Source organism: Zonotrichia leucophrys, chromosome Z, assembly GCF_028769735.1.
Source record: "Zonotrichia leucophrys gambelii isolate GWCS_2022_RI chromosome Z, RI_Zleu_2.0, whole genome shotgun sequence".
Lineage (NCBI taxonomy): Eukaryota > Metazoa > Chordata > Aves > Passeriformes > Passerellidae > Zonotrichia > Zonotrichia leucophrys.
Window position 1 is genome coordinate 35,405,765 of NC_088200.1, and position 72,089 is coordinate 35,477,853.

General features: G+C 40.7%; 1 protein-coding gene, 1 long non-coding RNA gene and 1 other non-coding gene across 4 annotated transcripts; 2 read left to right on the forward strand and 1 right to left on the reverse strand.

Moving 5' to 3' along the window:
* Positions 1–24,611: 24,611 nt before the first annotated feature.
* Positions 24,612–27,960, forward strand: LOC135459626 (uncharacterized). Its single transcript, XR_010443067.1, has 3 exons — positions 24,612–24,840; positions 25,830–25,974; positions 26,677–27,960. It is a non-coding gene; the product is annotated as an uncharacterized LOC135459626 (long non-coding RNA).
* LOC135460195 (small nucleolar RNA SNORA47) lies at positions 25,500–25,628 on the forward strand. The gene has a single exon (XR_010443184.1). It is a non-coding gene; the product is annotated as a small nucleolar RNA SNORA47 (small nucleolar RNA).
* AGGF1 (angiogenic factor with G-patch and FHA domains 1) lies at positions 26,836–49,036 on the reverse strand. Of its 2 annotated transcripts, none has more exons than XM_064735852.1 (14): positions 48,850–49,036; positions 47,761–47,857; positions 47,223–47,344; positions 46,273–46,419; positions 43,864–44,052; positions 36,630–36,981; positions 34,990–35,101; positions 33,769–33,820; positions 31,694–31,795; positions 31,177–31,342; positions 30,851–30,933; positions 29,718–29,845; positions 28,755–28,854; positions 26,836–27,932 (listed from the first exon to the last, which is right to left on the reverse strand). In XM_064735852.1, the coding sequence occupies exons 1-14, from the start codon at positions 49,033–49,035 to the stop codon at positions 27,732–27,734; spliced, it is 2,037 nt and encodes a 678-aa protein (XP_064591922.1). In that variant the 5' UTR covers position 49,036; the 3' UTR covers positions 26,836–27,731. The 2 variants fall into 2 exon arrangements, with proteins under 2 accessions (XP_064591922.1, XP_064591920.1); XM_064735850.1 differs by having other exon boundaries at positions 47,139–47,344.
* Between the last annotated feature and the right edge of the window lie 23,053 nt (positions 49,037–72,089).

The window sequence follows — 72,089 nt, forward strand, 5'->3', positions numbered from 1 at the left end:
AGGCAGTCCATACGTGGTTTGGGCTGCGGTAGGAGATCGCAGGTGGGATGATCATGAGTAGGACGAGAAGCAGGCTTGGTCTCATGGCATCTCGAGGCTTCACACGAACAGTGGGATCTAAACTGGTACAAGGAACTTGAGACAGACATATATTACAAGCTATTCCAGATAGGAGGCTTAAATGGAATTTCCTCCAGAGAACGTGCGCGGCGTTTTCTTCTCCAGGCAGCGTGAGCAACCTGGGGCGCTTCTGCAGATTTCTCTGAGACTTTGGGAACATAGGGCTTTACCCATTTGGAAGGAACCCACCTTAAACCAGAGGGGGTGGACACACAGGCGTATCCACGTCCCAAGTAACCAATTTGTAAGGTCCCACCATTTTCCAAGTCTCAGGGTCCTTTACTAAAACCGGAGGTTTTTCTTTTGTCAACCTGTGACTGCTCCCCCCAAAGTGGCGTAGGATGGGTGGGTTCAGGCTGTCAAAAGAACAATTCAGAAAATTGATTGTGAATAGTGCCCTGGATAACCGGATGTGGGGAGGTTCTACCTTCAGAACCTGTTGCTGCTGGTTCAGGACCCTTTTAATATCACGGTGAGTTCTTTCTACAATGGCTTGACCTGTAGGGGAGTAGGGGATGCCAGTTTTGTGCTCTACTCCCCATTGCTGCAGGAAGCTCCCGAACTCCTTGGATTTATAAGCAGGCCCATTATCAGTTTTCAGCTCCTTGGGGATGCCCATGAAAGAAAAAGCCTGTAAGAGGTGCTTAATAGCATCAATAGATGATTCTCCTGTGTGGGCAGAAGCATAGACCGCTCCAGAAAAGGTATCTACACTAACATGAACATATTTCTGCCGTCCAAAAGCCTGTATGTGTGTTACATCTGTTTGCCACAGTTCACAACTGTTCAGTCCCCTTGGGTTTGCTCCCGTACTCACTGTAGGGAGTGCATGTTGTTGGCAATTTGGGCACGTGGCCACAATCGCTTTGGCCTGTTCTCGAGTGATGTTAAACTGGCGAACCAGGCCAGGTGCATTTTGGTGGAAAAGCTGGTGGCTGATTTTTGCCTGTTCAAAAACATTTGGGAGAGTGGCCATCACTGCAGGTGCAGCAAGAGCATCTGCCCTTCTGTTGCCTTCAGCGATAAACCCTGGCAAGTCAGTGTGTGACCTGACATGCATCACATAAAAGGGTTGCTCTCGGTGAGTGACTAACTTTACCAGTTTGGAAAGCAATTCAAAAAGTGCTATGTTAGATACATCTTGCAGTATTGCTTGATCTGCTCTGGATACTACTCCTGCCACGTATGCAGAGTCTGTAATCAGATTAAATGGTTCTGAGAACCTTTCAAAAGCCCTAACAACCGCAGCCAATTCAGCAACCTGAGGTGAACCTTCCACCTCAGCAATGTCCGTCTCCCACTGCTGGGTTTGAGGATCTTTCCAAGTCATAACAGACTTGTGTGACCTCCCGGACGCATCTGTAAAGACAGTTAGAGCCCTTTTTAAAGGTCTCCTACTTAGAGCAGTTCTTAATTTTAAAGTAAATTGAACATCTTGTTCAAACAATTTGCAAGCGGGCCGTGATACCGAAAATTGTCCTGAGTAGGAATCCAGAGCAAACTGCAACACTTCATTTTCTTGAAACAATTGTTCCAGTATTTTCATAGTATTTTGACCTGATTTTAACTCAACTGGAATGTGAATGCACTTAAAATCACATCCTGCTAACTCCCTGATCCGGGTCCTTGCTTTCCGGATCAGTTCTGCTATCAGCTCCTGAGGCTTTGTCAGTCTCTTGGACCTTTTGTGACTGAGGAAAACCCATTCTATGATCAAGAGAGAGTCCCTCTGGTCCTGGTCCTTTTTTGGTGTGTCCTTTGCCTTAGGTGTTTGTTTTTCCTCCCACTGGAAAATAATTCCATGGAGGTGTGGCAACTTACCTAGGATGATGAATTTGAATGGCAGATCAGGCCGGCATCGGTGGGCCTGTCTTGTGGACATTGCAATCTGAACCTTTTCTAGAGCTTTCCGTGCCTCTGGGGTAATAGACCTAGGAGCACCTGGGTCCTCTCCCCCTTTTAATAAATTGAAAAGAGGGGCAAGGTCTTCATTAGTCAGACCAAGCCATGGTCTTACCCAATTCAAAGACCCACACAACTTGTGGACATCCGCAAGGGTTTTGATCCTTGGATTGATTTCTAGTTTTTGAGGAACAATGGTCCTATTTCCAATTTCTAAGCCCAAATACTTCCAAGGTGGCATCTTTTGAATTTTCTTTTCCTGGAGCTCAAACCCTGCAACAATCAATGCATCGATCGTTAGGTCAAGCACATGTGTGAGTAAATCATCATTGGGGGCACACACAAGGATGTCATCCATATAATGATAGATGATGGCCTTCTCTGCGGCTGCACGCACTGGGGAAAGCAGGGAGGAGACATACCACTGGCAGATAGCTGGAGATACCTTTAATCCCTGAGGAAGAACGGTCCAATGGTACCTTTTCATAGGAGCTTCTGAATTGATAGAAGGGACAGAGAATGCCAAACGCGGTGCATCATCAGGGTGTAATGGGATTTGGAAAAAACAATCTTTAATATCAATAACAGCTAATTTCCAATCTTGGGGAAGCATTGTTGGGGATGGCATACCAGGTTGGGGAGAACCCATATCTTCAATTACATTATTAATTTGTCGGAGGTCACAGAGGAGTCGCCACCTCTTTTTGTCAGCTTTTTGGATGACAAACACTGGAGAGTTCCATGGGGACATGGTCTCCACAATGTGTCCCTTTCTTAGTTGCTCTTGTACTAGTTCTTCAAGCACTTTTATTTTTTGTTTACTGAGTGGCCACTGTTTCACATCAACTGGTTCGTCTGTTTTCCACTTAAGTTTTTGGGTGGGGCACTGTTGTTCAATGACTGCTGCACAAAAATGCTGTGGAGAGTCTGGAATATTAATTGTGACACCCCACTGGGCCATTAAATCTCTCCCTAACAAAGGTTCTGAATAATCTAACACAAATGGACGGATATTTGCCAATTGTCCGTTTGGACCCTCAAATTGAATAATGCCTTTGGATTGTTTTGCCAATTGCAGACCTCCTACACCTCGAAGGTGACCAGCAACATTTTGTAAAGGCCAGTGTGCTGGCCAGTCTTGTACTGGAATCACTGTACAGTCTGCACCTGTGTCTACAAGCATCTCAATGCGTTTAGACTCCCCACCCCCACTGACATTGCACCACAATTTGGGTTTATCTGTCCCAATAACTTGGACCCGGGCGACTGTGGGCCCTTGTTTATCGACATTTTCAGGTAAAGATGGCACAGGGATAGCTTGAGCAACAATTTGTCCCTTGGGAAGAAACAGGGGTGGGTGGAAACAGTGCAGGCTGAGAACAAATTGCTTGGGATCTGATGTTGTCATTCCCGGAGCAATTTCGATCTCTTGTGGTGTGTTTTTGTCCCCAGTGATGATGTACTTACAACGAATTTGGTTCCAAGTACCCTTCTGTTCAGGATTTACAGCGACAAAATGCCAGTCAGTGTCCTTCAGGTGGAGTGACTCTGTCAGCTGCAACCTGTAAGGCTCATTGACAGAAGATGCGGTTAATACAGAATCACTTAAATCACAACAAAGGTTATTTTGTTTCACTTTCAACAGTGGACTAGCAGACTTAGTCTTTGAAGCACCTGCTTCACTTACACAAATGTTAATATTATCGCGCTCTTGATTTGTTTTGCTACACTTATTCTCTTGGCCTGCTCTTTTTATGTCTGCACGCCGGGCAGGCTGGCGCTTTATTCTTCGTTTTTTTGTTGTTGACCCCCAGGGAGGGCTTGTAGTTCTCCTCCCCTGGCATTTCTAAATTCATCAAATTCCTTTTTCAGGGGGCACTGGTTACTCCAGTGTCCTAGCTTATTACAAAGCAGGCATGGTTTAGTGGGCTCAACCATTGCTGGTCTCCGCTGCTGCCCAGGGTACTGCTGTGCTGAGGGAGAAGGTGCAGGGCTGGCAACAGCAACACGCTGGAGTGGTCTTGGCAGCAGCCTTGGTCTGGTGTCTTCAGCCACAGTCATCAGAGGCACTTTCCTGTTACAGACTAGAAGCATATCTTTTAATGTAGGGGAAAGTTCCATAGGAAGGCTCAGGATTGCCGCTCGACACTGTTCATTTGCATTTGTAAAGGCTATTTCTTCTAAAATTGCTTCCCTAGCATTTTCCTTTTTAACCTGTATTTCAATGGCTCTAGTTAGCCTTTCTACAAATTTCAAAAAAGGCTCTGATGGTAGTTGTTTGATTTTACTATAGGGCTCAAAGGGCCCCTCAGGTTGGAGGGAAAAGAATGCTTTTTCAGCTGCTTCTTTTACTTTCTCAAGTGTTTCTGCAGGTATTGCAGCAGCTTGGACTGAGGGAGAAGACTATTGACCCTCACAACAGAGGTGCTCAAGGGTAATAGGGTTACCATTGTTGTCTTTTGCTGTGTTTGGATCAGCCTGTAAGCTTGGGAGAGCATCTTTTAGCAGTTGTTTCAATGCTGATTCCCATAATTTGAATTCCGTGGATGTCATGAGACATGAAAAAAGTTGTTTTAAATCATGTGGAACCACAACAGTCCTACTTAATTCAGAATTTAAAAGGCCACGGAAATATGGACTGTGTGGACCATATTCTTTATGAGATTTACAGATCTCTTTAATCAATTGTCGTCCAAAAGAACTCCAATTAGCAGTTGGGGCTGCTCCAGCTTGAGCTGCAGGCTGAAACGTAACAGGAGCTAGTGACAACATGGCACTGTGCATTGGGTCTGCTGTCCCCGGCTCTGTATCCCTTGAATCAGAAGCATTGGGATCACAGCTACAGGTTTGGGGACAGGCAGTGGGTGTGTCCCCACCGTGGGAACCCGGGGAGGGGGCGGGGAAAGGGAGCCGGCAAGGGGCGGGGATACCGTGGGAACAGGGGGCGGGGTCAAGGGGCTGGCAGGGGGCGGGGATACCGTGGGAACAGGGGGCGGGGTCACCTGGTGACATCACGTCAGCAGACGCCCCCTGGGAGGAGTAGAGGGGCGGAGCTGAGGGTACTGCAGGAAAGGCGGGGGGAGGGGGGAAGGTGTCACGAGGAACAGGAGGAGACGGGAATGGAATTTTGGAATGCTTAAGAGGATTTTGGGAAGAAGAAGACCAGGTTTGGGAAGATGCCACGTGGCACCCACCATCTTGTGCACCCCCTGGGGACTGGGGGCCATTTTGGACATCACTGCTCTCCGGAAAGCTAACACGTGCTCTGGGTTTTAGAGGAGGGGATACAGGGGATTGGGAAAGACACGCAGCCTGGCCAGGGCTTTGTGAACAAAACAACTCAGGTATTCTTGCACACTCTGGGAGCCGACTTCCCAATGAGTTTGCACTCTTTAAAATACTAAGTTTTGGGGAAAGAGGTTTAGGGGTTTTAGAGGGAGAGGGAGGAACAGGGAGAGCAGAGGCACATGGCCTTACATTTGGCTTTTTCTCCATTTCCTTTTGTTTGAGCAATGCTGTTTGAATTTGTAAACTCCAGAACACAAATTTAGCTGAGGGTGGTTTCCCAGATTGTCCTAAGGTTATCAATTCATTCCCAACTTTATCCCAGAATTGAATATTGTGGATTTCTTCAGGGGAAATGTTTGGGAACTGCAGAAAAAGCCATCTTATAAACTGTTTCAATTTTCCTTTAGAGAATTTCACATTACTCTTGACTAAAATGCTGACAATATTATAATACACTCCCCTTTGTACAATGCTAAGTTTGGAACCCATGTTAGATGTAAAAAGCAAAGTACTTAATCCCGCCTGACCAAAAACAAAGCTAAAATCAGCTACAAATTTCTAAAAAAAAAACCCACAGATAGAAAGCGATAACGAGCAGACAAAAGCTTCACAATGCAGCTGTATATACTGCTTTTAAAATTCCCGGGCAGCAGCAGCAGGGCACGCCCTGCCGAGCCGAGGCAGAAACAAAGCCTCCCCCGCCATGGAATGCAGCCCCCCCGCGGAGCAGAGACAGCAGCCACTCCACGTGGCAGCCGAAACCGGGGCCCCCCCCGCCGCACCGCGTGTGCAGAGCACTCCCGACCCCGCAGGTCCCCCGGCCACGTGGAAAGAGAGCCCCCCCCCTCCCCCGCAAAGAGAAAGAGAATCTCCTAACACGTGTCTGAGCACGCTACTGAGCCGGGGCCGCTCCGGCGCGAATTTTAAAAGACAGTGAAACACACGCAGAAAATAAAGCTAGAACGCTATGAATTCTTGTCTGTGGGGCTGCGCAGCCAAAAATGCAAAGGCAAAAAGGAACAGAACTCGCGGCAGAGTCTGTTTTTGAGCTTCTGCTCTACCGAAAGCAGAGATACTCACGTGAAATGGAAGCTGTAGGCTGGGTACAGGCAGGCAGGTCTCCACCGGAAAAGGACCTCTCTCTGGGTGTAAGAGAGGCTCCCCTTTTCTTCTTCTGGAAAATCTGCTCACCACAATGAAGCTGGGCTTTCCAGAAGGCGCCGAACAGTCCACGAAACTTTTTCTGGGAGTATTCCCAAAGTCTCTAGCTGGGAGTCTTGAAGCCAGGCTCCTTTCAGCTGGATGCACGGCTGGCAGAAACTTCTCTGAGGAACTGCGAGTCCGTTCTCGGGCTACAAAGTCACTTTGCTCACCCACAGGGACGCCAATATATTGGAATATGTATCCCAATATAACCAGTTAGATGGTGCCTAGGCCAGTTCTGACCCTCGCTGCTGGGCCAAAGGCAGCACTGTGGTGTTTTACCCCAGAGATACCTTGGCTGGCGGCAGAGTGCAGCGGGACACAAGACAGGACTCCGTTCTCCTCAGGAGAGAGCTTCTGGCGATGGTGAAGAGAAGGAAGGAGTGGATTCTGCTGGAAGGTTATATCCAGATGTTTATTCCATGGGTGCAGAGGTCTGCACTGGGACAATTCTTCCAACAGAATAAGGCCGCATGGTCTCATTAACATTTTAAGCTCAGGACAGGGGAAGGGGAGGGGACAGGTGAGCCACCAACCAGGTGAAGGGGCAGGGTCTCAAGGGACTAGGGACACCTATCACACGACGCCTTGCTGGTATGTTAGCCTGATTGACAGGGCACACTCAGCGAGGGGCGAGGGGGAAGGGAGAAGGTAAAACCGGATATTGCAACACACCACAACAAGAAATAGCACAGCAAAATTTGTAAACTACAACCTAGGAAACCAGAAACATCACACAAGGCAAATACTCATGAGGGATATTACTTATATCTAGATTTAGTGCAAATCAGAAGAGAACACTACACAACACTGAAGAAGAACTACAAATAGTGAAATGCCCAATTCAAGGAGCCAGGCCAGCAAAATAAAGTATTCTAAGATATTTTTGTCCAGAATAGGGAACATACATTTCACTACGTATTTCAGATGAGCTTTTCTTACTTTCAAGTATATTTAGGAAACCTAAGGACAGGTCCTTTGGTCAGCATGAGGACATTGTTTTGTTCTATCATTAAGCATCACTGGTGGATCATATGATCCACTCCTGGTTCTGTAGTAAGTCATACTACTAATAGAATCAGATGAAGGAGTCATTCTCTAATTGGGAAACAGTTTAAAGGAACTCAATAATTCCTCATTGCACTGTATTCTTAAAAAAAAAAAAAAAAAGGAATTGCAGAAAAAACTGATATTAAAAGTCGTGTAAAATAAAAAATCTTCTCTAGCTCAGGCAAAGTTCTCTGTACTTTTTACTGTCCCCCACATATGAACAGTAAGTAACAGCTTTGGGAATTTGCTTTTGAGTATTCACTGACATAAATTTTGCTATAAAATAGTATTAGGAGTATTCATCTTAGCCATTGTAGGGAAATTCTTCTTCTCATTTTGGCAGGCTGTGTGCTTACTGAGAATATCTTCCATCCTGGAAAGACATGCACATGGCTTTCAAGAGCTACAAATACTTGGCAAAATGCTGTTACTTGGCTAGGGCACAAAAGAAGGAAGCGGCATGAATCACTCTGTGCCTGTAATCTCTCAGGGTAACGCTTCAAACACACAAACATGAATTCACTATTTTAGAGCACTCCACAGCAGGACCATGTTGTAAGCAATCCTTTCTCAAAGATGATTATTACATCACAGACTATGTACTTGTGTGACACCCATGCATGGATGGACAGGCACAGGGCTCATGTCAGCGTAACTATGATGAATACAAAGTTCACGTGAGTCACTGACTTTTTAAAAACTCATCAGTTCTGGGGCAAAAAACAATATATGTGCAAAACGTATGTTAATTCTGTGGTTACAAATGAATGCTTCTGCACCTGCTAGAATACAAATATTTTAACAGGTGCATTTGAAAACTCTTCAATGTTATTGCTTAAAACACTACCCAGCTCATTGTACAGAAATAAGCTAATTTTTTTCATCTCTTTGCAATAATGCAATGAACATGCACAAACACAATTGGTTCTAAACAACTAATGAGACAGACACAGCAGAATGAATAATTTCTGTTGCATGTTATAATGTCTAACGCAGAACCATTGCACCAAAAAATAGTGTTTACAGATGTGCAAGTCATGGCTTTCTACAAATAAATACAGTTTATAAAGTCTGACTCTCTTTTTTTGGCATTCTATTCTACATTTAGATGAATTAGTGTAGCACACAGAGGAATGAGCTACTCTAGGAATGTCTAAAGCGATTTAATCTTAGAAATACAGAGAAGGCTCCTTAGGTCCAGCAGTTGGCAGGGAAAAAAGCAACCAAACCATTCTATTTCATGTAACATTAAAATTGCATAGTAGTCTCAGGGTATCTACATATTAGTTGTAGTTATGTCAGGCTTGGAGAAAAACAATTTCCAGAGCAGGAATTGAAAACACTTCAAAAGCAACACTTCCAAAAAACAAAAAAAATCAAACCCAACAAAACCCCATAAAGAGCATAATAAAGCATACCAGTTTGTGAAGGATCTTGTGGTGGCAGAACCACACGTTTCTCTCTGAGCTGCACAGTCCTGTCTTTAGTACAACAGCTGCAATCTGTTTATTTCCACAAGCAATGAAGATGACTTGTGTTGCCCTCCAAGAAGCATCCAAGCAGCGTCTTCACTACCTTCTTCCCAGCTGTGGCAGTAGGTGTGTTAAAAACATATCTGTACAAAAGGCAAAGAAGTCCTTTGCACGTGGCAAATGAGAGCATAAAAAGCTGAGGTGTGTTCAAGGCATAATGCTCTAAGGGCAGCAACAAAGAGGTGCAGCTATCCCTTTGCGCCCCATTCCTGAAGGCAGCCTCCAATTTCATAAACCTGGGGGGTAGAGTCACTGAACTGCTGCATACCAGTAGTTTTACTCACAAAGTGGCAACATGCTATCTGCCAAGCCGAGAACTCCCAGTCTGCAGTTCATCCAGCCTGTAGACTCCACATGGGTATGGATGGATTGCTGGATGAATGGCAACCAGGTCCTACCTATCTTACCACCTTCTTTGCCATAGTGCTGGATTGCTCTGCATGGCTTTTCAGCTTACAACAGCTGAATGAGCTCCTCTTTAAGAGGCAGGCTAATTCTCACAGGACCCCTAGCCTGGAAAATCACATCACACAGACTGTGAGATCTCCAGAAGCAAAGTGCTCCTCACAGAACTCATAGATAAAGGTACTACTCAGTTGAGTGATAACTTCAAGGACAAAAGGTATGAACACTGCCATTCTTCCCCAGCTTATTTCCAGTAGCAGAATAAACACATGAGATCGCAGATCAGAGGGCAGTCCAACCTAGTGTTGGACTGTGTTCTGGAAAACACTCCTAGAAAAACCTAGGGAAGCAAGACCATTTGCAACATTATACAACTCCTTGCAACTTGTTGCTGACCCAAACCATTTTCATCCGCAAGTCAGGAAGGTAAAATATTCTTTATTTGCAGCTGCAAATCTCTGTGTGCAATGTTTACAGGCTTGTATCAATAAACCAAGTCAAATCCATTTTAAAATCTGACTTAAAAGTGAAATAATGGGTTTCTCAGTGCATTGTATGAGAGGGATTGTTTTTCCATAGTGGGTTATTTCAGATACTAACAAATGCCTTAACTTCAGCAAAAGAAAGAAACAAACCCCAGTAGAAAAATTGTGCTGCCTTAGACTTATGACAGTACCCACTTATGTTTATTAAAATATGCTTTTGCCGAGTACCCTGCCTCAGTTTCCCTTCAAACTTCCAAATTCATCCCATTGCTTCTCCCTTCCCTGTGTCCTTCTCCACCTCTGTAAACTTTTTCTCTCTTGCAGTTTTTGCCCTTTTGTCCCACCTGTCTACAGGGTCACACCTTCACTTTCTATTCAAAAAAACCTTTTCCACAGCAGTAATAGTTTGTAAAACTATTGGCTTCTAACACCATCTTTCTCTGACCTCCAAGATTTTCTTTTGGATTATGCTGTTTGCTATTGCTGCCTAATTTTCCTGCAATTAAGGGGTGACCCCTTAAATCAGCTTTCTGCTTTCTGTTTTCCCGCTAATCCATCAATCAGTTCTTTTAAAGGCTGATAATATCCCCCTCTATCAGAGTCCTCCATATTGCTGGAAGAGTCAATAGTGACAGTGACCATTCACTCACAGGACAATCATAATTTCCAGTTGATTGAGCACAACCAGAAATAGGATTCTAAATACAAAAATGATCAATCAAAAAAGAAATTATCAAAATAAAACCAAGAGAGAAAAATTATCCCAAACCAGTTCTACCTTCTCCTATCTGTGACCATCACCACATATTTATCCTGTCTTATGACCAAGAGTCAAAATTAAAATGATCAAAATTAAATTAATCTAGTTGCATACATTACATGCTTCTGCCCATTGCAAGATCATCATCTACAGCTACAGCTACTGCTGCTCTTTTACTCACATGACTCTGAAATAACAGAGATCAAAAATACTGAAGGCAGATGGATGACTTTCTCATCCTCCTTTGTACAAGGAGTAGTTTAGCATCAGTACTTAATACGACCACAATTGTACATTTGCTTCAGCAGGTCAGAAAAACCTCTCTGAAGAAATTGTGATACCCAGTTCTACACAGGACAACGAAAAAAGAATCAGAAGTACAATCTGTTCTCAAAAGGAATGAATTCATTGAAACTCTAAGAAAACTCCTTATCTTTGTCCCTGAAAAATTACATTCTAACCCAAGTAACTAAAAACTCTGGCTTACTCTGGAACAATTTTATCCACAATATGCCTGCAGAGCTGTATACAGTAAAGGCACTCAGTTCTGTATCCACAGGCTGGTCAGGCATTTTTCTGGAGTGCTTTCTTTAGAGATCTTATCTCCTTTTCCTCACCTATCTTTGGAAGTTGCCAATAGCCTACAGTCATACATACTTTTCCTCTTGCTCTTTGGATGCTCTCTTTCCTTCCAGTCCATTCATTCCAGGAATCTCCTTGGGCTTGGTTTTGGTTTGGGTTTTTTTTGATCTATAATCTCTCAAACCAATTTTTAATTAAATAATTGTTCTTTAGAGTTTCTCAACTTATCCTGTAGACTGAAGCAGAAACGGGGAATAAAAATAATGTTTTTTGGGTTTTCTTGGCACTGTCTAGGTATGTGGTGTTCCACAGATTACTCAATTACTGCCAAAGCCTAGTTAATCTGTGAGGCTGATTGCTAGCTGCTCAGATGTTCTGATTATGTAAAATTTCCTATCTTTGACCCTGGAAACTATAGAAGTGTCTACACACAAAATATTTTAAGTCACCACAAATGCTCCCACCTGGTGGAAGTTTTTAACAGAGGATAACATTATACAATGCAGTGAAATTTACTTACAGAAGGGTGGCAACACTCGTCACGCATGAGGCTTATGCAAGTTCTGTGCATTTGCATAGGCTTTTTAGTACGGGTGACACAGTGAATAGTTTTAGGTATGGAATGCCTCCTTGCATGGAAAGCGGAAGTTGGTATGTTTGGAGAAGACATATATGCTTATTTCTCAGAAGGGGACAGAGAAGGGAGTGAGCCATGTACTACAGGTTTGCTTATCCTGGTCCTGAATTCCTGGATTCCATCACATCTACTTTAATCACCTGGAAGCTCTTGTTTAATGCTGATTTCACATTTGCAGAGTAGTAAGGCATGTCTGGCCATAGGAGGAATGCAGTAAGAGTATTTGTGCTGTGCTGATCATTAAAAATGAAAATAACTCTAAGATGATGAAGAAGTAGTAAGGCATGTCTGGCCATAGGAGGAATGCAGTAAGAGTATTTGTGCTGTGCTGATCATTAAAAATGAAAATAACTCTAAGATGATGAAGAACTAAGCTGTTCAGCAAGTACCCCTCACCTTGCAGAAGCTCTAAATAGACACAGAGAAAACAAAAAAGCAAATGAACAAACCAGCCAAAACAGGTAGGAACATGAGAATTAAAGTCAAGGCTAGCTGCATACAAGCCCCAAATCCCTGAAAGGACGACGTGCGAATTCCCACTAATGCTGCTGTCTGAGCACCCTCTGGTGGCCCAGAATGAGCAGCTCCAGAGACGAAAACGCCATCCCGCAAGGTGAGGATGCAGGAGAAAGTAGTGTCTCCCCGACTTTGTCTGGACAATTGATGACTGTACGCAATTTAATTATTTTTCTTCATGTCTTTTGTTCCCAGCATTTCCTTAATTTTCACGTCATCTGACTGGTTCAAAACTTGTGTTCATTTAAAACTATTTTACCAATTTGTTTTAAACTAATTTTCTTTGGAATGTGAGATTAGAATCAACTGGAAAAAAAAAAAAAGACAGCATAATAATATTGGGAGGGAAATATGGAGGGAGCAGAAGTCAAATTTGAAATGCTTTCCAACATACGGATGACATCAAAGTATATTTTAATTTAATTGCAGAACATACTGAATTTACTTGGTTTCAATGCAAGGCTATTCACTGTTTTGCACTTATATTTAACCTGGAAAAATAGTGGAGAGTGATCTAATCTGTCGTGTTCATACATCAGAGCTTTATAGCTCCTTATTTTTCCAGAAAAAAATAAACTTAATTTTACATATGAGAGTATTTTTACCTATGTACAGAATATGTGTCATGTTTGCTCTTTTCTGCAATTATTTGGCAGAATATTTGGCATACAGTCTGTTATCAGTTGGATTCAATGTTCAAGAAGTGTAAAAACAGTGTACTGTTTGTCCTGGTTTCAGCCAGGGTAGAGTTAATTTCTTCTCAGTAGCTGTGACAGTGCTGTGTTTTGGATTCCAAATGAGAATGCTGTTGATAACACACTGATGTTTTGGCTTTTTGCGAAGTCCTGTTTATCCTAAGCCAAAGACTCCTTTTTTCCCCTTGTCTCGTGCTCTGCCAGTGAGGAGATAAAAAAAGAAAACCAAAAAACTGGGAGGCAGCATAGCTGGGGCAGGTAACCCAAACTGCCCAAAGGGGTACTCCACATGACAGAAGGTCATGCCCAGTATATAAACTGGGGGAGTGACTCAGAAGGGGGGCCAGTCTGAGTTTGGGAAGGATGGTCTGGCATTGCTTATTGGTTGTTGAGCAACTGCAGAGTGCAGCACTTTTTTTTGTTCCTTCTTATTACTATTGTTTATTATTATTTACTATTATTAGTGGGTTTTTTTCTTTATTTTCAATTATTACATTGGTTTTATCTTAACATACAAGTTTTATTTCAATTCTTCTCCCCATTCCACCACGGTAGGAGGGGAAGGGAGAGGGTTTTGAGGGAGGGGCTACATGGTGTTTCAAGCCCACCTAAACTTAAAAACACTATTAAAAGAAAAAAAAATCACCTGAGATAGCATGAGACCTCTCTTTCCTACGGAAATTTCATATATTTACCACATTTCTAGATCCTCCAGACATTATTCCTGAAAACTGCCCTAATAAAGGCACTTTTAGTTAGAAAGAGTTTAACTAGTGCTGTCAGACAAAAGTCCATCTCTTATACTCTCTTACCTCTACTACAGCTTATCTAACTAAGTTTCCCACAACAGAAAAAAAATCATGTGTATATTGCTTGGGTTCATATGGAAAATTACTATTTTCTCAGGCTTATGGATTGAGAAGAGAAAATGGAAAATATCTCATGTGCTGGATGAAAAGCATGGAACACAATAACCCTCCTAAGTGATTTAAAAATCCAGGGCAAAATATCACTCCAAAATGGTTAAGAGCCTGGAACTTGGATATCTAAATGCTGGAGTATTTCAGACTGTTCACAAAATATTTTGACTGTCCTTGCTTGGAATCCTGAATACAGGTCCACTAAAAATGCATATTCCCTCTTAACCAGTCATCTACTGAGAGAAAAATCAAAGTGAGAACCCCAGCAGATGTGTCTAGTTACCAATTATCTTTTAGTTTCTTATCTTCTCCTTAAATACATGAGGGGAATAATTTATACCTTGATTATAAGATATGTAGCAGAGGGGTCATTTAAAACCTTTGGTGGAGCATGTATTTCAGAAATACAAGCAGAGAAAAAAAATCTTTATTACCGTTAATTACAGTTAAAATGGATTTGGAAGAGAAACTACTCATATTTTAAAGGCTGACATGAAAAATGTAATGAGGGCCAGACCCTGATCTGCACTTACCCCAGTTTTCATTGGTGTAAGCCTGCTGCCTTCGAAAGACTTTCTCTCCCTTCATACTCCTCCCAGTGAGATGAGGATCAGGCCTGCAGCCTACCTGCCCACCCTTGCCATGATGATGATGAGAATGATAATGAAAAAATTAATGAACCTGGAATCAGAATTAAAAATTGCTTGTACCTAATACTAATTTTCCTCATGGCTATGAAGCCCTCTTTTTGATGAGAAGAAAAACAGAACAGTTACCAGCTGTTCACATAATGACGAACACTAATAAGGGAAGACATGCATGTTAATGAGCTGGGGGGAGGGGAATCAGAAGGGGCACTCATCAGTGCAGCTGTCAGTGCAAATCCTTCCTCTTGAGTATTTTGGAAATCTGATGGCATGTCGGCATGTTACATTGGCAAACAGACTTGAGAATTACATCAGCCCCAGGTAAGGAAAACAGCACTTCTAGAGTCTACTTTCAGCCCTGGCCAGGTGGTCAGCCTGTGTTTCACCATGCTGTTAACAGTATTAGGACAGGTACTCTTACCATGTGTAATCTTCTAAAATATTATTACTGCAGTCACAAATGAACAGTCAAACTGAGATGACCTCATGGGTCCAGCAGAGAACAACAAGTAAAGAGAGATGTGTGGATCAGAACTGGTGGGAGAATAAGGATGCCCTTTGTATTCTCTGGTCTGTAAATCACACAAACAAACTGAAGCTTAAAGGCTTGTCTGCATGCAGAGCTCTGGTGTCTTCTTTCAAAGAAGTGATTTCAGTGCAAAACCCAGCAAAAACCAGTCGTCCCTTAGTTTAAACCCAGTATTTTCATCAGTTTTGGGTCACAGAGCACAGGCTTATGCTGAAATAAGCCATTCAGCCCAAAGCAAAGTTTGCACTTAGGCCTACAGCACTCTAATTAGCCCACATCAATTATGTGAAGACAGCACCTGCTCCCAGGAGTTGTAGGTGTGACAGACATCAGGCCACAATAGGTGCTAATCAATTGCTTGGAATTCACTTCTCCAAATTTTCTGAAAGCAATCTGAAGAGGCATTAGATTCGTGGAGGACTTCAGCAACATGAGTCCTGGTAGCTTTATTAGAATGTGCATTTGTTCACACTGAATAATCTTGGGAAGCTAAATCATCAAAACTGAGCAATGTAGATCTGGAGAATGAGGCCAACCTTAAAGAAAACCATGCTCCAGAGCTTTTGACCTGCTGAGGATTGCTTAGCCCCATTCACATGTGCCAATCCACACATGCACGAATTATAGTCCTACATGGCTAGAGGTAAGATTCCCAATATGAAGGACAGTGTTTCATGCAAAAACACAATAGGTGATTTTACAACAGGTAAAACTGCATGGCTGGATCTATGCTGATTTACACCTAAATCTACACTTATACATTAAAAATGCCTTTAAGTTTTTAGATGTGTAAATGGGTCTTGACAAAAGCTCACTTATCAGGTTTTTACACCTCAGAAACAGATGTGGCACATAAATCAGTACTGCAGGTTGTTATATCATCCTCCATGTTGGGCTCAGATTGAACAGAAGCTGCCAGGGACACGTTCTTTCCTGATTAATATGAAGACAGTAATTTTCTTTTTTCTTTTTTTACTATTATAGCTGCAAGAAAAGCGTATGCTACACAGCAGTCAGCACTTCTCAGCAGGAAAAATTGAGACCAAGAACACAGAGATCTATGAAATCAGAGATGAAATGGAAAACCTGAACAAGAGACATAAATTAGAAAAATAATTTAGGAAAAAATCAATTTCCTAGTAAGTTCCACTTAGTCTCACAGAATACCCTGAAATAAAATGCAAAACAGGGAGTCCAACTCCATCAAGATGTAAAGGTTGCACAGTATGGAGGTCAGTGGCACCATGTGAATTCATTTAACTCTGAAAAAGTGTTCAAAAAAATAAGTTCAGAAAAGTAAAGGCTTCTGTTGCTTTTGCAAATGCCTGAATTTGAAAGATGTACTGATAATAGGATGAGGTGCATGGTAAAAAAGCATACTCACACACAAGTGTTCTACAACTTAGGTTTGCAGGCAAAGGGCACTTCAGGAGGTGAAATGATCTGCTGGTAACCTGACTGACTCCCTACTTAAGTGACCCAACAACATTACAAGGTTGCCCCTACATGCTCCCTGCAGCACACAACAGCAGTTAGAATAGGGCTGGAAGAAGCTTCTGGACATCTACCCTGGCTGCCCTCTTGGAAGCAAGACCTTATACAAAAGAACTCATTGAACAGGGACAGCTGTGCAACTTGCTACAATAAATGTGCATTCTGCCTAGAGACCCATGACACCCATGAAAGGGGAAAAATTTCCAAATCCAGTCATCTTGTGCTGCACACTAGACTCATTCATACTAGTTTCTTCCCTCATAAATTTGGTAGACAACTAGTTATCATCCCCTTCAACACCACGCCTGCAAACTCTTTGTCCATGCACTCTTTTTTTTTTTTAAGAATTGATAAACCAAATTATTTAGCTTGTCATCCCAACCATGCTTTCAGGTCCTCAAGTCATTCTTGCTGTAGTCCTCCAGACTACTTCCAACTTCTGGCACAGTAGGAGCTGAGAGGAGGGTATGCACGGAAAAAGAGATTTCTGAATGCCAAAGAAATGCTTAGATTACTTAGATGAAGGTGTAAATAATCACAAAACTCACTGCCATTCTCTTGGTGAAATCAGTCTTTCAAAAATTTCTAGCACTTCTCCTACAGGCAGACCAAGGCTTTCATTCTGCAGAAGCATGAGGGCAGAGGTACATAAGTCACTTTTCCAACCTGGGAAAACCCAGGTCTCATGTCCCATCAGCCAAACTGAATTTTCAATTGTGACCACAATTATAAAGAGTGTTGAAACCACTAGACTTGTGATAATAGACTCTCTGCATACCTTCAGGGCGCCTCTACCTCAGCAACCTTTAACAGGCCATGTCAGGCCGGGCAGAAATACTTTCTGCTCTTGGGAGATGTTGTGTGGGTGTGCTCCTCTGTGACATTACTCTGATCATAATCCCTACTTATGTGGCCATGCTGGAAATAAAGTGGTCTCCAGCTGTTGCAGCCCTGGTGATAATGTCAGCGCAAGGAACCATTGTTGTCACACTGGAGCAAGGCAATTGTATGCCAGTGCATAGCTACAACACAACCACTTTTGACATGAAACAATAAGGAAAAACATAGGGAAAATTTGGCACAGGAAATTTATCCAATGGGAATTGTAGTCCTCAAGGTTGAAATTTGGTCAAATTCTTCCATGTGTGCTGAATGCCTTACAGAAACTTTAACAGCCCAAAGAAGATCTTGGACTTTCACCTCTTCTGGAAGACTGCAGCACAGTAGGACACTGACCGTGTATTGATAAGAGCCTTCAAAGACTGGTTTTGTGCATCAAAGCACTAAAGCTTGTTCATTGACTTTACATATATGAGTAACCAACATGGCTTCACTAAGGGCAAATCATGCCTGACATATTTGGTGGCCTTCTACCCTGTGTGGATAAGTGGACCTGTGCAAAGCATTTGATGCTTCCGTGCACACCCTTGACTCTACAGTGGAGAGCCGGACCACCCAGTGGGTAAGGAATTGCCCGAACGCTCCTGCTTCAAGAGTTATGGCCAATGGCCAAGAGTCTGGGTGGAGACGAGTGCCGGATGGTGCTCCTTGGGGCTCTGCACTAGGGCCAGGATTACTCACATCCCTGTCAGGGACACAGCCAGTGGGACCAGGTGCACCTGCATCGGGCTGACTGATGACAGCCAGCTTTGCGATGTCACAACTGCCTGAGGGGCCACAGCACCTCCGGAGGGGCCTCCAGCATAAGACATGAACCTGCAGGAGCAGATGCAGAGAAGGGCCACAGAACTGACCAGACAGCTGTAGCACCTCTCTTATGTGAAAAGGATGAGAGAGTTGGGGTCGTTCAGTTTGCAGAAAAGAAGGTAATGGGGAGACCTCCCAGTACCTAAGGGGGACCAGGAAAGATGGAGAGGGGTTTCTTATCAGTGTAATTACAGGATAAGGGTGAATGAAAGAGGATAGCTTATATTAGATATTAGGCATAATTATTTATTGTGAGTCCATTGAAGCACTGGAAGAAGTTGCGCAGGGAAGCTGTAGATGCCACATTCCTGGAAGTATTCAAGGCCAGGTTGGGTGGGGCTTTGAGCAACCTGGTCTAGTGGAAGGTTTCCTTGTCTATGGCAGGGTGTGAAACTAGGAGATCTTTAAGGTCCTTTTCAACCCAAACTATTTTATGAACCTATGATTCTATCACCTGAAAACAGTAGGTAGCTGATGTGCTTATATTTTAAATCCTTAAAATCATTAATTCAATTGCTGCCACAACTTACTGCCGCTTCTTCAGCCTCATATTCATGCACTGGTTTTAAGTGTGCTGATGTAGAGTGCAGACCAGAAACATGGGAATCCCAGTGATGAAACGTGTGCATCCAAGGAATGGCATGAGATTTTTGCTGTAGGCCAGAAGATATGAATAGGAGACATGGCTGAAACGGAAACGGAGACTGAAGGCAAAAAATGGGATCCAGTTGCTTGCTTGCTAAATACATTCTGTTCTGTGCAGTAAAAGCTAGGGACTCTGAGAGTAAAGAGGGCACAAGAATATAATCATACATTAAATCATAAAGCAAAAAAACTTAATTGAGATGACAGTGGAGTTAAAGCAGTCAACAACTGGAAAGTATAGTTCTAGCATTTCTGCAGCACTTGAGGGCCTTACTGCAACGATAACAATGTTCTCTTCATGTTGATTTTCTTTGTGATGTATCAATGAGCTCAGCCATATTTTGGCTTTGGTTACTATCTCACATTCTGAGGATCTAGGGCTAGGAACGTATATCTGTTCTTATTAACTCTAACTTAAATTCCGATTAACTGAACTGAACTCAAAGAGGTGTCATCACCAATAAACCAAGAGATGCAACCATCAATGAAATAACATCACATTCTTACGTAATCAACAGAAACTTACAAGTGGCAAGTATGGTGAAAAAATACCATTCTGAAAGCCTAAAGTGAAGACTGTTATCTTTACTTTGCATAAAAGGATTTTTTACTCCAAATGAGCCTTATGGATTTCAAAATACACTTTGTAAAGCCATTGCTAACTGTCAATTGAGTCACTCCAACTGAAGCCAGTAGAAAAAAATCATGCCAGCACAACTGTCAAGAGTTAGGTATTTCAAGGCTCTAGACTATTTTTAACAGTATATATAATACAGAATATAAAACATGTAATCATTCAAAAGAAAGTTACACCATCTGAAAAGTGCAGTGTTTTCAAAAGAAGCAAGTATCCTGACACCTGTAACATTGCTGCAATTTGGCTGGTACTATGGTAACACCAACTATTAGTGCAGCTGTCACTGCACTAATATTTGGCAATTCAACAAAATGCTGAATACAAACAACCAGTAAATGCTTTATTTAGGTGAACAAACATAGAGGATCTAAATCAATGACAACAGAAAGATCTTCCTTGGCTAACTGCAGTAGTGTAACACACACAGTTTGGCAGGAGGATGGTGCTGCAAAATGAAAACACATTTTCTCAGTTTGGGATGATGTTCCTGCGAAGTCTGACATAACCATTTTAAATCACAAAATGAGATTAGCTCAGTTCATTAGAACATGATGCTAATAATTCCCAAGTTGTGAGTTTGATCCCCATATAGACCATTAATTTAAGAGCTGGACTTGATAATGCTTGGGTCCCTTCCAACTCAGAATTCTGTGATTCTGTGAAATTTCTCCTCCAGCTTGAAGAGCGGGGCCTATATGTATATGCGTGAAGACTTCTATACCAACACTATGTTCAGTTTGCATGGACAGATTTTGGTAGCAGGGGAGCTAACAGAGGCAGCTGCTGTAAGAAACTGCCAGAAGCTTCCACTGCAGCCCCAGGAGGAGTCCCTCATCAGAGCAGGTGAACACCTGAAAGGAGCCTGTGAAAACTTTTTGGAGCACAGTCCTGGCAGGGACCCGTGAACTCAGAGAGGGATGGTCAAGCTGAAGCAGGTTTCCTGGTAGGACTTGTGTCCCTGTGGAGGACCCACACAGGAGCAGACTGTGGCTGAAAGACTGCATCCTGTGAAAAGGGACCCGTATTGGAGCAGTTAATGGAGAACCACTGCCTGTAGTCTGGATGCACATTGAAGAAGTTTGTGGAGGACTGTCTCCTGTGGGAGGGACCCCACACTGGAGCAGAGGAAGGACCCCTCTCCTTGTGCAGGAACAACTTGTGATGAAATGGCTGTAACCCTAATTTCCTGTCTCCCTGCACAGGTAGGAAGTAGAGCTTGGAAAAGAGGAAAGGATGTGAGGAAGGAGTTTTTAAGATTTTATCTTACTCCTCATTATCCTGTTCTGATTTTTTTTAGTAATCAATTCAAGTACGATCCTAAAGTTCAGTCTCAATGGTATTTGGTGAGCGACTTCTCCTTATCTCAATCCATGAATGCTTTGTTGCATTTTCTCTCTCCTGTACACTGGCAGAAGGGAGTGAGAGTGTGGCTTTGGTGACTGCTTGGCATCAAGCCAGCATCCAACCACTACCTTGTTCCTGCAAAATCTGACACAAGCATTTTGATTTCTCCTGCAGCTTGAAGAGCTGGGGCAGGTGTACGTGTGTGTGGAGTTCTGTATCAGCATCCAAGCCCTTATCTATTTAGTAACCCAGGCCTATGAGCTTCAGCAGTCAGGTCATCAGGTGATGGCAGCCAGTGTGCACTCACTGAAGTCAGGGTGAAATCCCAGTTGAGGCTCCTATCTTTACATTCCAGAATCTGTAGGTTTCTCTTTTGAGCTGTCAAACCCAGGCACACTGTCTAGTGAATAGAAGCTTGTTTCTTTCAAAGCAAAACAAATAAAAACTATGGCGAACAAAATGACATGACTCATTAGTTAAAATCCTCCAAGAAAACGTACTCTTTACGTAAATCAGCAGTGGCAGCTATTAATAATCCTGCCAGCTGTTACAGGAAGCCTTTGAAGTATACTGAGATCCCCACTTAAAGGTCTCCTGATAACACATCTACTGCAGCATTTTAAACATGAGCCTTACACTCAGCTAAGCCTTTTTAATCTTTATTTGTAATGACTGAAGTGATTTATCTAGGCTTCAACAGTTCGTTAGTTTTAATGGTGGATACTGGGAATTGGCATATTACTGTAGCCAGGTGTCAGCAGTGTCTAGGGGAAAGAAAATACTTAATGCAAGTCACAGGACAGTGAGGAAAGAAGTGAGCATCATGTCAATATTGTAGAGAGTTCTTTAAACATTTTTGTAATGCTTCACCATCGCTCAAATAACGTCAAATAAACAGACATGGATTTTGCAGAAGACCTGAGGAAGAAGGAATGTAGCAGCTTGTTCACACTTCCAAAGTGTGAAAGGTTACAAGCATTAAAACCACATTCAGTTTTCACTCAACTCTGGCTCTGGCAAAATTCAATGTAGAAGGCCATGTGAGCAAGCAAGGTGCAGACTTCAATCATCACCCTAATGGCAGGATGTCGTACAGACATGAGGGAAAACAGGTAAAGCTGAAAGGCACAGCCATCTTTCATATTTCCCAATCAGTCAAAGCAGACAAAAAATATGTCAGTTTGTAATGAAGCCCCACATATTGCAAATTCATCAGAAGATATATCCATCTTTAAATACACTAAAGACAAACAGTGGATAAAGCTATTTAATGGAAGTTTTGTACTGTGAGCAATTTCCAAGTCAAGTCTTTATTATATAAAGGTAGAAGTCTCAAATGAAGCATTTATATGATAAAATTAAAAATGGAATAACTGCATTAAAAAAGTATTCTTTCCAAGAACAACCCAGTTATACCCTCCTTCTCATGAAGTGCTTTAAAACGCTCTGAACTGTTGGATAGGGGACTTGTCCATCCAGTTATGGTGTGTCCAACCTGAAGAAAGAAGCCCACTTTTAGTGGCCCCCTGGTAACCATGTTCACATCACATTGACTCTGTAGTAGATAACAACTGCTCATGGTCAAGTAACACATCCAGACAGAAGCTCTGCTCTCTTGTGTCAATCACAATCAAAAAACCCCAAACCTCTTGGTCAACAAAGGTAAGAAAGTCTCTCAGAAAGACTTCCAAACAGAAAACACACCTCAGATATGCCTCAGTGAGGTTTTTCTTGCCACTGTCTTCATGGAGGATGAGCGCTCCTGCATTACACTGTGCAACCATCCATTAACACATTGTATGCAGTCCTGCCTCTAAGCAAATCTTTGGGATCACCATAAATTTGCACAACAGAGAATGCCTCTTTAAAAACTTTGTGACAGCATTAAAAAACTGAAATGGTCAACTACTGTGCCACTTACTGATTGTATCACCTTCTCTTCTTTTAACCTATGCTTCTTTGCTACACTCAGTGGAAGAATGCTGGACTTGCCAGCCTGCCAAGCCATCTCCAAAACTCTGGCTTAATCTTTCCATTCACACTCATCACACGCTTACTGTTCTTGCAACTTAACCTCTGTAGAATCATGAATCCCAGCTTCAAAGACAGCTGGTGAAAGGCAGAGCGGTCAGCAGATTTTTCCTTGCTGGAAGGACTTCAACTGCCCATTCTCCTTAGGTTCTTTGCTGGTTTTCTTACTAATGTGAGTTCAATACTTCCTTCTGCTTGCCTAATATGCCTACAGCCTCTACCCCAGCTATATCCAAATGCCAATCAGTTCTTGACTGTACCTTCTGTGGTCATCACAGAGTTGCAAAGTAGCTGATGAAAAGAAGATCTGGTGGTTTTCTTTTCCAGCTCCCTGCTCAAGCAGGGCCACATACAACTGGTTGCTTTTTGAATACCTCTAAAAAGGGAAAAAATAGTCTTATTTCTAGTGCATAGTTGAAGAATCAAACGGAATGATTAGAGATTTGCCAAGGAACTTACGGAATAGAAACTATAATTTTGATTCACAATAAGCCTTACTCAACATCACTGGGCACTTTAGACTATTCCTGCCTGGTGGTGGTACAGGCTGAGAAAAGAGGGTAAGATGCTGAAAAAACAAGCCCAGTGAACAATCTGATGGTGATAACTCAAATATCACAGTTTTACTTACTCAGCATAATGTTTTTTATGTGTAGAAAGCAGCTAAATCAAGAAATCTGATGATCTAGAGAAAAAAAATAAGCCAGAGGAAGCAACAAAGGAAGAAATAAAGGACTGAAGGAGGAAAATGCTGGAGGTGAACAGGTTATTGTGCAGGACTCAAATTGCTACACATTCTAGCTCGACAACCTGTGAATTTTCCAGTCCCACGACGTCCAGCAGTTGAGGTTTGGCCAAAGCACACCACCTGCAGCAGGAACCAGGCTTGTCTAAAGACTATCAAGGCAACACCATTGTCCTCGGACAGAAAAGGGAAGGAAGATGAACAGAGGGGCTGGGTAGCAGGGGCTGTAAGGCTTTTTACAACACACAGGCAGGGCATGGCAGATTCAATTTAAGAATCAGCTCTGTGTGAATGAGGTGCTCTGCTGACTCCCTTGGTGGGCGACGCTAGCTCTTCCCGTCATCTTTCTCAAGATCACTCCTGAGACGGCACTCATTCATTCTTAGGATCATTTTTAAGTCGAAATGTTAAAAAAGTAATGAAAGTGTACTTTTAAACTACTATCTACAGCTACCGTTTTCGTTTGTCTACCTGTCCTCTGGTAATGTGATGCATTCCCTACTCCCTTCGCTGCTCCTGAGCTGCAGAGCAGCACACCAGCGGGCAGCTCGGGGCCCATGCCGGCGTCGTGCCTGCGCCCTGCCCGGCGGGGGAAGCCGCGGGCGGCGCGCTGCGGGCCGAGGCCGTGCCAAGCCCCGCTCCGCTCCGGCCCTGAGGGCACACAAAATGGCGGCGGGGCGGAGGAGGGCGGGCGGCGCGGGGCGGCCCCTGCGGCGGGAGGCGCTGCTGGGCGCGGCTGCTTCGCGGCTTCCCGGGCACAGCGCAGGAAACCAGGCCGTCAGTCCCGTTTCTTCCCCTGCCCTATTCGCGAGGAGCTGCAGAAGCGGCAGAAGAGGCAGCATGTGTCCTGTTTGCAGCGCTGAAATGACACCAGGATGCTTGGGCACAGACGGAGGAGAGCGGATAGTGCCCCGGTGCGCTGAAGGGCTGAACTAGGATCACTGCTACTGTAAAGCCTTATTGCAGGTATGTTCATCAGCAGAGAGGCAGTGCTGGATTAAAATAAGGTGCAGATGAAACCCGTTTAGAAATCAGAAACTCGCTGAGAAAAAAATTACCACGTTTAGAGATCAGAGCACATGGAAAAAGATCACACAGAAAAAAATCCACTGGAATGCACTTTTCAGTACATCTTCTTGGTAACTAAGATGCTGGTTTTGACCTCTCTTCCTGCTGCCGTGGGTTCTGCTGGCAGAAAGACCCAGTCTTTCACTAAACACAACCTTCACATAACCAGCTGCAGCAGCTTTGCTGGAACAAACACTCTGGTTTCATCCTACATTATGTTTTGTAAAAGCAGTTAATGTGCAAATAGTTCAGGGCCTTGCACACAACACTGATAGCACTCCATGTTTTTCTGTGCCAGATGGATGGTTCTGCTCTTAAGATAATAATGTACCTACTTCTCTTTATATTTCAGAAATATGTTTGCTAAGTTGACAAAATTCACTGTGAGGACTACAAAAAACTGTTTATATAAACTGATTCATTTTATCCTTAAGAACTTTAGGATTATAGGTATTCACTAACAGTATTTATATATAAAGCAAACTGCTAAAACTTGACTTTAGCTGTATAAAAAAGCAGCTTGAAGTGTCATAAGCTGGGAAAGGCAACAGGATGGTTGGAGGACTGAGAAGGTAAGACAGTTGACCTTTATGCTGTATCTTACTGGTTATAGCCTCCAAAATTATAATAGTGCAATAGCAACTCATGTTCCCCTTCTGACATGAGGGAAAGCAGTACTGCATTTGCACATAAGGCTCGCACACAACTGGTGGTTTTCACCTCATTTGTTAGAGGTCACTAAAGGATGAAAACTCCTATTTAGCACAATACAAGTCTTTCTACTCAATAAAGGCACACAACTGCTTGATGACAATTACTCAAACTTACCTCCAGTTGTTTTTTTAAAAATCTGTGTATTAATGGTACTGCTTTTTCCACTTCCCTAGGTAGCATCAAGAGAGAATAGGATTTGTCGCACCAACACTGAACCAAGACTAAGCTTCAGCCCTTTATATGGAACTGCTGAAAGAGGAAGCTGCAGTACTGAAAGCAGTCAGTCTTGACTGCGTGAGACCATGCCTCTCACAGAAGGCAAATGATGTCTTACTTCAAAAGCTTCATGAAATGCAAACTTGTTGATTTACTGTTCTTAGAGCTGTTCCACTTGAATAACTGGGGAGAGGGAAAGTTATGGTTCCTACTCACACCACATTAAGGTTTATAGTTTGATTTACTTTGAAGACTACAGAACTAAAAAGAAAAAAAGGCAAAAACATTCTTTTAGCATACAGGAGCTTCTTCCTTCTGCTAGCAGGAAGAGGCTTTTAGATAAATGGTGATCTAAAACTTAAAAACTACAGACCAGTACTTAAAGAACATTTTTTTCACAGCTAGAAAAAGCCTCTGAAAATATGAAGTAAAAAGGAATAAATAAAATAAAAAGGAATATTTAATAAAAAGGAATGCATAATAAAGAAACAGGAATGCAGCAGTAAATAATACATAATACAGCAATACTTGTGTATTATTGCAAATGCAGTAATACATGTGTGTCACTAAATCAGTAGAAAACTAACTGCTTACAAAGGCAAACAGCAAACTCAGTTATGCTGCTCCAGGCACTGAATGCGGATAATTTTATCTTCACCTCTGTCTGCAGAAGTAAGGTGTGCTTCACGTTGTGCACTTGGGCAAGTTTCACGATTTAAATAATAGATTGGACCTTTTGCTTTATACTGTATATGTCTAGATTAAGACAAATGGCTGGTAACTTGTTCTGCTTTTACTCCACAGTGCTTCACAGTTGTGTGCATGATCTGGTAGGTTGGTGAGACTACCACGTTTTCCTTGGACAAGTATCAGAACTTCAACTTGAACAAGCTGGGATTAAGTTGTACTCATTTTAGAAGAGCATTCATCCAACATATGGACAAGACAGTTTGAAGAAGCACACTGCTTAAACTGACAATGATTTATTGTGTTTAGGAACATTTAATAAACACCAATCTTTTAGCTTCAGTTTGGAAATCCTTCCCCATCAAAAATCAGTAATTTGTGTAGTTTTTTCTGGCATAAACCCCATTGCCAGCAATGGATGTATCAGAAAAAGAAGTTAATAAATACAAACAGACAGCAGTTTTCTAAACATACCTCCTCTTTTAAAGGCATGATACAGATTTACTAAACAAATATCAAACAAGTTCTTCACAGAAGAAAATTTTGCTACAAGCTGTCTCTAAACATTGTTTTCTTCACTAATGCTGGTAGTTTATTTCATGGATTATGGTATTTTTGAACCGTAATGATGAATCATTTAAAAACAAGCCTTTCCCTCCTTTTCCTTTGCCAGATGTATGCTGAGACATGTAGCTAATACTGAACTGTGTGAATTTAAGAGTGGTGTGCCTCTTGTTGAGCACATCATGGCAAACATGAAGAAACAGCAATATGGTACTTTTTTTACTAGGGATCTGAGGAATTTATTTTTTCATCTTGATTTTAAACCACTGTTCAAGTGTTAAAGGTATCATATGTAAGTGTAACAGATGTTTTGCGTAACTTTCTGTGAAGTGTAAAAACAATGGAAGATTCCTGTTTCTGAGGAAAATAATTTTCAAGTACTTAAATTTGAATATCCCTCTAAACTCCATTCATATCGTATTAAAAATGTATATAAAAGCATGAAGACTACAGAAAACCAATTAACAGAGTTAATCTTGAATAAGGTTTTCCACAACTGTATTTTACATATAACCAAACTTCTGCTTTAGCAAAAGCAAAAAGAATAAAAATAAATTCTCTCCCAATTATTTATACTCAGGAATTACCTTGCTCTGGGACAAGATAGTTCAGTCTACAGTCCCTCTAACCCAAAGTGTACTCTTAGCTGTATCCCTTTGTGATTTAGCGTCTTGGAAGTTTTCAGCAAACCTCTCTCTTGCTTTATCCCAGTTCTTTTTATTCTTGCTCTGAACAAGCTGAACATCTTCAATTGAGGCTGGTCTCCTTGTACCTAAACCTGCATGCTTCTGATGTAACTCCAGTTGGATCTGTCAAATACATGAAATATTGTTGTAATTGCAAGTTAGGTATTCTAAATACTACAAATTCTGGTTTTGTAATACACATGCCACCCCCTCTCCCCAAGCACTTCTCTTTTATGTTCTAAAACACCTAGATCATACATGAACAGTACCATGAAAATGATGTGTCACGTCACCACTTCTGGAACTATGATTTCGAGTCCTGAATAATGTCCCCAAATGCCACAAAACTAACTATTATACATCTCACTGAGTGAGCAGCATATGATCCCTGTGCTGGCTAGTTTGACAACCCACGGTATGCTGTGGCTCTGAGCAGCACTACTGCCAAAAGACAACACATCTCTGGTGACAAAAATGGGGCTAACATGGTTGCCACAGAGGCCCACAACTTGCTGGCTACAGTGACTTCTGCCAGCTTTTCCTCTCTCAATGCCCATCATCTAGCTTGATTTTTGTGCTATGGCAGCCTCTGAGAAAGAATTCCACCCTAAACCGATCTTCAAATTGCATCACATAAATTATTCCAATTTTCCTCCAGACTTTGTATACAAATATGAGATTATTAATTCAATAGTTAGAAGCTGTCTGTCTTCCTTTGCTTACTTTCCTAATGAACACAGTGTAGAAAGGGACAACACTACTGAAAAATTTCAAAATACACCATTAGTCAAAGAAAAAAGAATTTGAGCTTAGTCCTACTGGGATTATTCTTTCTTAACCAGGCTTTTTATAAATTTCAAGTGAATAGTGGCATACAATTAGATACTTTTCATTACAAATACATTCCTATTATTTTTGTCTCAAGTGAAAACCAGGAAGACCTACCGGATCCTTCATGCCACCACCATCCTTTCCCAGACCTTCCCCCTTCTTCCATCCCATCTTCTCCAACATTTTATGTCCTTTGTTGCTGTTGCTGATTTCACTTTGAAGAAAGTTTAAGATAACTGATAAGCAAGAGTTAATATAAAAGAGTGTGCTTTCAAATACTGAAAAACAGAAATGTGCATACATATAGAAATCAGGAATCAGTCCTTCAAGAGCTATACAGAAGAACAAGCCTCAGGTCACTATCAGCTTTCTTAAACCTCCTGAACTATGTGTTTGCTTTAGGAGTTAAGAGAGACATCACGGATAGGAGGGTATGGATTACAATATGGAAAAAGTGGTATCGCTGCCAAATCATCCTCCTGCACCTATTTCATCATCTCACATGTCCTTTTATTAATTCTCACGCACCTACAAGTTCATGCTTCTTAAAAAAAACCCCAACTACACCTTACAGAGGCAATGTAACAACTGAAGGAACATCAAGTGTCATTTGAGAGGTATGTAAATACATGTCCTGTGAGTGGCTGGATATTGACAGTGAGAGAAGCTGCAGGTGAAAAATCTGCATATGCACTATTACTGGAACTGAATAGGAAAAATAAAGACTGAACCACTTGAAAAACAGACACTATTGAAGATGCCACTAATGCAGCTGGGGAGTTCTTTACATTTTTGAGTTGGTAAGGAAGTGATATAAGTGTCCTTACTGCCCTCCTTAAGCCCTCACCTTCCATATATTTTTATATGGAAGGTGATGAGTTAATAAATAAAAGCACGTGAAATGGGAAGTGTGAAAAACTTAAAATTTTCTAGCTCTCCTAACAATATATATATACAGGTTATTTGTAATTTAACAAACTGCATGCTAGTAGCAAATTGATACTTATTTCATTATCATTTTTTAAAAGATTCACAAAAGAAGAACATGGGGGATACTCTCCCCCATCCCCAACTTACATATGAACAGAAGCTGAACAATCATCTCTCTGGAAGGTTCCTTCACTTCCAACGGTCTCTCTGCGTTTTCCTGCTCTGTCTTTGTACTTTGGATTTTTCACTGCCTTGTTGTCTTCATATTCTGTGTTCTTTCCAAGCAGATTTAATCGCATCGAGACAAAGACAGTGGGGTTTAAATTCTGTATTTTTGTTAACTTTCCTTTTTCCCTCCAAAAGTATGGGAGATTCAGCCTTTTTTAGTAATACTAAATCTTGCAACAAAATCTGCAGACCTCACTTAGTATTTTCTTAGCTTACAAGCGTACCTTGTAAACCATATTACTGCCATCATCATGTAATATGCCAAATTCAGTAATTTCTCAGAAGCTGTAAATAAAATAACAGATTCTTTTGACTCTTCTCTTGGTACGAAGAGTCATTCTCTCCATATTAAGCAGAAAATCATGTGCACATCACCACTGGCTTTTTATATAACAATTTATCCTGTTCCTCAGCAACTACTTTTTTTTCAGAATAAATGACAGAATTAAGTATGTTTACAGATTCTGTATCAGTATTATTTTGGTACCTGAAGAATTTCATAGAAATGATGGCATTTTGTTTTCTACATGAATACTTAGTACAAATGCTGGGAGCAACAGCATGTTAAAATTATCTCTACAACAGAAGTAATTTGAATACATAATATTATATTGCCTGTATGTTCATGTTTCCATTCTTCTCTGGACTTAAAAACCTGAAGAAATTCCCATTCCTTTCCATAATTTTTCAGCTGCTCATTATGTTTTCTTTCCAAATGAAAGACAGGACTGCAACTCAGTGAAAACTTAGTCTACAGACATAAAAACAAAGTATCTTGCAAAATCTTAACTTCCAAAGGATTAGAAATCTTGTACACTTTGAAAGGATCTTCAATTTTCAATGGAGCTTTCCTGTCCTCTTATCATAATCTTTCTTTGTAGAGATTTGTAAAGAATACTTATTCAGGGTACAAAAGACAAATGAGGATAACTTTAAGGGCATTTGAAAACCTCCCTTATTCAACAAAGTCTATGGCTTAAAACAGGAATCACAAAGTACTTAAAAGAACCACAAGATGACAAAAACTTAATCAACTTCTACTGCAAACTCACCTGTAAACCGTATTTTACCCGTATTTGTTTTAATGCTTTTCTTCTGACTAGCTCTCTCTCTTCTTTGCTAAGTGCTGGACAAACTAAAAGGAAGAACATAGGATTGAATTTGCAATTACTAAGGTAACAATGTTTTGAATCATAAGACAAAGGAGAGAATTTTTGTTCTGACATTATTATATATAGAGACATATACCAAGAAGAAAATACATCATTATGTACAACTATTACAAGCTAACAAGGAAACGATATGAAAACTGAACTAATTTATTTTTATAAAGTAAACAGCCATAATAAAAAATGTATCCTGTGATAATATTACTAACCAGAAGACTCTTTTTTCTTGTCCAGGCGAAGATGTGCTCTAACTTGTCCTGGTTCACATCCATCACAAGTATCACTGCCGGGGTGAATATGAAAAGAAAGCACAGTTTCACCAATCTTCACCTCATCTCCATGTTCCAGGATGTAGGGATCGCACTTTGTTTTAGGCTACAGCAAACAAAAGTTTTAGCAGACAAGTTTAAAACTCATGAAAGACGCAAACTCTATTTCATGCACACTACTTAAAACTCAGCAGTTCAGTTTGGTCTCACAAATGTAGGCAACTGTTTAATTATAGTGGGTATTTCACTCTAGCAACTGTAACCATAGTTCATTTTTCCTAGCATAACCAAACATTAAGTACTCCAAGTGGCTAAAATCAGAAGGGAACCAAGGCAGACAGTAATGTATGAAAGAAGACATACAATGGTATTATAAGTGATTTGCCATAAAACATTTAAAATGACCACAAGATTAGTTTTCTGCAATATAAAGAGCACTAAAACAGTAGATACTCACCTGGAGAATCTGATTTCCATTAACAACTGTTCCATTCTGACTGCCTTGATCCACAAGAACATAATTTTGCAAATCGTGGTCAAAATACACTTCTGCATGAAACTGACAAATAGAAGCCTAAGTTAAACGTTCTTGTTAAGTGAATACTTAACAATTTAAATGTTATTTTACAGTAAGATTTCAGAATATATGAGTGGCTCTGGTGCTCCAAGTTAATAATTTTTCACATTTTATGATTTCATTCTTATGAAATGCAAATGAATGGGCCACAACAGTATGAACTAATGTATACAGTTAATGTAATGACTTTGTTCATAAGCTGATTCATTACTGGACAACTATATTCTTCCAATGTGGCAAGTATGCTTTACTTAAAGAACTGCGAGATTCAGTAATATAGCCTTCTTAACTGTTCTTCTAAATAACAGGCTTTTTGCTCTTAAGGTATCTTATGGCACTGTCATTTAAAAATAAACCTCATTCTGCTTCCATTTACTTGGTCTTTCATATCTGAAATAACTCCCTAAATACCATGCTTTTGTAACTTTCACATAACTCACCTTCTCCTGCATCTTAATACTTAGGACATAATCAGTACCAATCTTTTGCTGTTTCTTTTATCTCTTTTCTGATACTGAGACTAGTAATGTGGTGGGTTTTTTTGTTTTGTTTTTTTTTTTTTTCTTTGTTACAGTTCTGTATAGGTATTGCTTCCACAGACCAGAAAAAGTGCAACTCCTAGCCAAATTCATAAAGACATGTACTACCTCCAAAAAAGACCACTGAACAAACTGAAGTATCAACTTCTCCAACCTACTAGAACCTCCAGTAAAAGCAGTAAGTCTAGAGAAGTGGCTGTTGAAAAGTGACCGTTTCAAAATTGACAATTTAGAGCAATTCTAGTTGCTGTTTTCAGTTAAGAATAAAAAACAATTGAAGATTGGCTAGCATTTCTTACTACATGGAACACTCCCATAATGATGCAGACTGACTAGCACATTCAATAGACATTTTATTTTCTACTTCTGCTTTACTGAATAGAACTAAAACTTCTAAAGAGGTCAAATCTGCAAGGGGTAGCATTTTTTAAAATCTCCCTTTCCACTCAAGAAAAGCAAACACCAAAGCTGACCACAGCTAAAAAGTAAGAACAGTGAGGAAAACAACTAGTATGTAACTTTTTATTTCTGCAGATATGTAATTTATCTTTTCACCTTTGACTCCTTATCTAAAAAGCAAACTAACTTCTTATATAAACTGCCAGTACCTGTAAAGTACTAAAATGGTAACATTACAGAAAAATAAAAGTCTTTTGACTACTTTATTTGCCCAGTTTCAAACACAAGCCTGAAAAGTTATTAATAGCAGGGAAATATTTACTCCAGAAATTTTTCTGTATGAAATATAGCAGGTGATTAATGAGAACTATCATTTAAATTAGACACAGTAAAGTGTGTTTCATGAGATACTTGCATTTATAGACTTTTTTTAACAAACTTTTTGCTTGGATGACACAACTTTGTGAATCTACAGTTTTATTTTATTAGGAATGCTGTATTTAAGGTCTGTGTTGAAGTGTTTAGCAAAACAGAGCACAGAATTTATAACAGAAATTTCCATTCAATTTACCATTGAAAGGAATTCTGTTAATTTTTCAAACTCTCTCTACATAATTTCCACAGTTGCTTTAAAGAAAGTAAAAGAAACCCCTTTGCTCTGAGCGTAACTGCAAGGACTGCATTACTTGGTAAAGAAATTCTTACTATCTGGCATCAAAATTTTATATATCATTAGTACTTAACAGGGTTTGTTATCAAGTTCAATAAAGACTCAAAATAAAATAAAGACTCAAAGCTTTTGAAAACACACTGTTGTTTGTGTTAAGTTCCCATTTAGTAAAATACTATATGTTTTCATTTTTTCCAAATTCAAGTCTGGTTAAACCCATATCTCATTCTGAAAGTTCTTTCAAAAAATTAACACGATGTTCCAAATTTAAAGCCATAAAATCTAAAGCTTCATTCATACATTTATGTCTTCTGATCTACCTTTCAGCAGACATGAACAAGAGTTACCTTACTGACTCCAACTTCAGGAATCTGAAGTGTGTGTCCAACATCTTTTTCTCTGGAAAGGCAAGTTGATATACAAATCACAACAAAGTATAAGTAAATCTTTTAAGTGGCTCATGAAAGGTATATTTGAGTTGAACTGTAGTATCATATTTCTCTTCAAAGCTATTAGGAATTTTTTACAGATAGAAAACGTGTTGCTGAATGCACAATGTAAAAGACTTGCTTCAGGTCCCTTCTACCATTTGTATAAATGATACAAAGCAGATGATTATAAAGATCAAAGAGTACCAATAAATTCTTATTTATAAACCTGATATTTCTATCTGAACTGTCATGCAATGCCTTTAACAGTCTGAACTCTGTATCCTTTAGGCTCTTTAGTGCATCTTGGTGCCCGTGTGTTCCATGGTGAAGCTGAACTCTTGGTTGCATTAGGCAGGTAATACACGTAAACAAAGAGTAATCTCTACAACAGGGTGAGTTTTGGTTTGTTTGCATTTTTTGTTATCAAAACAGTGCAGTAGTAGGAAGAAGAATTTGTGTATTACATTCTTATACTAAGGGATTAAGAAGTAATGCAGCTAGTAAAAGACCTCTATGCAAATTCAAAGTAGAGTTGTCTGTTGATCTTCACGTACATGACTCAACCTTTGAAGAGCAAATCAAAACATGTCTATCAGCATTAGACAGAAACAGCTTTTCCAGGGGAAGGTTTTCAAGTCAACATGGAAGAAAGCTTTACATCATCATTAAATTCATCATTCACAATGAGCAAACCAGGTTTAGAACTATAAGAATGCATACAGTGTAGCACAACCCAGTTTATCATCTAAAGGCAATGAACAAACCCTACTGAAATTTTGAAGGTGTAAGAAGTCTAGTGATCCTGGATTTCTGAAGGGCACTGTTCCGTTTCTGAAAAAAAAGTACTTCAGTGGCCTGGGACAACTTTTGCTTACTTTCAAGGAAACAAGTTTTCAAAGAAGGGCTCGCAGGTGGTTGAGCTGCAAGTGTGTATGCTGTTACATTATCACCATGACATGTTATGTGACCTGATTTCCATTTCTTACTGTGGACTAACCAAACTCAGAGTTCCTCACAACTGCTGCAGGCTAGGGAGACAAGCATGAGGAGTAGAGACAAGCAATCCTAAGTGCTTTTCACAGCTTTTAAAGAGAGGTCGTTTGAGATATACATGTAAAAAATTTCATTCAGTCTTACCTTCCAATTGTAGCAGGTTTCACAGCAGTGATAATATAAAGTGATCCAGTCTGTAGAACTGGTGATCTTATTACAATTACTCTGATACAAGGAGGCCAGATCTTTTCTTCATCTATAATTATATAGGAAAAAAAACCCACCACCACCATTACTACCAACACATTTCAGTTTTAACTTTATAGTCAAGTTTTCAAAAAACTGAAAACCATTCAGCCTTTAGCTGGCTGAATAATATACAGCTTTCATTAAAAGAAATATGTAACAACATCTGAGAGAAAACTTTGATGAGATTGTAGTTTCAAAGGCTGAGTGCACACCAAAGTATTACAAATATTTTCTTAATTCTGGTGGACAACTCTTTAGTTACAGCAGTAAAATACATATACATTTACAAAATTTACTAGTATACTATAAATTTATAGATCATTAATTGTTACAGATTAGAAAACAATTTTACTCTGAGAAAAGGCAGCACCTTTTTGTTCACCACATCACAGACCTACTGCATATCAAACATTGCATCTGACAATTTCTATGTCAAATACATTTTTACTGTTTTGTTTTCTCTTAGGAGTGCTATTCATCAACATGGATAAGAAAAAATAATAGCTAGAACCTACAGATGCATATGCTTTTTTGCCTGAAGATTATATTAAGATATTATATTCTGACAGCTGCATGTACTTGGATGTACATTTATAAAACAATCTCCAGTGATCTCAGCTAGGAGCAGACATAGATGAGAAGAAACTACCTTAAAAGGTACCAGGGGAAGAGATTCTTTCCCCAGTTTTTATTACTTCAGCATTACTGCCAAATTGGATATTAAGAAAAGACAATTTAGTCTGAAAGCCTGATGGTAGCAAGCACATTTTGGCTAGCATTAACCACCCACAATCTGAGTAGTTAAGTAAAGTAATGAAAACATAAGAAACTGACAATAAACTATGAGCAGGGCACAGGCTACAATACAGTATTCTATGGCTTGTATTTAATTCTATAATTTGGAAGATCTTTGCACATACATAGTTCTGACTGGCTGCATCAAGCCTTTCACAGGTCACCTTCATTGTTTTTTTGGTATTTTAACGACCTAGTAGAACACTTTGGTATAAAACAGTATACAGTTTTCCTGTCTATATCCATTTCTCACAATTTGCCACTGGAATATACACAAAATAGGATTTCAACTAGTACTGACTACTCCACACTGCTTTTCACCACAGTAGACTGATCTTGCATTCAGTTGCACATGATGGTTTACAAACAGTATAAAAAATACTGTATATTAATTTAAGAGAGTCAATACATAGAATTACTGTGAATTACTGGTCTAGAACCCCTATTTTAGCACAGTTTAGAGTTTATTTTCTCCTTTCACTTTCCCAATCAAAATTTTTGGGATCCCTGAGGTTTCTACAGAAGCACAGACGTTACATCAGTAACAGCTTTTATAGAAACTGCTACTTTTTTTTGTACAAGTGAAGAGAGGGAAAGAAATGCTGGTAACATATAGCACATTTTCAAAGCACCTCAAGTCACATGCTTTTAGATATTTTTTTAAATTATACAAACTGGTTTTTTTTTAACAGGCTTCTGGAAAAATACAGTAATACCATATATAATCCACAATAATTCACCTTCATTTTCTGAGTATTCTGAATCACCAGTTTCTTCACTTGTTAATTCCTCCTCACTGTAGGTTTCACACTCAGAATCTGTAATTTCACCTTCTTCTGGTTCACTCTCTGTGTCTACTGTTCTACTGTCATCTGTACACGCTGCAGCGTCTGGTGTACTTTTGTGCGAATGTGAATTTATACCATCTGTAGAAATGGATTCTTTGGCTGTTAGACTGTTTAGTGGTTTTGTGTCCATTTTAGTCTTCTTTCTTATATTTGGAGACTCATCTTCTTCCATAGAACTTACTTGCTCGGCGGTGGAAAAGCAATTCAGATTGTTAGATGATTTCTGCTCTTCTGTGTCCAAATCCTGGAGGGGAGTTATACAATGTTACAGTCTTTACAGATTGCATTTTTCTACAGAATAGCCTGGAAGTAAATTCTTCACTTAGGAAGAATTATTTTTAGAACTATTAAGAAAGAGTTTATTTCACACATGCAGTCAGGAGAACTTTTACATTTCAGTGAAAATATTTTCACATCCTGTTAGATGTGACTGAGACCATCTTCTATTTGGGAAAGTGTGACTGCCCTCCTCTTCTAAACTTCACTTACTCCTCTTCTAAACATTACTCTTTTCTCACACTTTAGAAATGTTTAGAAACTTTAGAATCTTGTTCTCATTTTCAAACTTGTACAACATCATTCTGAATATTTTCCTATTTCACTTTTATGACACTCACTTCGGTCCCTCTCTTATTCAATTCTTGCAACTTGCTTAGAAGGTCTTTAGCTGATCTTCATTGTATCCTCCTGCTGTTTTTGTCTTCTTTTTTATTACCAGAGTCCAGAATATCTGGAATGCTCACTCATGCTTTAACTATAGACCAGTACAAGCTTAACTTACGCTATGCGAAATAGTTATACTAAAAATCCTTTTTCTACTGCCAAAAGTTTCTCAATTTCTCTACTGAATATCAGAGAGATTGGATCATTACAGGTTCTTCCACTTCCACTTATTTCATCATCAGGAAAAAAAAATCCCAACAACATTTTTTAACGGAGAAACCTCAAGTTTCATATTAATTTTGCCAGAGTACCTTAAAAACGTAATTCTCAATCTAGTAGCTTGACAACTATGTTAAAAAATAAAAGGAAAAAAATAAACAATAGAGAAAGAAGAACAGAAGTATCTTTAAAAGACAAATAAAACCTTAGATTAAATTATGTGCCACTTTGAGTTCAGAGTAAATGCATTCAATTGCCTTGAATTGTATCAAATATTGCAATACAACAGGTAAAAAATACATCCTTGCCCACCTTCCATGTGTTTCCATCTCAAGATAAGTGAAATAATGTGAATATTAATATAATGGAAATTAAAGCACTTTCAGAATTGTTAAAATGCATCAGTGCTACAGACTATTACAAACACAAGAATTCCTCTCAGCTGTTGGTTAGGAGAGTGTACATTTGAAACACCTCCAGTAAGACAGCAGGTTCTTAGGTAAAACCAATGCTTTTATGCTTTAACTGAAAGACTATTGGTTTGTTCAGGGTTTCTCTATAATGTACTAGCCCTCCTCCCTAAACTCCCTAAGTTCTTGAATAGAAAGGAACAAGATAGGAAGGTCACTGTGTAATGTTGTTTATTTCAAACAAAAAAGTAGTAGTCTTGCCATAAATAAGCCTACACAGTTTAGACATGTCAAACACATTAATTCCATTAGAAATATTTTTGGAAAATCTGATTTTTCATTTTGAGTTATATTTTTCAGTGTATTTGTCTATATTTACGTTTGGCATGGGTCTTATATTGATACCAAACATAACAAGGTGTTTTGCACCCCAAAACATATTACTTCTATTACAGAGTAATCTAACAAAGTAGCTCAGGGTACGAATGTAATCTGAAAACAAAGAAGCTACACCATCTGCTCAAATCACAAGCAAGGTGAAACAAGACATGACTGTGATGCACTGACGCCCAAGTACAAGGCTCTAACCACTCAACTCCACAGTGAACCCTGTGACATTCTGTGATTTTTGGCATAATTTCAGATATTTTAAACTAGAAAGTAAAAAGGCGCTGTTTTAAAGCCTGGCTACTAAAGAGAAGACTCTTGGTTCTGTGCTCAAAACAGGAATTTTTAAAAACAGTCTTATAAACAGACCAAGGATTCCACACATACATTCATTCTATGATTTTGCCAATATAACCTTCAAGCCTCTTCTCAGCAGCTTCTCTATTTTTTCATAATTGCTGCATTCAACTGTTAAGAAAGCAAATAAACTAAATAGTTAAGTACTGATAAAAATGCAGTATTTACATTTGAAAACCTTGTATGAAATAAAGAATTTTAATATTGAATATGGATCTTGAGCACTTCATCATTTCATGGATCTGTATTAAAATGCACATCTGGACAAAGTGTATAAACATTAAGCATACAGATACTGAATGAACCTTATAGCATTTGAAACAATCTTGTGTTGCAGAAATCCTTTTCCATTGTGTGTGACTATGTACTGGTTTCAGCTGGGGTAAAGCTAATTTTATTCACCATGCCTAGCGCAGGGCTGTGCTTTGGATTTGTGTTGAAAATGTGGCTGATAATGCAGAGATTTGTTTCTAGTCTATTGCTGAGCAGCGCTTATACAAACCAAGGCCTCTTCTTGCACCACTCCACCAGCAAGGAGGCTGGGAGTGCACAAGGAGATGGAAGCAAGACACAAGCTATATAGCTGATCCCAGCTGTCCACCGGGTATCCCATACCACATGGCATCATGCTTACCAATAAATGCTGGGGAAGGGACAAGGAAGCAGGAGGGATGTTGACACTTTGGCCTTTGTCACTATTACCTGTGCTGGAGCCCTGCATTCCTGGGGATACCTGCCCAGGCAGGGAAGCAGTGAATTAATTTCTTGCTTTTTCTTTTGTTTGCACATGTGGCTATATCTCAATCCACAGGTTTGCTTACTCCTGTCCTTCCAATGCTCTTCCCAATCCTGCTGCTGGTGGAGTGAGTGGGCAGCTGTCTGGGGCTCAGCTGCTGACTGGAGTAACCATGGCTGACTACCCGTACTAACACAGAACATGTGTAGCATGTAATAAAGTCTAACCAGACAAGCAGCACCTTGCCTCTTTAGAGTCATCACTTAAAAACCAGGAACAGGCAGTAAGCACAAAATTCGGTACATACTAGTGTAGTATTTCAGGGTAGTAGTGTACCCTGAAAAATGCATTAAATTCTAGCAACGTACTTAATTTCTCAATGACTACCTAACTCTTCATCCCAATCTCATGCCACAAGACACAAAGTATGCAAGCAGATGGTGATTATAAGCATTTTTTACACCATGATATTTTCTCATACACATACATTTTTTCATTGTCACCTTGCCCAATACATCTAGACTGACAAGAACAGTCATGAGTTAGACATGGATAGACTCAATGTGATCCAGGCTTGAAAAACTTTATATCTTCTGGGTATTACCACATGATCTCTGGGATTTTTCTTACTAAACTGAAGCTGAGAGGTGCGATCAATCTGACAGATAATGAACTATTTTTTAACTACAGAGTTGAACTGGTTCATATTTCTGCATCCCTGACAAAGTCAACCAAAAGTACTTTGAAATCAGGATATTATGTATCCCATGAGGACTGATCTTATAAGAATAACAAATCATGCTTATGTGACTGGAACTGATTGTTTTACTTTATAGCGAATATGCCACAAACTTTATAGAGAATATGCACAAACTTTTACAATGACCTGTTGAAACGCAGACTGTCCTACTTAGAAAATGTATATTATCATTGTCATTTAACTGCTTTTAATGAAAATTTCAAAGTATTTTAAGCATTTAACTATACTTTTTGCTTTACTGTTACAGAGCAAGACATTTTGTCTTTCAAAACTTCAATTTTTCTGTACTATGGCTGACCACCATGCATGTTCATGCAATTCTTCAGCATCCTCATACATGGGAACTTATTATTGTGAGCATAATTGGCTCAATTCTAAGAACTGCACTGTTTTAATTTTTTTTTTTCTCTGAATTTATTTTATACAAAGCAGAGAAAGATAGACAGATACAACTTATCTCAAATGTGTAGCCTGTGTTTTGGTCTGCTAGAAGTTCAGTAGGTTATTTAGCAGATTCATTTTTCTCAGCACTCTTCTACAGGACTGAATAGTACACCTTTAGCATTGACACCCTCAATATGAAATTAATCTGAAATACAGTATTTTACTAAAGAAATAGTTTCAAACTCTTCAAAACAGCTCTTCCACTCAAATGACTAAGGTTTCATCTGTTAAAATCACTCCACAGGTACTTTAGTCACTCTTATCTACCCTACACAACACTCAATTTTCCAGTCCAAAAAATCTAATTAAATGCCAGGAAAAAACCCTCTTCCTACATACAGCATATAGGAGCCATTTTATACACTGGTGGTGGACAGCTCTGAATTAAATAACTGTACCTAAAGAATGAGTAGTTTCTTTTGTCCAGTTGATTTATGTTATAAAGGGATGCTAAATACTTCTCTTCCCAAATATTCTAGAATGCCATCAAAGTTTTCTTCAGATGTTACTTACAAAGTATTTAAAATCTATTTGAAAGCTACTTTGCAGGTGAATGAATTTTGACTAAATAGCTTTAAAAGATTTATTAATTCCTTTAGGAAAAAAATTATCCAAACACCAATTACTAGATATTCTTTTTTCTTCAACAAAAATATCAAGGTTAAAGGTAAACATCCATGGACTAATGTGTGTTTTGTCGTCTCAACTCTACCTTTACCAGAAGCTGCCAATCCAAAAGAAGAAATCTTCACATTAGCCATGGTTTCTGTCAACTGACGTACCTAAAGATGGGATGAATATCAGCAAAAAGTAAACTACATGTGACAAAAAAAGTAAAAAGTCACTGCTTCAAGAGTTGTAAGGGAAACACTGCTAAAACCACCTTGCCTCTCCTACAGATGTAGCTATGATGAATCTATAATGGAAAAGAACATGGTAGAAGTTAATTTTGAGTACCACACTGAAATAAAATTTAGTAGGTGATAGCTTGAAAATTAAAAAAAAAAATTAAATAAACAATTTATGGAAAAAATGGCATGTGTCAGAACTTCCTTCTCAATTTTGCTACGTATTTCTAACAGCCCCAATGCAGCAAGTAGAACTGCAGGATCACTACTGCACACAGTCTATTCTCCAAACTATATGGAAGCCCTGGATCTTGATACTGGGCCAGGGATCCTATTATCACTTACGTCACCTTTTAAAAAATTTTTGAACTTTTTTGAAAAAAGACCACGATTACTTCTTTGACACAGACCTTCACCCACTGAGCACAGAAGAAAAGATCTGTGCACTACAGTATACTTTAAATGTTTTCCCTGTTACCTTTTTGGTGAAACAAATTAATTCAGAAGTAAAGCAAAGTACTCAGTTTGCCATGAATAAAACAGACTAGAAAAAAATGGATGTTTACCTCCTACCTTGTGACTGTGGAAGTCTCACAGAAAAGATCTGCTAACAAGACTATCTAAACAAAAATATTGGTATAAAGTAAGCTTAAGACAAATCTCTATTTCTAATATAATCAGATTACAGAAGCAGACCAGGATGAGAGTCTAAAAAGTAGTCAACATTATTTGATAGGTCAGAGCTATACATGGCTTAAAATTTTTATAAACACTCTTGTTGGTTTAGGTAACAGTTCATCACAGAACTAAATTTAAGGGACCTATTGATCAGTTTATGATAAAGATTTATTCTTATGAGCTTTTTGTGATTCTTTCCTGACACTCAATGGATAAAGTTCTGTATTGACCAATGCCTTTTGAGAGTGGCGGAATACTAATTCAGCATTTGCACAGAGCAGGCCCTGAACCTGGGTGCTAGTAAAACTGCACTTTCACTGCAATAGCCCTGTTCTCTTCAGTCTAAAGAATCATTATGCTTAGTGTTTGTAAGTACCCAGATCAAGCTTTCCAAATGGAAAGGTTCACTTGAGGTTTCCTCAAGGAGCAGAAATTCCTGCATTAGCCACAATTTGTTTATAAAATGTGTAATCAGTCAACAATCACTATCCATTTAACCTAATTACACTTTTTCTTAATGCAAATAGTTTCTATTTTCAAGTCTTTCAGATAACCTCACTCTTGATTAAAATTTTTAACTGTGCACTGATGTTATATGACTATTACGTGTAGGTATCTGGACAGTAATGTAATTATTTCACATTTTAACCAATCTGCATGTCTGAGGCCTATATAATGAAGCTATGTAATGGTTAAAGCAATAGCTTTGAAGAATGCAAACCAAAGAGAATTCAAACTAGAGAAATCAACATATTCAATTTTATCTTAAAGTAATAAAATAAATTGAAAGAATAGAATTTAACATCAGTAAGAGTGTTCACAACAGAAATGCTTCCTGAAGTTTAATAGCTGTGTTAGTACTTGGTGTTTAGGAGTCAGTAATGTTTTTCAAGAAATGGTATGCTTTCTTAGCACTCAGAAAAATTTTGTAATTTAAAATACATATTAATTACAATGGGCTTTTATTAAGATGTACAGCTTATCCACACACTAATGACAATGAAAATATCAAGTAAGTGAGCAAGTATCAATAGGAGAACATACTATGCAAAGAAAGAACCACCAAATCCCAAATGATAGCAGAGATACAGTAAAATGGCAATGGACTACGCTCTGGAAGGCAGTCACAGAGAAAGGATTGTGTATGAGTGTATTTTCAAAATTTACATTTTTTTGGTTCATAATATGAATCTGAAAAAACCCAACCAAACATAAAAACCAACACCAAATCATAAGACAGAACCCCAAACCCAAGACATCGCCACTGAATTTCTGATGTAAATCCAGCCCACAAAACACTGAATTCATTCTAGTGTGCCTGCTATTTAAAAAACTTCACTGACACTCAATTTTATACTCCTTTACAGTTGGGTAGTATTTCAAAAAACTTGAAAAAGTGAGGGGATCAAAGTTAAAAGTTTAATTCTTAATCACTCAACGGGAAAGTTATTTGAACACTAACTACAAGTTAGCAACCTGCTGTATATAGTTTTAATATGTTTAAATAGTTTAAAAAGTAGGGTATACATTCTCTGCATAAAACCAAGCCCCAAAGCCTGTAAACTGCATCACAGACAAAAACCCAAGAGATTTTGCATTTTCTGTCTATTAGTTCTGAGGTTACCTTATACTCATCTGCAGCAATCCACTCTGGTTCTTTTCTCTTCTTTTTCCCCTTTTTATCTTTGGTGTGCTTAGTACCAGAGGCCTGGTAAGAATGCAGATCCACTCGTGAATGAAACTGGTATCGGCCACTTTCCACATCACAGTAGTAATAAATTCCAGTTGCTGGGTCATAATACAGTTGGTTTTCCTTTATAAGAAATGAAGAACAATGCTATCACATAAATAAAAATACTGTAGAAAGAAGCATCTGATTAATAAAGAACCACATTTTAATTTTGATAAAATGAAAGAACTGTGGCAGCTTGATCCTGGATGGCTACCACATGCCCATCCAACCACTCTGTCAACTCTCTTCCTCAACAAGACTGGTAAGGAAGTCTGGTAAAGAAAATAAGATGGAAAGCTCATGGGTTAAGAGATGAAAGTCACTATCATGGGCAAGCCAGATTTGACTTGGAAATAGCTAAAATACAGCTGGATGATAAGGATTAAATTAAAAAACATCTCTTCCATTTTTTTTTCACAAGCTTAGTGGTACTACTTCATTCCCAGCTCCTCTCCCCGTCTTCCCTCACCCGAGTGGTACAGGGAAATGAGGAGTAGAGGGGCTGAGATCAGTTAATGAGAAGTCCCTCTCTGCTGCTGCTTCTCCCCTGCCCAGCATGGGATCTTCAAGAACTGCTCAAGCATGGGTCCTCCACAGGCCACAGCTCCTACTAGCAAAGCTCCCTCCAGGGAGATGTGCTCTGAGTTCTGGCATGGGCTCTCCAGTCCCTTAAGTGATGCCTTGGGATTTCAGTTTATTATTTATAACTCCAAACTCCTTATACAGCGTTAGCTGCTGCCTTCCCATTTTGGCCAAACAAAACAATTCCTCTCCAGGCCTGGGAATCAAGAAATGTAAACAAAAGTGAGCTGTGGGTTGGAAGCAAATTTGGGGAAATGACTTCATTACCTGCAACTGTAAATGGAAGATTAGCTCCCAAAATGCAAATGGACCAACTTACATAAATATAAAAACTCGTGACCTGTTGTCCATTTTTTGGGTGTAGCCTCTAGGGGAGTTTTGGCTACCCTAAATGTACCTAAAGGCCCTTCAATAAATGTAACTGCTTATTCCCTTGATTTTGTCTGGTCTCTGTGTTTAGGTAGCCAAAGAAGGCATCAGGAGGAGCAGCGTCTGTGTGGGATCCTCCATGGACTATAGTATGAGTAGTTTTTGCATGGTCTGCTCTGGTGCTTGGAGAACCTCCTCCTGGCTCCTTCTTCTTTGCCCCTGGTGTTCACAGGGTTATTTTTCACACTCACATCCCCACACAGACTCCACTGTGCACAGTTATGCCCCTTCTTACACTGGTTTCAGAGAGGCACCACCAGCTTCTCTGATGGATGGCTGTGCTGTGCCCTGCAGTGGGACCAGCCATGTCCAGGCAGCCCCTGGCCTTCTCTCCGAGAGGCCACCTCCGCACCCTGGCTCCATCACCAGAACTTTGCCAGCAAACCCAATGCAGGAACACTTCCTGTAATTCAGAACACTTAAGTACCAAGAAAAGATATTCTTTTGGATAATTCTAATTTGGATATTTGGATAATAAGTACCATAAACTGCAATCCATAGCCCCAAACATTTATGTACAACAATATCCACAAATGGTGTCAAAACCAATGGTATCCTTTGAGACCTTAAAAACTAAGTCCAGAAGCATCCTGAACAGAGTTGCATACCTCATTCATTTTCTACAGTCGAGCTGAATATAACAATGCAACCAAACTCTCTGTTCTCAGTGCAGTACAGTGTATACATATCTATCCACAGATACAAACACACCTCAGAGGACAAAAAGAAAACCTTTGCCAAAGCTATATAAAAACAAACATCAAAAAATAACCATTAAGAATTTCTAACCCATCATCTAATCTTCTAACACTTCTAAAAGAAGTGTGTTCTTTTCCTGTAGAATCAAACTAGTTGGTAACAGTACTCAAGTAAAAGCACAAACATTTTGTGTATTTCCTCCCAGGACTCTTTTCACTGTGGAGAAGCAAATGACTTCAGAAATATGGTTTTTTTTCTAAACAAGACATCTTTAAACTCAAGCTTTTAGGTTTGAAAGAGTTACAGATCAGCTTTATAGTATATAATCTGTACAACTCCAAGTAACTTGGAGACCTATGAGACATCAAAAAACAGAATTAAAATCTAAACTTGCATCCTCACCTGCTATCTTTAATTTGACTGAAATAATTAATAAACTAATTAACAAATTTTTAACTATTCATTTTCAGCAACCTGTTTTTCAAAACATAAGATCAGCTTGGATCTTAGTTCTTCGCTCATATCAACTTTTACTAACAAAACTTTTGTGATAGACAAAAAAATTCCAAGAATTTAGGAAATTATCCTTACTGAATTGTAGTAGAATCCAGTGCTATGGTCATAATACAATCCTGTATTTTCATCATATATAAATCCAGTTTGTGAAACAGCAGCCTCTGCAGCAGCTCTCAAGCTCTCTGCCAAAGAACCTTCTGGTACTGAAGTTTCTTCTGTCTCCTGATAACAGAAAGCAAGAAAGGTAAGTGCTCTGTGAACCTGGACTGTTTCAGAAGACAAAAATCTGGCTGTAGTTTACTGGAAAACTCCTACTTATTTCAACAGGACCAAGAATTCAGCCTGTGTCTTTCATTTTTCTCCAGCTTTACTCAAAAGTGACTCACACCAAATATACACACAAGAAACATCTTGTTTCTTGTCTTAGAGCATCTCTAAGACAGATTTCTGCCCTCTGTTCCGTTTCAGATGCTAGAGGCACAAACTCAGTAAACTGAGTGACCTGAGAGAAGGCTGAAGATCAGGGAAGAAAACCAACCCACCACAAAATAAGCAAAGAAACCCCACCACCAATGTTCTTCTCCTTATATCTTGCTTCCTTATGTCAATGGAAGAAAAAATAAAAAGCACTATTTAAGAAAATCAGCATGGACATATTGGACATACTATGCTGAAAAAAAAATCTTGCTTCCAGGCTATGCAAGATACATATGCCTTTTTACAAGATCTCTCAAACTCCAAGACACAAATCTAAGAGGGTGCTCCACTTGGAACATACTACAAAGAGAACTAGTTCTGAAGTATAAGGGTATTATCAGCACTAGACCATCACAAAAAAATCATTTTGTATAAAGCTCTCAGGACCGCAAGAACATCTTTTAGATGGAATATTAACAGAATACTGATTTCAAAACTGGTAAAACTCTAGACAGTCCAAAAACCTGTGAATTTTGGACGAAATTTTCCTCTTCTCCACCTTCAATAGCTCTGGTGCTATCCTTCCTCAGTGGAATATTAACACCTGCCTCCGATTCCTCTGTGGAGTTATGCTCAATGCCTTCACTCTCATGACTGTGCTGCACTGGTAGCTCAGATGCACAATCTTGAGTATCAGTGTGATTGTAATAATTTTCATAGTAGTAATAATCTGTCAGGAAAGAGAAAGAAAAGTTGAAGTTGCATAAATTAGCAAGGCAGTATTTTACTAATGCAGTTTAAGGATGCTAAATCTTAAACTGGAAATTTATACAGTTAAGGAGTCTAATGAAAATCAAATATTAGGTAGTGCCTCTACTCTGAATTTATTCCAATCCTACCTCTTGTCTTCATATACTTCAAAACTTAGTAAAGCATGTATTACAATGGCATGGATTCTGCTAGTCCACGCTACATTTTATCCTGAATAAATGCCTTGAATGAATACCAAAAGGTCTGAAAGACAAGGTCAGGTTAAGGAATTTAATTCAGCAAAGGATCTAGACCTGAAATGTATTCTATATTATAACATTTTCAAACTAAGATACTGTTCTATATCCCTATTTAAACAGTCACCACCCTCTGTACCTGCTTGTGACCATGCAGCACAGTCCTCTGTCTGTACTTCTACACTAGATGTATCTTTCTCCTTTCTATTATGGATTTCTTTAGTGAGTTCTTCTACCTGAAAGAAAAATTGCATGTTAAAAACAAAATACTGCCATCAATTTTAGTGGTCTGCGATCTCAGAAAAGAGAGTCAGCCTATTTCGCATTCCGTAATTCAAACAAAACATAATGGCATCACAGGTGTGAAGTGATTTCAAGTGATTTTGGTTGTCAGAAGACAATTTTGTACTTGAATGGCTGGCACGAAGAAACACATAATTTCTGCTGACAAAGGAGCACAGAAACTTAACCGAGATTATTCCCAAATGCCCACCCTGTAAACTTGGATTTCAAGCAACGATCACTGTCCTGTAGTGATGACTGTGGCATTTACAAAGCACAGAATGCTCTGAGTAGAAGGAACCCACGAGGATCACCGAGTCTAACTCTCGGCCCTGCACAGGACACCCCAAGAGTCACACCATGTGCCTGAGAGCATTGTCCAAATGCTCCTTGAGCTCTGGCAGGCTTAGTGCTGTGACTGATTCTCTGCTGGACCTCTTCCACTGCCCAAGCATCCCCTGTGTGAAGAACCTTTTTCTAATATCCAATCTAAAATGCCCCTGACACAACTTGAGGCCGTTCCCTCGGGTTCTGCCAGAGAGGATATCACTGCCTGCCTCCCCTCACAAAGAAGCTGTACACCGCAATGAGGGCTCCCCTAAACTTCCCTCTTTAGCCATAAGCATTCACAGAGACGTCTTGCCACTCTTCCTTTACCTCACACTTCGTTCAGTAAACTTCTTTCCCTCTGATACATGTAATTTTTCCTTCTGACTGCAAATCTAACCCTGTGGTAGAGAAGGTGTTACCGTTCTCACCACCAAGTTCTGACTCAAGACCTCAAACCTGCTCTGGCTCCTCGCAGGCCAGGAGAGCCCGGCGAGCTGCGGGACCGTGTGGAACGGGCACATCGGGAGGAGGGGACAAGCGGAGCGCGGGCCGAGTGGCTCCCGGCCGGGGGGGCGTAAGGGTCGGAGGCCGCGGTGTCCAGGGCAAGGGGCCCTACCTGCCTCCTGAGCGCCTCGCCGCTCTCCCGCTCCCGCCGGTACAGGCGTTGGGCGCGCCGCAGCCGCCGCCGTGCCCGCTCCAGCTGCTCACGACACGCGCCCAGTTCCGCTTGCAACGCCGCCGCCGCCGCCGCCTCCTGCTCGCCCGGGTCCGCTCGGCTCTCGGCGCCCGGTGGGGAGGCCATGGCCGCCCGCCCACCCCTGCGCCGCAGCTCAGCGCCCGCCCTCCGCCCGCCCCGCAGCGCCCGCGCGGCCCCGCCCGCCGGCCCCGGCCATGGCCATGGCGCCCGCCGGGCGCGAGGGCAGGAAGCGGCGCGGGGCGCGCGCCGCCGCCGCACCGAGATCTGTCCCGTGCGGCGCGCGAGGGTCCGTCCGCGGGGCGGGGGCGGGAACGCGGCGCGGGGCCTGGAAACGCGGGGAGCAGCCGGAAGCGGCGCGCGCGGCAGTGCGCGTGCGCGCGGGAAGGGGCGGAGGCGGGGCCGGGGCCAGGGCCGGAGGCGGGGCGAGGGCGGAGGCGGGGCGGGGGCCGGGGCCGGGGGCGCGGCGGGACGGGACGGGCGGAGCGGGAGATCCCGTGGACTGGGCCGACACCGGGAGCTGGGGCGGGCGGTGCTGCCCGTGGACGGCGGCAGCGTCGGGAACAAGATGAGGGATGAACAGCGACACCCAAAGGCGGGGCGGTCTCGGCGCCGGACGTGCTCGAAGTCTGTTACCGAGCTCCTACATCACCTAGGCTTGGTCGTGTCAGGCAGAGCTTGCTGCTGGTGGTGGGCCCCAGGGTTCCAGCTGCATCACATAAAAAAATGAAAAGTAATTCTAGCGTGTGCTTTCATGCAAAAGTAGGGCGCATTTTTGTTTGAGGGTTTTTTTGAGTACGTTTGTTTGTTTTAGAGTGGGGAGGGGGATGCCTCTTTACATGTCTCAGTCAACAGTGTGGCAAACCACACCATCTCCTGGCTAGAAATTGCCCCGTCTGGAGGTTGTTGCAGTTGGAGCCATTTACACATCATTCAGAGTCAGTGCTGAGAGCTGCAGTACTGCAGCGCTGGATAAATTTCTGTTCCTGAGATTTCTAGAAGCAGTTGAAGAGGTTCTCAGGCTTTCCCCCTGAGCCCCATCTCAATACCATAATTTTCCAAACTTAACCTTGCAGGCTTATGTTAAGTGTGATTTGTCTCTGACGGCCACGGTGCTTCTCAGTTTTCAATGAACTGTTGTAATACACTCTGTTGCTTTTGTGCCTTGCTGCAGAAAAGAGAAGTATATCAATAGCTTTCAGATCTGACAACAGTGAGTGTGCTGCATACATGGACATCTACATCTGCTTTCAGATATATCCTGAATGATGCACCGCCTTTACACTTCAAGTACACTTTAAGTAATATATTAATTTCATTTGCATGCATATGTTTTTATGTATTACATAAAAACATATGCATGCAAATGAAATTAATACGTAAAAACATTACGTATTACATTTCCAAAAATACAGTCCAAAGATGCCTGAGTTTGAAAAGTATGGTACCTGGTGGTGCTAATTTAACAAGAATGCTACTGTTCTCTGCGAAGACATGCAGTCATGCGCCACTCATCAAGTACTGCTCTGACTGAAAACCACCACAATCTAATGTCTAATCTCTATAAGGTGGGCTACATGAGCAGGCAAGAAGCAAATCTACTTCTGTCCATATCCTAATTCACAGGAAATAGGAAAAATAATACATATATTTTGTCTTGAAAACATTTTGTGAAAGGATGCAAAGCTCAGCTGTGGACTGGAGGTCCTGAGAGATACTAAAATAACTAACACAGTTTCAGACCTCAATATTCCTCATTGGAAAGATATGTCTCCTTAGTTGAGAATTAGTGTATTGTCTCTATCAAAATTGTTTTATTTTAGATAATGGCTTTTGTTTGCATCAGGATGGTTTCACTCAATGTGTATAAGTAAACAGACCTGAGCTGGAGGGAGATACTTCCTGAAAGATCAGATTTCATTCACTGCCCTGCATTAAATTGTGCGAAGTTTAGGGAACGGCACTATCTTCTTCTAAAAGACTGGCCTTTGGTCTGTATGTTAAATATTCAATGGTAAAAACAATGGATGTTGCAGTTTAGGCAGTGAAAAGAAGATGAAGAGTGATGCCAGCTCTCCAAACAGTGGCTATTCCTAAAGGCAACAGACAGAAATGGAGAGGGTAGAGGTGACGTGCATCCCTGACACCAATCTGTCAGTGCCTCTGCATATGCTATGTTCCTACCTGTGCTCTTAGTGTGCCCTTGACATGCACTGATGAACTGCTGTTGCCACCACCCTGTCCGTTCTCCTCCTTCGTCCTCTGGGATTGAGTAGTTGTGCTTGGAAGTATAGGTGGCATCTCAATCCAGCTAGACAGGAAACAGATGCTTAGCTCCTGCACCTCATGTATTAAAAAGAGGTGAGAGCTTTGGTCACAGGGGCATTTGCCACCAAAGGACTGTGGAATAAAGATGAAGTGGCTTGTAGGAAGCAGGGACTGCAAGGCTGCTGAAACACAAACTGTCTGGCCAAGGACATTGTCTCCAGAAGACCTCACCAAAAAGCTATCACGAGCCCAGACCTGCATGAAAGAAAATGCCACAGTGCATGCTGCCTGCACAAGCAAAATTCAGGAGCCCAACTCTGTCAGGGCCTGGAGGTGAAGGAACGGTGAAGACACAGAGCTCTATTCCTGGCTGTTCTTTCCCTTTACTGATACTATGCAGAAACAACCAAGAGTTGCAGAACATTCGCCAGCCCAGCTTGTATGGATCCAGGATTGCTCTCTCTGTTTCCTCATTCCCCTACCCCAGTGGAGGATGTGGTCCTCATCTATTCCTTTTTGCAGGTTTCTCCTTCTAAAGGGAGTGCAAAGAGGTGGATGAGTGCTTGAAGCCATCATTGCTATCGCATCTTCAAGGCATTGCCCCACCTCTGAGATGGTAAAAGCTTCTATTAATATGATTGCATGTGTTTTCTGTTGCAAAAATGAGCTTAAATGTAGTGATTCAAAATTCCTTGTCATTTGTATCCTTGGTGCTCATAGTTCTGTATTCTTGTCTTGTCTTCTCTTCCTCCAAGTTAGTGCTAGCCCCACTGCACTTCAGGTTTTGGGGTAAATCTCTGGCTGTTCTTTTCTGGTTTGAAGTTTCGTAGGAAGTGGTGATCATGGGTTTGGCAGATACATGTTTTTAGCCTTGCAACAACATGGAGAGTCTGAAAAAGTTCTTCAGGTGGTGATATCATATCTTGAGATACAGATTTTCACAGCAAAATCTTCAAAAATTTTCCTGGAACTTAATGGTTCCTTCATCAGCATATCACATTTGATGAGGCAAAGACAAATGACAATGCCCTATTTAAAATAATAGTAGTGCTACTGCACAAATCACAACCTACACATAGATCTTAAAGAGAAATCAGCTACAGGGAAAGGAAAGAGAAAACCAATTGAAGTAGATCAAGCTGCAGATCTTTTCAGAGATTTTCTTCCCTGTCAGCACTCTCCTTTCCTTATGGATATACATTATTTGAAAAATGGATGCTTCCAAGCTTGATGAAAGCTCTCTGCTGTGCTCCTAGGCTTTTTTTCAAGGTGAGAACATTGTCTAGAGTGGCACTTCGCAGAGAACAAGTTCTTTAGTACATCCCCTGGAGTCACATGGTCTACCTCTTGCCATGGTGCTGCTTTGAAGAAGGCAGATTGATGGCCTGTAAGTGGATTAAGGGATCCTTTGCAATGATGTGGAGTCAATACTGCAGGAGAGCAGAATGTGTCATGCCAGAGAACTTCATGCAGTTCCTCAGAGCTTGGGTAGATCTCTGGCTTGGCTTTGCTCTGGTCTGGGGTCCCAGCTGATTGCTGATCAGGGGTCCCAGCAGCATCTTCTCAGAGACATGAGGAGTATTTCTGCAGAAAAGCAACCCCAGAACATTATGTATCCAAACAGATGACAGCTGGTCAGTGACCTCTGTTCTGATAGGTACGCAGGATATGGCACAGGGGTTTTGTCAAGCAGGACCAGGAAGTGCTTGTAAAGGCTGCAGGTACCAGCAAAAAGTCGGTAATTTGCACTGGAATTCTTGCTATATAAACCTTTTCAGCCAGTGTTAGCTTGCTTTGCAACGCTCAGAGATTTCAAATAGAATCAGTGAACTACTTGCTACAATCTTGCTGTGGCAACTTTGAACCAGTTTTAAGACACCAGTATTAATAAGGATTTAAAATTTCTGCACGTGAGATTCCTTTTGTGCCTGCACCGGGGGTGGCTGTCTCCCATGACAGCATCCTGAGGCTTCTGGGTTCACCCAGACACCAACTGCATGTCGTAGACCTACCCATTGTCCTACTGCAAGGACAGAATCCCCAGTTTGCAGCTGGGAATACTGCTCCCATTTTGAGGCATTTGAAAATGAGACATCACAACACACAGACTGCAGAGCTTGACTCTATGAGCATATTTCCAATATTCCTAGAACTTCTGACCTTCAGACATGCAGGTGAACTCAGAAAATCCAAACAGGTCTAACCGTGACTACATGCAGTGGTCCTTTTCCGCTGGTGTCTCCCTGTAAAGCAGGGATGTTAAAATAGCTTTTACCACTAGGTGGCATTTAAGGATTTGGTTTGGTGGTTTTTGTGGTTTTGTTTGGTTTTTCTTCCTTTTTTTTCATTTTTTCCCTATTTTTATTTTTTTTTAAATTTAATGCTCTGAAATACAGTATTGAAAATTGCCTAACTAGGCCAAATGGATTGCTAACCTGATTTTCTGCCTCCCTCCAACTGCTGGAGACTGTCACTGAAATTGGCTTGTGGCTGTTCCTTGAGATGATCTAAGGGCTGCCAGGAGAGCCTAGGAGCAAGACTTGCCTATTGCATCTATGGGAATTGGTACCCTAGAGAGAGTGAATCACCTGCTTCTAAGGGACAGCTTCTTTCTACCCTTCTCCTTAGGAATGTCTGCTGCTGGGAGATACCTGTATCCTTAGTGCTGTAGAGTGAACAGATATGTTAGCACAGACACCTGAGCTGCTCCAAAGTTGGAATGTTCTTTTTTGAACTTGCTATTAGTGCAGAGGAGTAAATACGAATGTGCCTTTCTTGCTGTACAAGAGATAACACTGTATGCATTTTATCATTGCCCCCTGAGGAGCTTGTCTCAAACAGTACATGCAGATGCAGAGCGTGTGTGACTCACCATCCAGCATCAACCTAAGCTCTTTGGCTTTGATGCTAACTTTGCTTACATGTTTTATAAAGGCTATTAAATACATTTTTTCAGTAGCAAAAACCTTCCAAATATCTGAAATCTTTGCTTAGTGATTGTGAATAAACTTTGACAACTTTGCTGAGTTGCAAAGACAAAAATAGATTAATGCAGGAAAGAGTCAAAGTAGTAAATGAAGGCTGGTCTCTGAAGACAGCAGAGTTCAATATCTGGGGCTCAGGCTGAAGATCCCAGAAAAAAAAAAGATTTGATGGTAAAGATGCCAAAATAGTTGCAGGTAGCCCTCTCTGCAATGCTACATCCCCATCACAGGAGGGTCCCACTGGCATGACAATCATGGTGGATCTGTTAGCTTGTGTCATGCATGCCCCTTTGTCAGTGCAGCAGCAGGTGAGAACTTACTTTTCTTTGGGGTGTGATGCTGTGGTGTCCAGTGCCTTCATATGCTCACACCCAAGGAGCATGCCTTCCCACTCTGCTCTTTCCAAGTACTCATGTGCAAACCCACTTCATCCGCTCCCTCTGCACTTCTGCACCAGCTGTGTCGACATTCCTCTTGCTCTTCACCCTGGCCTCTGCCAAATCTTAGGCTAACAATGGCCAGGCAATGACAACGAAGTGTGTGGTTTGCCTGCACACTGCCTACAGGACCTTTCTCTGCCTGTAGCATGCCCCAGAATCAAAGATGACAGTGCTTGTTACAGGAAGAGAAGCAATCACACAGGTCAATTAAAAGCAGATGGCTAAGACCAAGAAAACTGCCTGTGTGGGTTTTTTTATCATGTGATAGCAGGGCAGAAAGTGTGCCCACCTCTCCATGGCCCATCACACAGTAAGAGCATGCAAATTTTATGCCTGTTTGATCAGCAACTGTTAAACATTAGTAATTGGTACCAATAATACCATAATACTTATAGTATTAATTATTACATGTATTTGTGGAAGTTGCAGTATTCCCACTTTCTCTCATCATACAACAGTACAGGTTGCATAATTTTTAAGTTCTGGTTTTAGTAAAGAATCAAAAGGAACACAGAAAGACTGGATGATGTGCAGGTGTGAATTTGAAACACTTAAACAAATTGCTGACAATTAAAAAGCTTTCTTTACAGGAATTTTTCTTGGACATGCAGAACGTTTCCATCTGGGTAACTGTGGGGAAAATAAAAAAAAAAGCAGACAAGATAGTTTTGTGAGGGAAATTTGGAAGCAAAGGAAGCAAACTCATCACCAGGTTAATTAAACTGTCAGGTTTCTTCAGCTGACTCATATTTCATGTAAAATTCATGTATAGGTGTATTATCTGTTAAAAAGTAGCTGGAGTAGTGACCCCCCCCCCCAACTGCTTTAGACATTTATGGCCATGGACAGATGCATGTAACTATTCATATTCCAATGCTATTATGTAGAGGCTCTAATTAAGAACAAATCAGGTATGACATGTTTTAATACATGTACCATAGGAATTACCTGACATACCTGGAAGCCTGATGAGTTAAAATTATTTTCATAGCTTTATTGTCTGAATTGGAGCCAAATGGAATTTAATCTCATTAAAACAACACAAAATTTTATATTAATTATTAGATAATTAAATGAGAACCAAATGCAACTCAATGTCCAGATTATTCACAGTTTTGATATGAAGCCAAATTTTTAATTTTTACATGTCTTTGGGTTGACATGGGCAATATATCAGATTTTTATCTAGTATATTGGAGTTTTTTCTGCAAAAATTGCCATATTTTCTATTCTATGATAAACTAACATTGAGGATTGTGGAGTTTTAGCTTTTTTCATTCTTGGCAGCCTCTTGAGTCTGATTCATTCCTCACATCCAGAACAGCTTCCATCCCTATGGAATGGAACAAAAGTTGTGTCAGATAAGCAATGTTCAACATGATATCCTGTTCCCAATTATACCCCTATGTTTTTCCTGTGGTTGCTCCTTCTGGGGGCCCATTTGTCCTGAAAGAGAACGCTCAGGCTGTAGTATTTTCAGTTTGCCATGTGAAACAGGTCTTTCAGTACAAACTTTAAAAAGGTATTTGTGAATATACAGTCAGATTTTGTATCTGCAATTAACTTGTACTTTCATGTAACTCACATACACACACACACACACACACACACATACACACTAGAGATTTTATAATGAAAAATGCAGGGTTTTTTGAGTCAGTCAAATAGAGTGGTTTAAAGGGGCATACCTTATTCTCCCCACATAGTCCTCATCAGAAATTTTGTTATAATTTTCCAAATATATTTCATGAAGTCCTAAACCAGATCAGGAATAGTGTTTACTGTGAAGAAAACACAGGGCATGACTAGGAGGGTTGTGCTCTCGAAGGGACATGCTGTACTGTGGGTCAATAGCTGAGGTTCAGCTCAACTCCAGAAACACTGCTGACAAGCCAAAGTGGGGAGATGTGGATGTGCTTCAGAGGGTTCCCTCTGCATGATGGTGAAACTTGTGGTGTCTTTCTTATCGCACCACTCTGTTTAGTTGGCTTCCCAAACATCAGTAAATCACAAAAATTGGTATTTTTTTTACTATGAGCTCTGAAAAAGTTGTTTTCCTGCTGTGTGTTAGAAAAGTGCAACAAGTAAGCAGGAATGCATTTGTGTTTTGAAAACAGGAAGGTGAGCCATGAAAATTCCACCACGACCATGGTCTCAAAGCAGTCCTAAATTTGCATGGCTTTTTGTTTTCCCCAGAAGCTATTACAATGGTTTCTTTCCACATAGAGATTCTTCTTACAAATCAGCTGCTTTGAAACCTTTGAGTTTACCCGGCCCTTCTTTTTAACTGGCACCTCAGGGCAAGTGTGTGAAGAGACATGTAGGAGAATGTTGTTGCTCAGGTGGCAGTGGCTACTTTTTTCTCTTTGCTAGCACAAATACACTAAATTCCTTTGCTAGAATTTCCTTTATACTGACTAGCCTGTACTGGTTTTTTTTGCCACTGTACTATTCCCTTAAATTTCTGTTGAGATTTACATGTGCAAATACACAAACCACCACAAATTTATCTAGATCTCCATCAGCTGCAAGGCTTAACAGCTGCCTCTTGTTATTAATCACACCAAAATTGACTATTTGGACTTCTCACTGCAGAGTGCCAGTTTGCCTGCCCAATTTTCGAAGAGTACGAGACTGGCTACAGGTGAGACCAACAGAAAGCAAAACTTGTCGCTGTTACTGCAGTTTTTAATACCTGATCCAGCTACTGAGTTGGTGATGGCAAGCCAATTTTGAAATAGTAGCAAAACTGAATTAACGTCTAACCTATACATGAGGCTGCTAGCTTTCCCCCTTTCTCTTTCTCTCCTCTTCCTTGCTGCTAGTTTTGCCTCTGCCAAGTCATTTAGCAGTCCTCTTTTTCACTGCAGATGGAGCACGAACACTTCTAGAAGTCTCTGCTCATAGTGATGTTCATAACCACAATGATGTTCAGAATGCAGCTACTCATTTAATACTGCAGTATTAAACCGCAATGCTACTCAATGTCTGTTGGAGATTTTTTCAGGGATGGCTTAGAAGGCAGCTGTGAGGAGCAGACTCTCACAGCCTGCTTCTGTAAACAGCAGAGGTTCTCAGGTTATTTTTAATTACAGGTAAAAGTGACAAACATGAAGGCCTTGAGAGCCTTGCACATCAGAGTTCTCAGGCAGCTTTCTCATAACAAGTGGATGTTCTATCTTTGGCTGTTTTGGGAAAGCAAGAATAATTTTGAGAACCCAAATCTTGGTATTGGAAACATAAGGAGGGGTTGGTATGTTATCTCTGACCTATTGTGAGCTCAGATTTTGCAATATGCATGAAGTGAATTAACACTGTTATAAAAGGTGCCTGATTGATGAATAAAGGGAGTCGATGGCTGATCAATGCAAGGTGGGTTGTCTCCCTTCCAACTTCAATAAATGTCGTGCCTCTGTTCAAATGACTTCTTGGTCAGTAATCAGTCCCAGCATCATAACTCTAGCGCAATCATCTATGTTTTTCCTCTGCATAATGGGAGGGTTGAGGAGAGAGTTTTGTTACTACATTGCCAGTATAAACTGATCACCTCTACCCTGAGAAACATACTAATAGCTTTTCAGATGAGAGGGGAAAAAAATCTTCTCTGTGCTAGCTAGATTTGTCAGGATACTTTAATAGCAAATAATTTATCTTTTGCTAAAGTAGCAATGAGGACAGAGAGATAAAAACAATGGGTGATTTTGATGTGAAACTGGACAAGAATTAGGAGCTTATTTCAACAGCTATGATGTACTGAGAAATAAATATATTCTCAAGCCATTAAAAGTCTTGAAGGGGCCTGATGGCTGTCAGTGACAAAGGTCTGTGACTTTGATACATGCACCCTTGTCCAACAGCTCTTCAGAGAAAACTGGAAAATTTCACAACACAAACATTATTCCTTATAATTAAGCATCTCAGACCACTTTGTTCCGTGGGATGGTGAAGTTTCCCCCTGATCACTTTGATCTTTTCTCTCTCCCCAGTCTTTCTGATACCCTTGAGGTTATGAGAAGGAGCTAGGGAGCTGGACTGCCAGGCCTGAGTGCAGGTTCTTACAGCTAATGGAAACGATCTTTTCTGCAAGGCTCAGATCTCGTACCTGGGGCAAGTGGCTCGCTTGTTCAAAAGCTATGAGCAGCCACTGGGCCCTCAAACCCGGATTTGCTGAACAACAAGGAATGTCAGTCAGTCCCTCTCACAGGAAGCAGAGAGCTGACAGAGCAGGCAAAGGCCACAGCTGCAGCAGTGGCTGCATCCTGCACGGCCCCAGCCACACAGTTCTGTGAGTGCCTCTGGCACGTGCAGAAACTGAATGGGGAAGGGAAAAGCACATTGTTTGTGGTTCTGGGCTCATCATGCTCTCACCTTGGCCATAACCAGAGCCAAGAGGCACTGGCTCCTCTGCCAGCTGCCCACCACCCCAGGGCAAGGGTGGCCGGTAGGGCCCTTCCTTCCTGTGCAGGAGCAGGGGGCCACAGGTACGGCCAGCAGGGGGGTACAAGTGTGCTGGCCTGGGGAACTGTGCTCAGGACTGTCCCTGTAGGTGCTTGAATTTGTTAGTGGCAATGCAGCTGTGGTGTATCACTGTTCAGCCCCACAAATTTCTCCTCAGCTTCTGGAGTTACACGAGCATGCCTAGTGCTTCCCTGCCCTCACATAGCTGTATGCAAATACTGAATGCGTGTGAGAGGATTCTGCAAGACTCTTGTGACTCTCCCCTCTTGAGACGAGTTTTCTTGAGATGTTGTGATCAGACTTTGAGATTAATGAGATTTTTTTCAGGGATTTATAGCAAAATTTTAGGAGGGGAGTATTTGAGTACTCACGTGGGCTGCTGAGATGTTCTGTCTCTCAGAGAAAAGTGTATTGGTCCTTACAGCTGCATGATCTTATCATTAGGGTGACGTGCAGGATTTGGTGGCCATGAAGAATTGCAGCTCAGACCTGAGCACAGCATGGTTTTGTGGACTCAGGAAAGATATGTCACTCTTCTTCCTCCATCATCTGTGACTAACCACAACTTTCATGTATGGAACAGTAGATGTCCCGAACTTTTTAACCTCAAAACACTGCAGACAAACCAGAGACTAACTTGCTTTAGATAATTAGCATATGCTTGTATGCATTCATTCTATGTCTTCAGTCAAGGAAAACTCAACACATTACCTGTAGATGGAATTCAAATTCTTTAGTGACAGATTTAAGGTTGAGCTAGCTTGTGCTGATGCCTTTAATGTACTTGGATCTGGTCCATGCACGGAAAAGTAATTTAACTTGGGCAGGTATCACAGTAGCACAGCTGAGCCACTCCCCGAACTGGTAACAAACACCTCCACGGCTAGCACTGTGCTTTGTAAATAAACCTGCTTGCTAGCAACCACTTTGTAAATCGCTAATGCAAGACACACTGCAGGGCACAGATAAAGCTTCCGAGGCACATCTAATAAAGCATCCAGCACACACAAGGAACAGTTGTAATATCCCTTCAGTTGCCTTCCTAACCAGACTAGAAAGTCAATGCTAAAGTATTGAAGACATGTGACAAATTGTGCCTGCCTTCTGCTTTGCTTACTAGCTTAAGCGCATTGTGAAAAGTTTTGCATACTTCTCTTCAAAACAGCAAATGAAGCATGAAGTTACATATATGGATCTTGTTTCTTTAAGTTACCCCTACACAGAATTGATATATAAATGTGGTGATATTCACAAAGGATTGACATTCAGAGTTGTTCTGTAAATAAAATAGAAGCTTCTTTTGTATGTAAGTATATGGTGGTTCTTAAGATACCTCACAGATACCTGACTACAGTGGTTGAAAATATGGTTGTTCTATTCTGTTCAGAAAAACCTTTTGATCCTGTTAGGTGCTGGTTGACTGCAGTGCAAGAACATGCCATTGACAGCATGGCTTTTCCAAGGTGATAGGAGCTTTATTTTGCCTCTCTGGGTGAGCCCCAGCCCCTGGCCTGTGAGCACAAATGGAGTTGCAGTTCTAAATGGGCTCACAACAGGGTCAGTCATTGGATAGTCAGGCTTGTACTTTCTATCATAGCCAGAAAATCTGCCAGACACTGACTGAAAGAGGAAAAGAGGAGGCTGGATTTGAAGGGAAAAGGAAGTTCCTATTTTTATGATCAGTGGCCTTTGGTCTGCAAAGATCTTCCGGGTCACAAGAAATGAGAAGGAACAGTTCCCCTGAAATGCCCCACAGATGCAGAAGATTGACAGAACCCAACACAACAAGATGTGTAAGGACACATCAGTCCTGGGTGAAGGTGTCTCTAGCTGAGAGTAGGCATGCTGTACACGTGTAGGGCATGAGCAGTCATTGCAGACTTCCTGCAAGCCCGCACAAGCCAGTGCACACAGTTCTCTATGTACCCAGGTTACTGAAAGCATTTGTCTCTGTTATGTGAGATTTCAGCTCCAGACTGTTTAGGTATTTTTCCAAATAAAATGGTAGGACAGCTTGAAATCCATCTTAGCTATAAGAGGTTGCAAAACTTTAACATCCTGTACTCCAAGCAGATGTTATCAGTGCCTGTAACTCATCTTTTCAGTCACTCTGGTGAAGGGTCATGGTAATATCCCACAGGTTACATATGCTTCCCTATAGCCAAAAAGTAACTATGCTAATAAGATTCTTCTTCCTGGAAAATCCTGGAAAATCTGATCAAGTCTTTCCCTGCGGTGATTGCTCTATGAAATCGTTTGAAATAAAATTTTTTAAAATTTAGAGCCTTGCAGAGTTTTTAGGTGATGTTTCCCTTTGGAATCCACTAAGGCCGCATCTGCATTTTCAATCCAGAAAGTTTTCAGGTGAAGTGAACCATAAGATTGCTCCCAAGTAAACATTCAACTCTAGCTAGAAATGGCCTCATTACTCAGCGGGTTGTACATTCATTACTGGTTCTCATCTGGAGATCTTGCAGAGTCACCTGGAGCCTCGTCTAAGTGTTTTAGCATTGGCAAAAATGGGTATTAATGATTCGACCTAATAGGGCCACATTGTAAGACTTGATTTGAATGCCACTGAGTAACTGGGCCACCTGGAGTTGACCTGCATGAAAATGTCAGTACAGCATGTGACTATTGAGAGGGCTAGGCACTGCTGTTTCGATTAGTCATTTTATGACTCTGTCCCTAAATCCATCCATTCAGCCTTTTTTGGGCTTAAATCCAACCTCAGCTGCTCAGGCTGGGAACTGCCTTCTCTTAGGAAGACCAAAGGAAATTATTTGTGCTGTGTCGGTTTGAATCAAAGATCAGCAGGGGAGACTTTCTTCCCGTCACAAGTGAGTTCCAGGCTGTGGGTGACAGGTAGGCCACCACTGTAGCTTATAATTACTCCAGTTAAATCCCCAGCTGCATAATTTAAGTGAAAGTTAAATTAGGATATCGTAAATTAGGATATTGTATACAATGTTAGATATTGTATGGTTCCAGATGTAGGTGCCTTGCTTTCTTAAAATAATCTTTAAAATGCAGTCACATGTCTAGAGCTCTATGATGTGATAAAACTTTTCTGTCAAGCCATGACAGGTACCAATGGGCTATGCTCCATCTGAATGCAAATCTGACTCCAACCCTAACACTTAAGAGATGCTGTATTTTGAGATAGCCATCTCTGGAGTCATCCCTCTTATTCAGAACTGGAGGCACACACTAAATGTTGAGATCAAAATTATAAATGAAGTGAATTTTTAAAATTGCATAAATTGTGGTGACTTATTTCAGGAAAATGTAGTGACCTCCACTTTTCAGCAATAATGTCCACATAGTTGGTGTCTGATTATGGGATTGAAGGATAATTCAAGTCATAAGGGACTTTCAGAAATCCTTAGAGCAAATTCTTGCCCAGAACATAGTCAGCAATGAGGCCAAACCAGATTATACAGGATTTGTCACATTACTTCAGTGTCCATTGGTCTTTGCCCTTACCTTCTTTCCTCCTGCCCAATCTGAGGATCACACACAGAAAGGTGGTTGGACTTGATGATCTTGGAGGTCTTTCCTAACCTTAATGATGCCATGAGAGCCTCCCAAGTTTGCACCAAATTATGTGAATGTATGTTTAATATATATATATGTCAGGAATTGAGTGAGAGCTACTACCTTAGGTTCAGATTTCTAGCAGTAGCCTTATTTGAGGCAAGCTGCTAGCACACCAAATTGCTCTCGCTCACAAGTTCTTAAGGATGGCCAATTAGGTCTATTATAAAATGAATTATGTACACAAGATTGAAGAACAAAAGATTTTAACAGACTATTTATACCACGGGATAAACAAAAGAACGGCTAGTACATCCATGAACAGTGCATGATGAAGGCACCTATATTACAGGTAGTGAAGAAACAGCACAGGCTTAGGAAACCAGTGCAACTTACCACTGAATTGATGACAGAACACACGACTTTCCTTTCACTTAGTTCCCAGGAAAGTCACTCGACAGGTGTCCTCATTTTGAGGAGAGGCGTCCCCACACATTTCCAGGGAATGTGCAGAAGACTTTTGCTTTGAGGAAGTTTTGGACAGCTTTTGTATTTTGTCAAGTGAAGTGTTGGTCAGTCAGAAACACAAGGCTTACCTCCCTTCAATTTGCTCTCAAGGCAAGAGATAACTCACAACTGAAGAGCTGTCCAGCCTGGATTATCTCACCAGTTAGCAGAGTCATGTGAGGGGGAAAATGCCCTGAGTTATTACACCAGCTGATAGACAAAACAGATAAGCTCTTCCATGGTAGAAGTCCTGCTACAATATATTAGAAAAATACTGGAAAATGGAACCCAAAATGCCTCTGCTCTTATTTACACCTTATTAAGTTGGTTCAGTTCATCCTTAGTTTTGACTCTTGAGTGACCATCTTTCTTCAGCATTATCAGGCTCTCACAGAGTAACATTCAATTTCTGCATTAAAAACATTTAGAAAAATGTGCCATATTTTTGTCACGTAGCTGTCACTATGATAGGAATGTCTCAGAAAAATATTTTTTTTATATACAGCAGAATTATATTTCTGAGTTGCGCACTAGTCACAGGTCTGTTTCAATTGGCTTGCCAATTCTTTCACATATATCTTTTTCATGTTCACAAATACAGACTTCCTTTCTTTGATGTGTGATAAAAGATGTCTGTTGTTAATACTGCAGCCCAGCTTGTCAGTTGATTACAAGGTTGTATGAATTTGCTACCCTATTTCAATACACCATTAATTTTCCTTGGAAAGATCTTAAACAGACGATCTTACTCTTTTAGGCACTTTGGAGAGATACGTCCATTTATTATTCTGTGAATGATATATCTTTAATGAAATACCAGCAGAAATATTTCCAAATCATCATCACTCCTTCCTATCTGTGCAGGAGTTGATCTTTGACCAAAATGGAGACTGAGCTCCAGACTGAAGCAGCTTGGGTGCTCTCCCCTTCTGCCTCAAAGATGTCTTCAAGGACTTGTCTGCCAGATGCTTGCAAATAAGTAGTGTTAATGCTGGAAGTTACCAATGCTGGAAGTTAGGAGAAAGCAGTGGCACAACTTCTTTTGCCTATTCTTCAGATTCTATTTACCAAGCAAGCTCTCATCTTGGGCTGAAAGCATGACTCAGACCTGTGTGAAAAAGTGTTTCAAGAAGCTCATGAGTCTTAATCATTATCCTCCACCAGATGTCAGGGAGCTCTCAAAGTTTTTCAGAGAAAAAACTCCAGTTCTTATCCATCTGCTTGGGACTAATTAAAATATGGTCTGGACAAGACAAAAATGTATGTTGAATAACTTAGCATAGAAAAAAAGAAGTGATAGCAAGACAACTTCTGTGAAACAATTAGCACTCTGCAGGCCACAAACATTCGGAGCTGTTGCCATCCTTTTGCACAGTAATGTTAACAGGCAAACTTTTTGTCCCTGTGCTTATGAATGACAGTAAATGGTCCCATTACTTTTAGTATCTGTCTACAGGCCCCAAAAATCCATTTTGGACAAGCAAGGCTGAGCTGATCTATGTTGGTGGCTTTTGCATAACTTTGCTGCGTCGTGGTGCAGGCTGGTATGGAGAAGTGTTGTAGGTTTGTCACCGTGCAAAAGAAGATGGTGTTTGTCATCATTGCCTAAAGAAAGGCAGGGAATGTAGAAACAGCACCCAGGAAAAAGGGAACAATTCCTGAAACAATTACTCTAGAGGAATTGCATTCAAAAACAGAGTAATGAAGGGATAGTTCTTCTCTAATAGGAGTTAAATAAGAGGTTTTTGTCTTTAGTTGTTAGTGATAAATAAAAAATACACATTTTTATGAATACCTGAGAGAGCAAGTAGTCATAATAGAAATCTTTGCACAAAATCCAGCTTCTAAGTGTAGAAATATAAAAAGTTGTTTAACCTGGAGAAGAGGAGGCTCATGAGACACTTTATCACTCCCTTCAATTATCTGAAAGAAGATTGTAGCCAGGTGGGTGGTGGCTTTCTCCCAAGAGGCAATAGGACGAGAGAAAATGGCCTCAAGTTGCACCAGGAGAAGTTTAACTGGATATTAGAATTTTTTTTTGCTCAGAAAGGGTTGTAAAATATAGAAACAGGCCTTCCAGGGAAGTGGTAGAGACACCATCTCTGGAAGTATTTAAAAGACATGTAGATGTGGCACTTGGTATGTGGTTTAATGGTAGACTTGGCTGTACTGGGCCAATGGTTGAATTTCAGGATCTTAAGGATCTTTTTCAACCTAAACAATTCTATTATTCTATGGTTCTAAATAACAATTCAAAGTTAAAACAATCTGTATTATTCCATACAGTGGGCTAAAAAAAGAAATATAAATCACAGGGGATTCACGCTGAAATTTCATTCCGGTGACTCAGATACTTGTTTCCAGAAGAAGCCCCATACATAAAATGTACGATAAGAGAAATAAACTAATCATTTTTAAAACCTGTAAATTGTAGAGACTCATTTCCCCCTCCTCCCCTTATCTGCTTCACCAATGCCATCACAAAGCTATCACCCAGCAAGCAGAGAAGGTAGCACTGCAGAAAATATGTGCAAGGAATTGGGAAGCAGATACTATGAAAAAATGTCATTATGCTACATAAAAATATATAATTCTTTTGGGACATTCATATTAAAGCGAAGGCTACATCCTAAGAAATATGGGATATTTTCCTAAAATGTGAAAGTTAAAAGTTTCTCTGCAAGATTCTATCTAAACCTGAAATAAACAGGCTTGATTTCTAGACTAGCTGATGAATGTATGTAGCGCTTTTCCAATTTGTTTTGTGGAATGGTAAGACTCTGGCATAAAAGAGCAATACTGGAAGACATATTCGGTAGCTCTTGGGAAAAGCTGGTGTGACAGCCAAAAAGGGGAAATGAAGGAAAAGCTCTGCATTCCTGTTGTGAGCTCTGGGCCTTTTTATTAGGATTCTGACTGATAAAGTTTCATACTTCCTACATGATTTTTCTCCTTAAGGTACAAATAGTTAAACCTGAAGTATTCAAAAGGCAAAAATAATGTCTGCCACTGTATAACTGTTGTGATATATTTAATTATGTGAAGTTACAGCCTGAGCTAATTAGTTGACAAAAATACATTTTTAGAGCTTTTCCTCTGGATTTTTTCATGGAACTAAGGATGTTTGTTTTTTCTTTAGTTACCTAATAAGAAATGCTTCAGGAGATGTTCATCAGGAGAACGATGACTATTTGGAATATGCATTGTTCTTTTGAATCATCTTTTCAAGGAAAACTTACATGTATCTTACCAAAACACTTCCCATGATTTCCCATGGGGAAAGGTTCACAGCTACGTGTGCTGCCTCTACACAATTGCTTGTGTTCAGCTCTTTAGGGAACCAAAACTGAATAGACCAATTTCAAGGATACCTTCATGACTGGTAATACATGAATATCAGGAAATACTCATCTGATTTAGGGTTTTTGTCTTAACACCTGAGAAAAACAGCAGATATATAAAAACCCAAACACTATGAACTCATAAACATTTAGTTTCATGAGCATTTGAGCGAATTCAAGAGACAAGATTGGAGAAGTGGGCTTATATGATACTTGCAGGGTTTTATTTAATTTCAGTCCTCATCTGTCCTTGATTCTTCAGAGAGTCCAAAGACATCAGCTTGGATCTGTGGGCTTTGTCACACCTACAGCTAAGTGATTAATTTGAAATTTGGAAGGACTTTCTGGTTGAGTCATAACCTCCAAAGGCACCTCTTCTGCAATGCCAACAAGCACTTCCACCTTCAGCACGCAGCCACATTTTACCATAACACTGTGAGCCTCCTGTTTCAGTCTGTCCATCATTTTCTAGCAATAGCTAGAAAAAAGAAAAAAATAAAATAATTCTGCTTCGTTTTCCTGTTCTGCTGTACAGTGTTGCCCCTGTGTCACTGGGTGGTGGGAAGTAACCAGGTGAGATCTCCAGTACCCCGTCCCAGGTGACACATTCAGTCAAGCCCTTCCCCAGCAGAAAAGATGGGTTTCAAAATGTTTTTGCTGCATCATAGCTTCTTCTGCTGTGATGCAGCCAGGCAGTTAAATAGGTGTCTGGACCAGTTACCAGAGCCAAGGGTTGCAAGAAGTCCCAGCACATGCCAATGCCCCCCAGGAGAGGACTTGTGTTTACAGCCATAGGCAGCTAGAAGGGAGGGGCAGGTGCAGTGGCTCTCAGTTTGGGAGGCCATGCTGTTTGTGATGAGACTGGAGCCAAGGGCCTGCCTCCTTGCCAAGGGTAGCCAGAAAACTCCCATGGACCTGGGGAAGCTGGGAAGAACCTGGGAAGTGCAGTTATTCTCAGCTCTCAGGAGCTGCTTCTATATACCACCGCTAACTTCTTCAGCCTTTACTGTCTGTTTATTAAGCCAATTTAATCTAGCCTTAAAGTGTAGCTAATATTAAGATCTGTTTCCTGTGCAGAAGGCAGCAGGTCCCAGAAGTTGTCTCACCTGGAGACAGGTGATTCTGGAGCCAAAAAGCCTCTCCATCACCATGGGCTTCTTGCAACATGCAAAGTTTGGTTTGCAGCTCAGGAAGGTGAGGTGTCGGTCAGAAAGAGGACAAAATGGCTTTTCCCTTCACTAATGTCAAGGTCATGGCTAACATTTCCTTTTCCACAAATATGGCTTTCTTGTCTTCAGTTTCTTCTCTCTTCTTCTCTCTTGGTCTACTCTAGAACTATTATAAAGGTGATTTCTATTACTTTATTAGTGACTAAGTGGCTTTAAAATGAGACTTTTACAATGATGTTATGCTAATATCTAATGGCAAATGTTTTAGTTGAAACCTGAATCATGTTGGCATTTTAACTTCACCTCTGACTCAAATAATTAATACATTAAATGGGCACTGAAATATCTTGAACAGCCAGATTTGAAGTAAAGTATCTTAAATTGAAAAAAAATTAAGGCTAATTGAACATGACAGCTTTCAGAAATTTGAAGTAACAGTTCAGATGCACTGAATACCAACCCCCTTCCTTCTCTCGTGCACAAAAAGTATTTGTTTCTTTTAAACATCAAAATGTCATGAATGTGCCTTTTAACCACATTTGTTAAGAAATGCACTGAGCAGTCATTAGAAGTAAACATGAGTTTTAAATGTTCTTAATTGTTTATCCTGCCCATTGTACAGTCTTGGAGCTCATTTACCCAAATGAGAAAACAAACAACAGTTATTTTCATGACTCACAAACACTCAGAAAAAAATAATGGAGTGTTTAGATACTAATCTGAGATTTTCTTGCTCCTTGGAGTAAAAAGATATTCACAGCCAATAAAAAACCACTTTGGTCAGCTCTAGTCATAAAGGACTAGTAGTAATTGCATTCAGGAGCTCAAAATGTTGGTGCTGCTGTTGGCTCTTTCTGTTCTTGTACCCTGGTCTTGGTCTTTGCCATGTAATGGATAAGACATAATCAAGTTTTTCAGTAAGATAAATAGCCTGCTCTCCTCCTTTGAAAGTTAAATAAGATTTAGGGGATGGAATGGAGATCTTTACTAGCTTTGTAATTTGAAAACAATTGCTATTAAAGCACAGCTTTCTTACAGAACACACAAACCACTTTTCATTCCCATTCCTATACTACCAATGAAGTAAAAGGCATCTGAAATGTCAAGAATGGTTTTCATTTAATCAATGTTAATGTTTATTCATCAGTTGAGGGATTTATTAAGAAATCATCTCTAGAGGAAAGATGAGGGGGGAAGCTGATGCATCCTTTTAACTGTGGAGCCTTAGACAAAACAAACATGCAGAGACCATGAGAGGGAACAACAGCAAAGACAGAGACCCCAGTTCCATTTCTGGCATCTGCTATTCTTAGCTTCATTGCAAGCAAAATTCAGGTGTAAAACACTTAAACCTGTTTTTCTGACTTTCTCTGGTATCACAGGGTCATATGGAACTTTTAAGGTCACCCATCTTGTGGCTTTCTGTGTCAAAGACTCAGCTCACTGGCAAAAGATACAGACCAGGGCATGCTCAGAAGAACAAGAAAGTCAACTAATGCAATAAAGGATCTGAGATGAAAGAGGGCACTCAGATCTCCCACCCCTTTGGGGACACAGCTGTCTGCACAGGAGCTGGCAGCATCTTGTTGAACACAGTGGCCAGTTCTGAATAGTCTCATATGGTCACTGAGGCCACCCCAATCTGGAAACACCCAGGCCATCTGGGCCTCTAGGTCTTGGGGCTCAGTGACCTCTCCAGAGCGTACCTGGTACTGCCCAGCACATTTGAATGTGTGCCCCAGCATTGACATCAGCTTCTGCAGCATTCTCAGCAAGGCTGGTGTAAAGGGGAGCAGCAGAGGTGGGGCAGCACGGAGGTAGCACCCTTTGTTGACCTAAGCTGGATGACATCTTCCAGCCACATGTTTGTTGTCTATTTTAATATTGGAAATGTTAGTTTGACCCACAGTCATAACGTGGTTTTACAACTCTTGTCCCTTGTGTCCTACTGGTGTCTGATTTCTGGCAGAGTAAGCTAGTCACATGCAGGCTGATCCATGCTGCCTGGAAGAAACTGCTCTCTGGAACATGCCCAGGTTTTGTACTGAAGAGATCTGGTACAGAACAGAGGCTGGCAGCAGGTCAACACTTGCCCAGACTGATGGTTCATCAGCCCTTTTTGGTTGCTGGCACCCTGTGGTTAAATGATACAAATATTTTCAATGAATCTCAAGAATCAACATTCAGGATAACAAATCTATGCTATTCCATTAACATATCCTCCTACTTTATGAACTGAGCTGACAAAAAAAAAGGGGAAATTACTTCTCTGTGTTTTGATCTCCCCAAAACAGCTGTATTTCAGCATATAGTTTTGACCCATAAATTTTCTCAACTTGCAATTACCTTATTTGATGCATGCAAGCTCATGTTGCAACTTAGAATAATTCTAGATTATCTACTTGAAGCATCTTTGCTATTGAAGTCCTGTACCACTTCCAGTTCCTACACACAAAGTACTATCTCCTTCTACTTTATTCAAGTATCAGTAAAAGTTAATGGATGGAAAAACCTAATATCACTACAGCTAAAGCATGATATCAGTATATCTCCCTGCAATCATTCTCTTTAGGCCTGCATAGAGGGAAGAAGGCTGGGGGATTTTGGACCCTTGCCAGGATCCCTATTAAAGGTTAATTTATTCTTCATTGTTTAATAGACAATGTTGAAAACACAAATATCAGTGGGATAAAAATGGTTTATGTAAGTAGCAGTGGGGAAACTCTGTGGTAAACCAAAGGTGAGACTAATCCCCTAACAGAGAGGGGTGAGTAATCACAGCTGAGTCAGAGAGAGCATGGTTTCACTGGGTGCTGAGTGTGTCTATGAGGAGCTGAGCATTTCTTTTCCTGTGACAGTGGTCACTAGGCAGGACTTATGTGAGCACCACAACAATTTGGAGACCACTGAATTTCTTGAATTTCTAGTGAAACTGGACCAAGTGGCTTTTTACTATCTGTGAAATGAGAATTACCAATGAGCGATTCATTACTGGAGGTAAAAATGCTCCATGTTAGTACTGCAAAAAAACCCAAAAAAGAATCATTACTATGCATTTCTTTAAAAAGGCCAGAAAACCTTTTCAAGAGTGCTATTAAGCCAGGAACAGCATGATCTAGAACAAGAGATGTATTTCCAAAGCTCAGCTAAGATCGTGCCACTTTATAGCTCTTGTTAAAAGTGTGCAACATCAGGAGAGAATTTAGTATGCCATTTCTCAGGGGAGCCATTTGGTATTTGCAGCTTGCATAAATAGAGGATGAGAGGGATGTTGATTCTGAGTCTTTTCCCTAAGTATTAATACTGAAGAAAACAAAACAGGTGGGTGGCTAGGCCCCAGAGTGTGCTTGGAAGATTGCAAAGGGAAATCGTCTCCTTCAACATATCCATTTGCAAACTTCTGTCTAATGAGTTGTCCCTGGAAAGCAAAGGTGTGTTCCAAAGCAGTATCAGATCCTTAGTTAGCTGTTGTCTCAATGAACTGGGAAGTCAGAGGCTGTTCCAGCAACCTGTCACTGCCAGAAAGGGGAGATTGTGTTTCCACCCTCTCCCAGCCTCAGTTACTCACACCTGGCCCCGAATCAGAGTGGGCCACTGAGTCCTTTGCTAAGCTGCACTGTCTCACTGGCTTGGCAGGGAGTGATGTGACAGGTTCTCCATGGGAGTGGCACAGAGGAAGGTCACACACACTGGAGAAGCCAGAAGGAAGGAAGAGGAGGACATGAGTGGTGTGACTCCAGCCTCAGTCACTAGCATCCTCTGACATCTCAGCAGAGCAGACAAAACCTACTCTTTTCCTGGCTTCTTTTATTTTTAAAGAAGTAAACAGCTTTAGACCTTCCCTTCTCCCTGTCTCCGCCATCATGAAGGATGATGATGGTGATGATGATGATGATGATAATGGTGATGATGATGATATGAACAAAACTTACCTGTTGTCTTCATTTGCTGGTGTGTCTGTGTAGGCTCCTAGCACCTCCCCTTGGGGTCTGTGTGCTCCCTGGCAGAGTTATGTTGCTCGCTTATCTTCATGGCTCTTGAGGCTTATCTAGTCTTGATAAAGCAAAATGGTGAAAATAAACGACACTACAGATTTCAGTCAGATGTTCACTTCTAAACACAGGCTTATGTTCAGTATCAATGCACATTAGTGACCATATTGTTCAGTCTTGCATTTGGGAGTGCTTTCCCATTAAAAGCAAATCACTGAAAGAGACTTTCAAATTGGTTTCATTGAAGAAGAAGAAATGAAGGGAAGCTACTCGAGATCTGACAATAGCTGGAGTGATTTGTAAGCATGAAGCATGCAAGATAACATTTCATTAACAGTGGCAAAAATAGAACATCACTTTGAATTTACGTAAGTTCTCTTGTTCTACATATGAGCAATGCCCTTTCTTTAAGTTCCTCTTTTCAGAAAAATGTATTAACTCTCCATTCCTGTAGATGATATAACAG

What these genes read in the sequence shown, in the direction of transcription:
- AGGF1 (XM_064735850.1), bottom strand. Translation starts at nt 49,035, where the DNA reads ATGGCCTCCCCACCGGGCGCCGAGAGCCGAGCGGACCCGGGCGAGCAG. An exon ending in ATTTCGTCCAAAATTCACAG is followed by an intron (nt 46,420 to 47,138) that starts GTTTTTGGACTG and finishes TTCTGTTATCAG; the next exon opens with GAGACAGAAGAAACTTCAGT. An exon ending in GTGGTGGCATGAAGGATCCG is followed by an intron (nt 27,933 to 28,754) that starts GTAGGTCTTCCT and finishes TGTATTTGACAG; the next exon opens with ATCCAACTGGAGTTACATCA.